Below are 72,089 nucleotides of genomic sequence, written 5' to 3'. Positions count from 1 at the left end.
TAAACGCTGCTTTAGGGAAGTATCTTCCAGACAAAGCTCCAAGTGATAAGACAAGGTTGCCATATCCTCTCTTATCTTCCCACTAACCTCCCCCCCCCGCCCATATTTATTTATGCTTCTTCTTAGGTGGGGTTTGCATCCCATCTATTCACCACCTTGTTCCAAAACAAGCATGTGTGAGTGGAAGGCATGCTGGCTTTTGCAGGAAACTTGAGGCTTCTCACATTTCACAACAAAGCAACATGCTGCCGGGCTGGTGTGAGACCTGCTGACACCTCTTTGCCCTGCTGGCTGGGTTTGTATGCGGGCACAGAAAGGACAGAACTGCATAAAAGTATGTTACCTACTCCTCTGTTTGTATGCGGGCACAGAAAGGACAGAACTGCATAAAAGTATGTTACCTACTCCTCTGTTTGTAAGCAGGCACAGAAAGGACAGAACTGCATAAAAGTGTGTTACCTATGTCTTTGTTTGTATGCGGGCACAGAAAGGACAGAAATACATAAAAGTGTGTTACCTACTCCTTTGTTTGTATGCGGGCACAGAAAGGACAGAACTGCATAAAAGTGTGTTACCTATGTCTTTGTTTGTATGCGGGCACAGAAAGGACAAAACTGCATAAAATTGTGTTACCTACTCCTTTGTTTGTATGGGGGCAAAGAAAGGACATAAATGCATAAAAGTGTGTTACCTACTCCTTTGTTTGTATGCGGGCACAGAAAGGACAGAACTGCATAAAAATGTGTTACCTATGTCTTTGTTTGTATGCGGGCACAGAAAGGACAGAACTGCATAAAAGTATGTGACCTACTCCTTTGTATGCGGGGACAGAAAGGACAGAAATACATAAAAGTGTGTTACCTACTCCTTTGTTTGTATGCGGGCACAGAAAGGACAGAACTGCATAAAAGTGTGTTACCTATGTCTTTGTTTGTATGCGGGCACAGAAAGGACAGAACTGCATAAAAGTATGTGACCTACTCCTCTGTATGCGGGCACAGAAAGGACAGAAATACATAAAAGTGTGTTACCTATGTCTTTGTATGCAGGCACAGAAAGGACAGAACTGCATAAAAGTGTGTTACCTACTCCTTTGTATGCGGGCACAGAAAGGACAGAACTGCATAAAAGTATGTGACCTACTCCTTTGTATGCGGGCACAGAAAGGACAGAACTGCATAAAAGTATGTTACCTACACCTCTGTATGCGGGCACAGAAAGGACAGAAATACATAAAAGTGTGTTACCTATGTCTTTGTATGCAGGCACAGAAAGGACAGAAATACATAAAAGTGTGTTACCTATGTCTTTGTATGCAGGCACAGAAAGGACAGAACTGCATAAAAGTGTGTTACCTACTCCTTTGTTTGTATGCGGGCACAGAAAGGACAGAACTGCATAAAAGTGTGTTACCTACACCTCTGTATGCGGGCACAGAAAGGACAGAAATACATAAAAGTGTGTTACCTACACCTCTGTTTGTATGCGGGCACAGAAAGGACAGAACTGCATAAAAGTATGTGACCTACTCCTTTGTATGCGGGCACAGAAAGGACAGAACTGCATAAAAGTATGTTACCTACACCTCTGTATGCGGGCACAGAAAGGACAGAAATACATAAAAGTGTGTTACCTATGTCTTTGTATGCAGGCACAGAAAGGACAGAAATACATAAAAGTGTGTTACCTATGTCTTTGTATGCAGGCACAGAAAGGACAGAACTGCATAAAAGTGTGTTACCTACTCCTTTGTTTGTATGCGGGCACAGAAAGGACAGAACTGCATAAAAGTATGTGACCTACTCCTTTGTATGCGGGCACAGAAAGGACAGAAATACATAAAAGTGTGTTACCTACACCTCTGTATGCGGGCACAGAAAGGACAGAAATACATAAAAGTGTGTTACCTACACCTCTGTTTGTATGCGGGCACAGAAAGGACAGAACTGCATAAAAGTGTGTTACCTACTCTGTATGCGGGCACAGAAAGGACAGAACTGGATAAAAGTGTGTTACCTATGTCTTTGTTTGTATGCAGGCACAGAAAGGACAGAACTGCATAAAAGTATGTTACAGTGGGGCAAAAAAGTATTTAGTCAGCCAGCGATTGTGCAAGTTCTCCCACTTAAAATGATGACAGAGGTCTGTAATTTTCATCATAGGTACACTTCAACTGTGGGACACAGAATGTGAAAAAAATTCACATTGTAGGAATTTTAAATAATTTATTTGTAAATTATGTTGGAAAATAAGTATTTGGTCAAGCATTCAAAGCTCTCACTGATGGAAGGAGGTTTTGGCTCCAAATCTCAGGATACATGGCCCCATTCATTCTTTCCTTAACATGGATCAATCGTCCTGTCCCCTTAGCAGAAAAACAGCCCCAAAGCATGATGTTTCCACCCCCATGCTTCACAGTAGGTATGGTGTTCTTGGGATGCAACTCAGTATTCTTCTTCCTCCAGTTGTGTTTATACCAAAAAGTTCTATTTTGGTTTCATCTGACCACATGACATTCTCCCAATCCTCTGCTGTATCATCCATGTATCCATTTTGGTATCAACTCAACTGGTGGTGTTTGGAGGAAGAAGAATACTGAGTTGCATCCCAAGAACACCATACCTACTGTGAAGCATGGGGGTGAAAACATCATGCTTTGGGGAGGAGACCCTGCCCCAAGTGGGGGAGTTCAACTACCTAGGAGTCTTGTTCACGAGTGAGGGAAGAGTGGATGGTGAGATGGACAGGCGGATCGGTGCGGCGTCTTCAGTAATGCGGACGTTGTACCGATCCGTTGTGGTGAAGAAGGAGCTGAGCCGGAAGGCAAAGCTCTCAATTTACCGGTCGATCTACGTTCCCATCCTCACCTATGGTCATGAGCTTTGGGTCATGACCGAAAGGATAAGATCACGGGTACAAGCGGCCCAAATGAGTTTGGGTCTCTCCCTTAGGGATAGGGTGAGAAGCTCTGCCATCCGGGAGGAACTCAAAGTAAAGCCGCTGCTCCTCCACATGGAGAGGAGCCAGATGAGGTGGTTCGGGCATCTGGTCAGGATGCCACCCGAACGCCTCCCTAGGGAGGTGTTTAGGGCACGTCCAACCGGTAGGAGGCCACGGGGAAGACCCAGGACACGTTGGGAAGACTATGTCTCCCGGCTGGCCTGGGAACGCCTCGGGATCCCCCGGGAAGAGCTGGACGAAGTGGATGGGGAGAGGGAAGTCTGGGCTTCCCTGCTTAGGCTGTTGCCCCCGCGACCCGACCTCGTATAAGCGGAAGAAGATGGATGGAAATATATTTATAAAAGATTTTTAAATTGTTGCTATTTTTAGAATATTTTGGAAATATCTCACGTACCCCTTGGCATACCTTCAAGTACCCCAATTTGAGAACCACTGACCTAGTGGTACAGAAAGGTCAGAACTGCATAAAAGTGTGTGTGTGTGTTCTTGCCTCTTGCAGTGTGTCCCAGGCGGGGTTCTGTCCCTCTGCCTCCGGTTCTTGAACCAGTTGCTGACCTGCGTGAGGGACAGTCCGGTGACTTTGGCCAAGTTCTTCTTCTCGTCCGGGGTCGGGTACCTGTTGCTCTTGTAACATTCCTTCAAGGCGTTGCGGGACTTCTCCTTAAAGCAGTACACCGTCTCCTCCCCGTCCCAGATGGTCTTGGGCAGGGGGAACTTCTTCCTGAGTCGGTACTTGTCCACGGCGCCCAGGCTGCGGCCCCGGGACCTCTCCGCCTCCTTGTAGCGGGCTTTCAGGTAGAGGTCCTGCAGGAAGAGGTGGTTGGAGGGGTGGAAGTCGTGGCTCTCCAGGAGGCCGTAGAGCTCCTTGAATTGTCCCCGGTGGAAGGCCACCAGGGCCTGGGCCTTGAGCAGCGTCTCGTTGCCACGTAGCAGCTCGGACGAGGGATGGACGGTGGCGAGGAATCTCCACAGTCGCTCCACATTGCCCGCCTGCAGGAGGGCCTCGCACAGGCAGGACACCTGGTCTGTGGAAAAAGTCACCGCGGACTTTTGGAAACTTTCCAACAGTTGCTCCGTCACTCGATCCGCGTATTTTTCCTCTTCCGCGGACTCCGAGGCCGTCGGCTCCTCCGCGCTATTGTCGGATTGTTCTGTGGGCTCCAAAGACAAGGAAGCCATTTTTTTGCTTGAACTTTTTCCCCCCCTCCGCTGCTTCCTCCTCCTCCTCCTCCTCGCTCCCTTTCTCTCCCTTCACACGCCAGCAGTCAACACCAGAGTAACTCCAGCCAGGACACGCCTCTTTACACTCAACTCAACTTGCTTTTTACTTTCCAAAACCTTTATTTACAATATTCAACATTTACATACGAGCTAAGCAATAATAACACATATGTAACCGATTTTTATGGGCTTGCCTCTTTGAGATGTTAAGTTCCTGTTATAAGCTGTTTATACAGTATATGCCTTCAGCTCTTATTTTGAAGGAAGTGCTGACACGTTGTAGTGGAGCTGAGGTTTTGAAAGAAAGTAACTTGACCCAATGAACTAACGTCATATCCGTTGGGGGGAAAAAAGGAAATAAATTGGTCCTCGTTTTTTTTTTTTTAGTTTTTTTTTACTTTTATTTATAAATTTCAACATTCACAAACAGACGAGAAACAATAATCAAAATAAGTACAAAACAGCGCCAGAAGGATAAAGTGGTTCTCGTGCTCCACTACAACGTGTCACCACTTCCGCTCTTGGCGCCTTCAAAATAAGACCTCATGGCACAAACTAACAGCTTATAAGTGAAGTGAAGTGAATTATATTTATATAGCGCTTTTCTCTAGCGACTCAAAGCGCTTTACATAGTGAAACCCAATATCTAAGTTACATTTTTAAAGCAGTGTGGGTGGCACTGGGAGCAGGTGGGTAAAGTGTCTTGCCCAAGGACACAACGGCAGTGACTAGGATGGCGGAAGCGGGAATCGAACCTGATTCACACACATCAAATGTTACACACTAGCTAACTCAAATATTTTATACAGGGACAATACCATTGATATACTTTAAAGTAGTCAGTGTACATATTTCATAGAAGTACAGAAATCTATCCCGCTTGTATAGCAAGTATACAGTCGTGGTCAAAAGTTTACATACACTTGTAAAGAACATAATGTCATGGGTGTCTTGAGTTTCCAATCATTTCTACAACACTTATTTTAGGTGAAGTGAATTATATTTATATAGCGCTTTTCTCAAGTGACTCAAAGCGCTTTACATAGTGAAACCCAATATCTAAGTTACATTTTTAAAGCAGTGTGGGTGGCACTGGGAGCAGGTGGGTAAAGTGTCTTGCCCAAGGACACAACGGCAGTGACTAGGATGGCGGAAGCGGGAATCGAACCTGCAACCCTCAAGTTGCTGACACGGCCACTCTACCAACCGAGCTATACCGCCCCACAGGCGGTATAACAGGAACTTAACATCACAGAGGCATTGAGCTCTTATTTTGAAGAAAGTAGTGGCACGTTGTAGTGGAGCGGAGGTTTTGAAAGAAAGTAACTCCGTTTTATATTGTTGTTTTATATTGTTGTTTGACTTATTGTTTGTAATTGTTGAAATTTATAAATAAACCTTTAAAAAAAAAGAAAGTAACTCCACCCAATAAATATGTCATATTCGTTTGGGAAAAAAGGAACTAAATTGGTCCCCTTTTTTTTTATTTTTTGGTTTTTTAAGCCTTTATTTATAAATTTCAACATTTACAAACAGACGAGAAACAATAATCAAAATAAGTACAAAACAGCGCCAGAAGGATAAATTAGTCCTCGTGCAAAACTTCCGCTCCACTACTACGTGTCACCACTCCCGCTCTTAGCGCCTTCAAAATAAGACCTCATGGAACAAACTAACAGTTTATAACAGGAACTTAACATCACAAAGAGGTCATGAGCTCTTATTTTGAAAGCGCTAAGATGCGGAAGTGGTGACACGTTGTAGTGAGAAGATGTTTTGAAATAAAGGAAATAAAGTACTTTGATTATTATTTCTCAATTTTTCGTAAATTTTGAAATTTTTTAAATATAAGTTTATTTAAAAAAATAACAAATATCAAATAAAAAAAAGGAAATAAAGCTGTCCTCATATAAAACTTCCGCTCCACTACAACGTGAAACCACTTCCGCTCATAGTGCCTTCAAAACAAGAGCTCAAGGCATATACTGTAACAGCTTATAACAGGGACTTAACATCACACAGAGGCCTTGAGCTCTTATTTCGAAGGTGTTAAGAGCGGAAGTGGTGACACGTTGTAGTGGAGAAGATGTTTTGAAAAAAAGCAAGTAAAGTACTTTGATTATTATTTCTCAATTGTTTGCAAATCCATCCATTTTCTACCGCTTATTCCCTTTGGGGTCGCGGAGGGCGCTGGTGCCTATCTCAGTTACAATCGAGCGGAAGGCGCGTACACCCTGGACAAGTTGCCACTTCATCGCAGGGCCAACACAGATAGACAGACAACATTCACACACTAAATGTTGGAATTTTTAAATAAAGTTTTGTTTAAAAAACAATTATTAAAGTTAAAAAAAAAAAAAGATGTAGAGTGGTCCTCGTGTAAAACTTCCGCTCCACTATAACGTGTCACCACTTCCGCTCTTAACACCTTCGAAATAAGAGCTCAAAGCATATATACTATATGACAGCTTATAACAGGAATTTAACATCACAAAGAGGGTTTGAGCTCTTATTTCGAGGGCGCTAAGAGCGGAAGTGGTGACACGTTGTAGTAGAGCAGATGTTTTGAAAGAAAGGAAATACATTTAAGGATTGTATTAATTACCTAGGAATGTGTGTGCGTGTGTGTGTGTGTGTGTGTGTGTGTGTGTGTGTGTGTGTGTGTGTGTGTGTGTGTTTGCTAACACATGTTGATAAAAATATAACATTTACATAATAAAAATCAACTCCAGGCTTCCCAAATGCTGTAATAAATTAAGTATGATGAGTTGACTTGAAACTGTTTAATGTTGCACTTTTTATATGTAGAAGAAAAGTTTTGACATTTTTTTTAAATCTGAACAACAATTTGAGGCAGTTTAATGTGGATTAACGTGGGCAGAATTATTATAGTGTTCCCAATGTTAAAAGCAAAAAGCCATTGTTTACAAATTTGGGAAATAAATAACCCCAAAATTTATATTTTGTTGTTTTCTTACTGTACCAAAAATTAATCGAACCATGACCTCTAAACCGAGGTACGGACCGAACCGACATTTTTGTGTACCGTTACACCCTTAATATATATAAAACATATACTGTATATATATATATATATATACATGTATATGTATATATGTATGTGTGTATATGTATGTGTATATATGTATATGTATATATATGTATGTATACATATATATATATATATACATGTATATGTATATATGTATGTGTATGTATATATGTATGTATACATATATATATATATATATATGTGTATATATATATAAATATAAATATATATATATATATATATATATATATATATATATATATATATATATATATATATATATATGTATATATATATGTCTGTGTGGGAAAAATCACAAAACTACTTCATCTCTACAGAACTGTTTCATGAAGGGTTCCCTCAATCATCAGGAGATATTCCTGATTCTCCTGATGATGGAGGGAACCCCTCATCAATCAATCAATGTTTACTTATATAGCCCTAAATCACTAGTTGAAACAGTTCTGTAGAGATGAAGTAGTCTTGTGATTTTTCCCACACATATATATTGCGCTATACCACGAAATCGAGCACTATTCTCTGGATAATCCAATCAAGACATATATATGTACTCTACTGTGCAATCTACTAATAAAAGTTTCAATCCAATCAATCAATCAATCAATACTTTTAGTAACAAACATGCACAGAAAAAATATGTATTTTATCAAATGGTGAAATTGTAACATATAGTCATTTTGGGGTAGGTACATGAGTCAGTTCACATCAAAATAAAAGCATTGACATAAGTGATGCGGCACGTGTTTAGTGGACAGTGATACAGTATTGCTGTTGAGGGCCTGGCAAAAATGACTGCCGCAAGATGGCGGACAGCCTGACGTATGATGCAGCCAATCCGTGAGGGACCAAGCCCATTTGGCGGCAAATGATTGTATCTCTGGCGTGATTGGTCGTCTGCACCGGATAAGGCGGGTGCATAGTAGCGGAACCCGGAAATTAGTAACCGAGCACCGCACCATCAGACGACAGGAGCTGACGCATTGCTTAAAACTTCATTTCTGCTGGGATATAAAACCTAAACCTGGTTACCGTCAAAGGAAGATCTACATTTTAACAAGTAAGTTATCTGTTTGAAATGATAGGTTTTGTTGTTGACAATGTTCGCCACGCAGTCGCTTGGACGCAGTCTGGCTAGCTGTTTGACACATCGGAATTATTATTAAAAACTAATAAAATAATCACTAAATCATAGTGGGCGTTTGTTATAAATGTAAAGCGTAGAGAGTTTGTTTTTTAAAAATAAATATGAAGTAAAGGGGTACAAGTAGCTGAAGTAGGCGTTGTCTCGTTTTTTTACCTGTCTTGCGGCTAAAAAGAATCCATCCATCCATTTCCTACCGCTTGTACCTTACAGCAGTGTTTTTCAACCTCTGCGCTGCGGCACACTAGTCTACAGTCTGGTGTCCCGAGGGAGATTACCTGGTTTCACTTATTAGGGGTAAAAAAATATATGTTTTGCAAACCAGTAGGTATAGTCTGTAAATGATGTGTTGTTGAGTGTCAGTGCTGTCTAGAGTTAGGCAGAGTAATGGTGTTATGTCCAGGGTGTACACCGCCTTCCGCCCGGTTGTAGCTGAGATAGGCGCTGTCACGCCAAATTTCTTCCCCCCTACAAAATCAATCAATGTTTATGTAGCCGAGTGTCCTGGGTTCGCATAATCTGGGTACTTATAAAATAAAATAATAAAAGGGAGTCATGAGAGCAGGTCCGGTCTCCACCACTTCTTTATTGTTCCCTTCTTTACACCTCTTTCCATATACCACACCTTCTTCAACAACCCACCTTGCGCCACGGCAACACTGGGGGGACACCCTGAACTGTTTGTTACATACGTCCCCCCCTCAAGTAAAAACGTCCCTGTTTCATCACAAACAACATAGGTAACAAACAAGGGGAAATAGAACAGAGAAAAGAAAAAAATATTCTACATTCACAATCTTAATGCACACATAAATCCGTCCATCCATTCATCATCTTCCGCTTATCCGAGGTCGGGTCGCGGGGGCAACAGCCTAAGCAGGGAAGCCCAGACTTCCCTCTCCCCAGCCACTTCGTCTAGCTCTTCCCGGGGAATCCCGAGGCGTTCCCAGGCCAGCCGGGAGACATAGTCTTCCCAACGTGTCCTTGGTCTTCCCCGTGGCCTCCTACCGGCTGGACGTGCCCTAAACACCTCCCTAGGGAGGCGTTCGGGTGGCATCCTGACCAGATGCCCGAACTACCTCATCTGGCTCCTCTCCATGTGGAGGAGCAGCAGCTTTACTTTGAGTTCCTCCCGGATGGCAGAGCTTCTCACACATAAATCAATATTTTTTTTACACCGTATTGCATAGTCTAGCACACTGGCCCCTCAAAACATGCAAAAACTCCCAAATGCGAAGGAGGTCGCCGCAATCGCCCCATTTGTAAGACAGTTCAATTATGTGGAGGAGGTCGCCCCCAGCGAGATGGTCCGATGGTGTGCAGGAGGTTACCCCAGTCACCCCCCCCTGCGAGATAGTCCGTTTGTGAGTTGGGATGCACCGATTAATCGGTAACCGAATATATTCGGCCGAATATGGCAAAAAAAGCCACATTCGGCCTTCGGTGGAATGAGTTAAAAACAAGGCCGAATAGTGGCGTGTGACGCAATTTTTTGACGCGGTGACGCAATCAACCAACGTGCAGTGACGTTGGGATATGTTGTGTACCTGTATAAGTGTATGAGGTTACAAGCACACACTTATTGAGATTTAGTGGGGCCTCTGTTTACATTATTAGCCTGTTGTGTAGGCTACCTGTATAAGTGTATGAGGTTACAAGCACACACTTATTGAGATTTAGTGGGGCCTCTGTTTACATTATTAGCCTGTTGTGTAGGCTACCTGTATAAGTGTATGAGGTTACAAGCACACACTTAATTGAGATTTACTTGAGCCTTCTGTTTACATTATTAGCCTGTTGTGTAGGCTACCTGTATAAGTTAGATTAGATTAGATAGTACTTTATTTATTCCGTCAGGAGAGTTCCTTCAGGAAAATTACAAGTTTCAGCACAATCCCATTCAAGATCAGACAAACATTACAGGGAGACAGAACAGGATCGCTGACGGGTCTGCCGGCTTCCAGCGCCCCTTACAAAAAAGATGACATACAGGTAAACGGGGGTGAGGGGGGGGTGGGGGGGTTGGGAGAAAAGAATAGAAGATTAAAATAAAAAAAAAAGTGTATGAGGTTACAAGCACACACTTAATTGAGATTTACTTGAGCCTTCTGTTTACATTATTAGCATATCTACTGTGGCTAAGCAGACTTTTGCCAAAAGGACAATAATTCATTTGTTGTGGGTTTATCCACTTTGATGCACTTTATTTTATTTTTTTGGGGAATGCGTGTTTTGTTTGAAGGCCTAATATAAATGAAAAACTGTGCTTTTTTTGAAAAGCAAAGACTACTGGAATTAGCCTGTTGTGTAGGCTACCTGTATAAATTAGATTAGATTAGATAGTACTTTATTTATTCCGTCAGGAGAGTTCCTTCAGGAAAATTACAATTTTCGGCACAATCCCATTCAAGATCAGACAAACATTACAGGGAGACAGAACAGGATCGCTGACGGGTCTGCCGGCTTCCAGCGCCCCTTACAAAAATAATTGACATACAGGTAATCAAGGGGTGGGGGGAAAGAATAGAAGATTAAAATTAAAATAAAAAAAATTAAAATAAAAAAAAAAGTGTATGAGGTTACAAGCACACACTTAATTGAGATTTACTTAAGCCTTCTGTTTACATTATTAGCATATCTACTGTGGCTAAGCAGACTTTTGCCAAAAGGACAATAATTCATTTGTTGTGGGTTTATCCACTTTAATGCACTTTATTTTTTCTGGAATGCATGTTTTGTTTGAAGGCCTAATATAAATGAAAAACTGTGCTTTTTTTTGAAAAGCAAAGACTACTGGAATATTAAAAAAAATGTCAATATTCAATAAAAAAATACTTTATTTGAAAAACATGTCTAAATATTTATTCTTGGCTATTCATGCAATATTAAAAAAAATTGTGAAAAACTGCATTCATTATTCGGTCTTCGGCCAAGCGTTTAAATTTTATTCGGCTTCGGCCACAAATTTTCATTTCGGTGCATCGCTATTTGTGAGATAGTTGGTTAATGAGGCTCCATCATGTCATCAGATTTGGGGTTACAGGCAGTGGTGCGTGTCCTTTTTTTTTTTTTTTTTTTCAAGCAACATACAGAGTCTAATTGAAGGAGAAACACCCTGGCCCCCCCATGGCTCCCATGGGAACCACATCCAGAACGTCCATGACCACCCTCCGGGGGGGCCCGACAAACCTGAGACCCGCCCACGGTGACGGGTCCGACACGCTCAGTACTTCTCACGCCACCGTCTGCTGTCTCTCGGTGCGAAGGGCCGGCAGCGAGACCGCGGGAACGCCTCCGCAACCAGCTGGGCCACAGCAAACCCCTCCAAGCTCTCCCCCGGAGCACGCACACCGAAGCGGTCCATTAATTGTCCTTGTTTAAAAACTGCCCCCAGTCTCCCACGGGACGAGTCGGGAGGATTCGAAAATCCTCACCAGCTCCTGGTTGCAGTGGCGGTCGCCTCCCTCCGTCGGCCCAAAAAAGGTTGAAAATCACTGCCTTACGGAGTCACGGTGGGTCCACCCTGGACAAGTGGCCCCCTCATCGCGGAGCCAACACGGATAACATTCGCACAATAAAACTCAAATCAGCATTTCTGTTAGAAATACTTAGTTGGATTGTTACTCTTGCTGCAGAAGTCTTTGCAAATGTGTCTTAATTCTGATTTTACTCTTCTTCTTTTTAAAGCCGGTGCAAAGAATGGAAGGGTCATTAACCGTTATTTCCAATCCCACTGTGAATGTGCGCCTAACCACCGCCATATCCTCGTTTGAGGTCAAGCGAAGGTTTGATAGAGGCTTGTGCATCGCCGAGCTGAAGGTAAGTCTGGATCTGCACGGTGCGTCGTCCTCAAGTACAACTTGTATTGCACAATGCAGCAAGTACAATAGTAGTAATGACGTCTCATTAGGGGAAACTGGAGATGGTGGTGGGCGTGCCTTCCTCCTGCATGGACCTGGAGTTGTTCAGCACCTCAGACGATTACATGCAAAAAATGGACGACGACAACGCTTTGCTGGGCTCTTATCCCGTGGATGATGACTGCAGAATACACGTATGTGGATGCTGTGGAAATGTTTTCCCAATTCTTCATTACCAATCTACAAACCCCGTTTCCATATGAGTTGGGAAATTGTGTTAGATGTAAATATAAACAGAATACAATGATTTGCAAATCCTTTTCAAGCCATATTCAGTTGAATATGCTACAAAGACAACATATTTGATGTTCAAACTGATAAACTTTTTTTTGTTTTGCAAATCATTAACTTTAGAATTTGATGCCAGCAACACGTGAGAAAGAAGTTGGGAAAGGTGGCAATAAATACTGATAAAGTTGAGGATTGCTCATCAAACACTTATTTGGAAAATCCCACAGGTGTGCAGGCTAATTGGGAACAGGTGGGTGCCATGATTGGCTATAAAAACAGCTTCCCAAAAAAATGCTCAATCGTTCACAAGAAAGGATGGGGCGAGGTACATCCCTTTGTCCACAACTGCGTGAGCAAATAGTCAAACAGTTTAAGAACAACCTTTCTCAAAGTGCAATTGCAAGAAATTTAGGGATTTCAACATCTACGCTCCATAATATCATCAAAAGGTTCAGAGAATCTGGAGAAATCACTCCACGTAAGTGGCATGGCCGGAAACCAACATTGAATGACCGTGACCTTCCATCCCTCAGACGGCACTGTATCAAAAACCGACATCAATCTCTAAAGGATATCACCACATGGGCTCAGGAACACTTCAGAAAACCACTGTCACTAAATACAGTTTGTCGCTACATCTGTAAGTGCAAGTTAAAACTCTACTATGCAAAGCGAAAGCCATTTATCAACAACATCCAGAAAAGCCGCCGGCTTCTCTATTATTATTAAGTTCGTACTATTAGACCAGTCTGCTGCTTTCTGGGAAATAAAAGCACTGTTTGTTGACTAAGCGTAGTCTGTGACAACGCTTCTCTCAATTGTCATGCAAGTGTAAAAATAAGTTGCTTATAACGTCACTATCTCCCATTAAAACCTCCGAAAGGTTTAGTGGCCACATGTGTGGACAGCACCTTTTTAGCTCTTATTTCCAAAATTGTGCACACTACTGAATTGGGAGGAAGCCGGAGTACCCGGAGGGAACCCACGCATTCACGGGGAGAACATGCAAACTCCACACAGAAAGATCCTCCGGCTTCCTCCCACTTCCAAAGACATGCACCTGGGGATAGGTTGATTGACAACACTAAATGGGCCCTAGTGTGTGAATGTGAGTGTGAATGTTGTCTGTCTATCTGTGTTGGCCCTGCGATGAGGTGGCGACTTGTCCAGGGTGTACCCCGCCTTCCGCCCGATTGTAGCTGAGATAGGCGCCAGCGCCCCCCGCGACCCCGAAAGGGAATAAGCGGTAGAAAATGGATGGATGGATACTGAATTGGGATCTTATGGCCGCTTATGTTGACACTTATACTGCCATCTGGTGGTGTCAGAAGAGTATAACATACAATGGAATTTGGGAAAAATAAGAATTAGCATGTCACTAAACATGAAGTACACTTGTGTGTACTTATGGAGTAAGTACATCATATCAAAATATGATTCTTAGTTTTTATTCTAAATAGGGTCCAATAAGCCCAAATAGCAAAGAGAAATAAAACAAGTATGTAAACAAAAAGCCTAGGCTTTGGAATGTATGCAGTAATACTTTATGATTGCATTCACAATTTTATTTTATATTCTTCTTTAGGTTATTGATCAAAGTGGTGGTCAACTGGGAGAGTTCACTGATGTTTCCAAAGTGGAGAAGTTTGCTCTGTCAGACGACGCGTACGAAAAGAGAACAGGTATTGTTCCAATTAGTAAAGTTAATGTCATTTCAGTCAAAATGCAAACCAATGGGAGAAATGTACTGTGAGACTTAGACTTAGACTTCCTTTAATTGTCATTCAAATTTGAACTTGACCATATTTTGTTGTACGGGACATTAGCAGAGATTTGTTTTCAAGTATCTCGTTGACCTGAAAGCAAATCCCTCTCCATCAAGAGACGGCAAGGTCCTTCATGAAGAAGCAGGCACTCGGTCGCTACAACGAGGAAGAAATGGCCAAGAAGAAAGCAGAGAGCATCGCTCGGGAGGAAGAACAGAAGGCGGCTGCTGAAGCCATTACTGTCGGCAGCCGATGCCAAGTGCACGCCAGCGGGCAGCCCACCAAGCTTGGCACGGTCATGTATGTTGGTAAGTTCTTTTTCCTCAGGGTTTTTTGTTTTTTTTTTGCAACAGAGCAACAATATTGTCATGACAAGTCAGCTACATCACTGTAGGATAGACCATTTTGTACATTTAAAATGACTTTTAGTTGACCTCCTTATGATAATACATACAATATTATTTTGCCACAGGAAATATTTCAATTTAAATAATTTAGAAGAATCTGATGTGGATTTAAAGCATTTTTATTCCTAATACAAGTGCAAAAATAAGCAAACAGCTGTACTAGAAGATTAAATTACAATACAGCTAACTACATCAAACATTGTACATTAATCAATGTCATAGGAGTGTAAAAATAAGTTACCTGCGCCGCTGTATATCAAAATTAAAACAAATAAATAGGGCATTTTCCAGTAGTATTTGTTATGCAGATGGAGCATACAGTCATTTAATTTGGAATTTAAAAGTCTAATAAAAGGGCTGGCTCATTTCTGTGTGGAAAATCTCAAGGGATGACACCACCGACCTTTGTCGACAAATGTTAATACTGATATTTGTCAACATTGTCGACAAATGTTAATGCTGATATTTGTCAACATTGTCGACAAATGTTATTAGTAATATTTGTCAACATTGTCGACAATTGTTATTAGTAATATTTGTCAACATTGTGGACAAATGTTATTAGTAAGTTTTGTCAACATTGTCGACAATTGTTATTAGTAATATTTGTCAACATTGTCGACAATTGTTATTAGTAATATTTGTCAACATTGTCGACAATTGTTATTAGTAATATTTGTCAACATTGTGGACAAATGTTATTAGTAAGTTTTGTCAACATTGTCGACAATTGTTATTAGTAATATTTGTCAACATTGTCGACAATTGTTATTAGTAATATTTGTCAACATTGTCGACAAATGTTAATGCTGATATTTGTCAACATTGTCGACAAATGTTAATGCTGATATTTGTCAACATTGTCGACAAATGTTATTAGTAATATTTGTCAACATTGTGGCCTAATGTTATTAGTATGTTGTTGGTGATATTTGTCAACATTGTCGACAAATATTATCGTGATATTTGTCCACATTATCGACAAATATTATCGTGATATTTGTCCACATTATCGACAAATATTATCGTGATATTTGTCAACATTGTCGACAAATATTATCGTGATATTTGTCCACATTGTCGACAAATGTTGTTGGTGATATTCGACAATGATATTCACGATAACATTTGTTGACAATGTTGACAAATATCACCAACAACATACTAATAACATTTGTCCACAATGTTGACAAATATCACCGACGACATTTGTCGACAATGTCGACAAATACCACCGACGACATTTGTCGACGATGTCGACAAATACCACCGACGACATTTGTCGACAATGTTGCTAATAAAAAAGCCTTGCCTGTACCGGAAGTAGCAGACGATGTGCGCGTGACGTCACGGGTTGTGGAGCTCCTCACATCTGAACATTGTTTACAATCATGGCCACCAGCAGCGAGAGCGATTCGAACCGAGAAAGTGACGATTTCCCCATTAATTTGAGCGAGGATGAAAGATTCGTGGATGACGAAAGTGAGAGTGAAGGACTCGAGAAAAAAAAAGACTAGAGGGCAGTGGGAGCAATTCAGATGTTATTGGACAAATTTACTAGGATAATTCTGGAAAATCCCTTATCTGCTTATTGTGTTACTAGTGTTTTAGTGAGATTATATGGTCGTACTTGTACAACCTGAAGGTCGGCCCCGCACCTTTCTTCAGCACCAGTCGACGGGTGGTGGCGATGCCCATCTCTGCCCTTCGCAAGGGACTCTCTTCGAAACACGATCTTTCGAAATGATCGTTGCATAATACACTGTACTTTATGTGTGTGGTCCAATCCAACTGTGTCCGCTTGTCCGCTCTGTTCCATAGTAAAGCTTCACTGTCATCTTTCGGGAATGTAAACAATGAAACACCGGCTGTGTTTGCTTTGCTAAAGGCGGCCGCAATACACCGCTTCCCACCTACAGCTTTCTTCTTTGACGTCTCCATTGTTCATTGAACAAATTGCAAAAGATTCAGCAACACAGATCTCCAGAATACTGTGGAATTTCGCGATGAAAACAGGCGAGCTAATAGCTGGGAACGATGCTGGAACAAAATGTCCTCTACAATGTGTGACGTCACTCGCAGGCGTCATCATACCGAGACGTTTCAGCAGGATATTTCGCGCAAAATTTAAAATTGCAATTTAGTAAACTATAAAGGCCGTATTGGCATGTGTTGCAATGTTAATATTTAGGGTCCGCAGGCCCATTGCTAAAGGACTCCAAAGGGGTCCTTTTGCAATGGGCCAAGGACCCTATTGAAGCTGGTCCGTTTTATTATTATTATTCCGCCACCTCTTAGAACTGTAATTTGACCCCCTGAACATGCTTCAAAACTCACCAAATTTCACACACTCATCAGAACTGGCTAAAATTGCCATCTCATAAAAAAACCAAACCCCAAAAATCAAAAATGCGCTCTAGCGCCCCCTAGGAAAAAAAAAAAAACAGACTGCTTGTAACTTCCGTTAGCAATGTCGTAGAGACATGAAACAAAAACTTCTATGTAGGGCTAACTTAGACCTAGATTTCATAATTTTACTTTATACGGCAAAAATCAACAGAAATTTTGCAAAAAGTCATTCAAAGCAAAATTTTCGCGAAAATTTCAATTTTTGCCTCTTTGAGCTGTAATTTGACCCCCTTAAAATGCTTCAAAACTCACCTAACTTGGCACACATATCAGGGGTGGCAAAAATTGAGATTTAATGAAAAAACCAAACCCCAAAACTCAAAAATGCGCTCTAGCGCAATTTTTGAATAAAACATAGAAAAAACTGCTCCTAGGAAGAAAACACAGACAAAACTGCTTGTAACTTTCGTTAGGAATGTCGGAGAGACCTGAAACGAAAACCTCTATGCAGGTCTCCCTTAGACCTACATTTTAATAATTGACATCCTTCAGCAAAAATCAACAGGAAGTTAAAAATTACCCGTTCAAAATAAAAGTTTTGTAAACACCCGTAACCTTTTTTCAAACATTATCTCCTCTGAGCGCGTTTGTCGTTTCGGCTTCAAACTTGCACGGGAGAGAGTTTGACCCTTCTGATTAAAAGTTATTGAAAGAGTTTTGATTACTGCTCCGGTTTGGATTTTACGCACCTTCAAAAAACCCCTGTGCAGATTTTCCTAAAAAATGTCATTTTTGCCTCTTTGAGCTGTAATTTGACCCCCTTAAAATGCTTCAAAGTGCAAGTCATAGCTCTACCATGCAAAGCGAAAGCCATTTATCAACAACATCCAGAAACGCCAATCTGTAATTTGACCCCCTTAACATGCTTCAAAACTCACCAAATTTTACACACACATCAGGACTGGCGAAAATTGCCATCTAATAAAAAACCAAACCCCTAAAGTCAAAATTGCGCTCTAAGGCCCCCTAGAAAAAAAACCCTCACAAAACTGCTTGTAACTTCTGTTAGGAATGTCGTAGAGACATGAAACAAAAACATCTATGTAGGTCTGACTTAGACCAGGGCTCGAGTCGCGGCGGCAACAGCCAAAGGCAGGCCCGACCAACGCTGCTTTCAGCTTTAATTCATCGTTGATACATAAACTATCAAACTGCGTGGTCGGTAGTAGTGGCTTTCAGTAGGCCTTTAAACATGCTGCAATAAGTTGAATTTACAGTTACATGGTCCACATCATAATTTTTGGCCATCAGTGTTGCCTTTTTAATAAAAGAATTACAAACCATCCAAATAAAAAGCAAAACACATATTAGAAGTTTTATGGGGTTTGTGAGATTTGCTGAGGCGCCACGTGTGACAAAATTCAGTCCTGACTGACTAGAAATCTAAAAATTGCAAGGATACACATTTTTTATTGTTCTCTTTAAAAAGTTTCATTTTTTGTTAAAGGGGAACATTATCACAATTTCAAAAGGGTTAAAAACAATAAAAATCAGTTCCCAGTGGCTTGTTGTATTTTTTGAAGTTTTTTTCAAAATTTTACCGGTCTCCGAATATGTGAAGTGAAGTGAATTATATTTATATAGCGCTTTTTCTCTAGTGACTCAAAGCGCTTTACATAGTGAAACCCAATATCTAAGTTACATTTAAACCAGTGTGGGTGGCACTGGAAGCAGGTGGGTAAAGTGTCTTGCCCAAGGACACAACGGCAGTGACTAGGATGGTGGAAGCAGGAATCGAGCCTGCAACCCTCAAGTTGCTGGCACGGCCACTCTACCAACCGAGTTAAACCGCCCTAAATAAAGCTTTAAAGTGCCTTATTTTCGCTATCTTCGAAACCACTATCCATTTCCCTGTGACGTCACACAGTGCTGCCAATGTAAACAAACAATGGGAATACCACAGCAAGATATAGCGACATTAGCTCGGATTCAAACTCGGATTTCAGCGACTTAAGCGATTCAACAGATTACGCATGTATTGAAACAGATGGTTGGAGTATGAAAGTATTGAAGAAGAAACTGAAGCTATTGAGCGAATAGCTATTGACGCTATTCATAGCCATAGCATGGCCGAATAGCTGCGTTAGCATCGCCGGTAAAATGTGCGGACCAAACGATCAGGACTTTCGCATCTTTTGACACTGGAGCAACTTAAATCCATCGATTGGTAAGTGTTTGTTTCGCATTAAATGTGGGTGGAAGGAAATGTAATATAGTTGCAAATGCATCTACAGGTTATCCATACATCTCTGTGCCATGTCTGCTGGTAAATAGCATGTTAGCATCGATTAGCTGGCAGTCAACATCAACAAAACTCACCTTTGTGATTTCGTTGACTATCGTTGCAAATGCATCTGCAGGTTATCCATACATCTCTGTGCCATGTCTGTCTTAGCATCGCCGGTCAAATGTGGAGACACTCTGGTACATTCAACGGGGGTCTGGCGGCAGATACTTTGGCATCTTCGGGCCAGTGGTGCAACTTGAATCCCTCCCTGTTAGTGTTGTTACACCCTCCGACAACACACCGACGAGGCATGATGTCTCCAAGGTTCCAAAAAATAGTCAAAAAAACGGAAAATAACAGAGCTGAGACCCGGTGTTTGTAATGTGTTGAAAATGAAAATGGTGGGTGTGTTACCTCGGCGACGTCACATTCTGACGTCATCGCCTCCAGCGCGATAAACAGTAAGGCGTTTAATTCGCCAAAATTCACCCATTTAGAGTTCGGAAATCGGTTAAAAAAAATAGATGGTCTTTTTTCTGCACCATCAAGGTATATATTGACACTTATGTAGGTCTGCTGATAATGTTCCCCTTTAAGTAAAATGTGGTTGTGGTGTTGACAGGCACAACGGATTTTAAGCCCGGCTTTTGGGTCGGTGTGAAGTATGATGAGCCACTGGGGAAACACGACGGCAGGTAAGAACACCATATTTCCTATTTAGTCTGCCATGGCACAGCTTTGACTTGACCCTATTCCTCCGTTTCTTCTTCTCTCAGTTGTGACGGGAAGCGCTACTTCGAATGTGAGAACAAATACGGAGCCTTCGTGAAGCCGCTGAACGTGACCGTCGGAGACTTTCCTGAAGAGGATTACGGTTTGGATGAAATGTAGGACTGAGCGTGCGACGGTGGGGGAGAAAAAAAAAAACATCATCCGAACTTATTTTTATTGCTTCTTGTGCTTTTTCAAGAGAGAATGTCAGTGGCGGTGTTTGAGTTAAAAGTGGTGTTCTTTTAACCCTGAAGTCCTTCATTTCTTGGTCATGCAGCATAATATTTAATGTACGCCTGTTCTGTATCCTTGGGCATGCAGGATGTGATCATATGTACAATATTAGAATACTAAAAAGGCAGAGTTGTTGATGCAAATTTGATCCTTCATGTGCTTGGTGACGTCACATTGTACTGTATTGTCATTTTTCACTCTGTGATTTATTACAGTGTCCCAGTCATAATGTACAAAAAGGAAGCTCTTCCTTTTCAAACGTTTGTGTGTAAAATATAGTTCATGTCTTCATGTAGATAAATGATGCATTTCCTCTTATTTTTCTATTAATGAAGTCCTGTCATTGAAAATGTTGCAATCAAGTGTGTCGTGTTTATGTTGAGCCACTGCAACTGAAGTCATCAGAAAATCTTTCCATAAAAATTGACATAGAATATACAAACCCCGTTTCCATATGAGCTGGGAAATTGTGTTAGATGTAAATATAAACAGAATACAATGATTTGCAAATCCTTTTCAACCCATATTCAGTTGAATATGCTACAAAGACAACATATTCGATGTTCAAACTCATAAACTTTGTTTTTTTTTTGCAAATAATATTTAACTTGGAATTTCAAGGCTGCAACACGTGCCAAAGTAGTTGGGAAAGGGCATGTTCACCACTGTGTTACATCACCTTTTCTTTTAACAACACTCGATAAACATTTGGGAACTGAGGAAACTAATTGTTGAAGCTTTGAAAGTGGAATTATTTCCCATTCTTGTTTTATGTAGAGCTTCAGTCCTTCAACAGTCCGCTGTCCTATTTTACGCTTCATAATGCACCACACATTTTCCATGGGAGACAGGTCTGGACTGCAGGCGGGCCAGGAAAGTACCCGCACTCTTTTTTTTTTTTTTACGAAGCCACGCTGTTGTAACACGTGCTGAATATGGCTTGGCATTGTCTTGCTGAAATAAGCAGGGGCGTCCATGAAAAAGACGGCGCTTAGAATGCAGCATATGTTGTTCCAAAACCTGTACGTACCTTTCAGCATTAATGGTGCCTTCACAGATGTGTAAGTTACCCATGCCTTGGGCACTAATGCACCCCCATACCATCACACATGCTGGCTTTTGAACTTTGCGTCGATAACAGTCTGGATGGTTGGCTTCCCCTTTGGTCCAGATGACACGATGTCGAATATTTCCAAAAACAATTTGAAATGTGGACTCGTCAGACCACAGAACACTTTTCCACTTTGCATCAGTCCATCTTAGATGATGTCGGGCCCAGAGAAGCCGGCGGCGTTTCTGGATGTTGTTGATAAATGGCTTTCGCTTTGCATAATAGCGCTTTAACTTGCACTGAGAGTGTAGCTACGAACTGTATTTAGTGACAGTGGTTTTCTGAAGTGTTCCTGAGCCCATGTGGCGATATCCTTTAGAGATTGATGTCGGTTTTTGATACAGTGCCGTCTGAGGGATGGAAGGTCACGGTCATTCAATGTTGGTTTCCGGCCATGCCGCTTACGTGGAGTGATTTCTCCAGATTCTCTGAACCTTTTGATGATATTATGGAGCGTAGATGTTGAAATCCCTAAATTTCTTGCAATTGCACTTTGAGAAAGGTTGTTCTTAAACTGTTTGACTATTTGCTCACGCAGTTGTGGACAAAGGGGTGTACCTCGCCCCATCCTTTCTTGTGAAAGACTGGGAAGCTGTTTTTATACCCAATCATGGCACCCACCTGTTCCCAATTAGCCTGCACACCTGTGGGATGTTCCAAATAAGTGTTTGATGAGCATTCCTCAACTTTATCAGTATTTATTGCTACCTTTCCCAACTTCTTTGTCACGTGTTGCTGGCATCAAATTCTAAAGTTAATGATTATTTGCACAAAAAACAAGTTTATCAGTTTGAACATCAAATATGTTGTCTTTGTAGCATATTCAACTGAATATGGGTTGAAAAGGATTTGCCAATCATTGTATTCTGTTTATATTTACATCTAACACATTTTCCCAACTCATATGAAAACGGGGTTTGTATAACTGATTAAGTTATGGTAATTTAACAGTTCTTTTTGTTGCATTTGCTGTAAATGTTTCTATCTATAAGTCGCTCTGGAAAATCGATGTAAAGACAACCACATTTTCTTCCACTTTTACTCCCAATAATGCACCACATTGGTCACAAAGTAAGAGTTGTGTAAAGACAAATATGGTAAAAGGAAATAGACTTACGTCACGAATGTCTTGCACACTTTCTCCACTTTTTCTTCACGCTCAGGTCTAACCAAAGCTGGATTTCTTATGGGCCCGCTGCAAAGCAAGCACCCAATACGGGTGTTAAGATAGTGGTTTCTATTTCATTTTGACCTATACATAGTGCAATTAATTATTTCAAATGTTTAATTTTCTGTTTTATCCCCATTTTGGGATGGATAAAAGTCTATCCATCTATTCTTTTACGCTAGACTTTTAGCTTTATTCGACCCCGGGCCAGGGCTTCTCAGCACATCAACATTTCCGCGGGAATTTTCGAGTTGCGTGTTTATTTTACAAGCACAGCTCCAGTGTACATTTTGGGGAGGAGATCAGACATTGGCCATTCTCTATAGAAGAGATTAAATTTGCTTTTGTTTTTTATAAACGACTGTAACAGAAATTTTTTGTCAACATTATAAGGCTCCAGGCAAAAAAAATTTCCACGTAAATGTTGATTTATGAAACTAAGGCCTACATTTTCTAATTGGCTTAATGGTTTGTCTGTCTTTCTGTGTTGGCCCTGCGGTGAGGTGGCGACTTGTCCAGGGTGTACCCCTGCCTTCCACCCGAATCCTGCTGGGATAGGCTCCCGCGACCCCGAAAGGGACAAGCGGTAGAAAATGGATTGAAGTATGGGATGTCTGTTTATCTGTGTTGGCCCTGTGATGAGGTGGCGACTTGTCCAGGGTGTATACCTGCCTTCCGCCCGAATGCAGCTGAGATAGGCTCCCGCGACCCCATAAGGGACAAGCGGTAGTAAATGGATGGATGGGTTGTCTGTCTATCTGTGTTGGCCCTGCGATGAGTAGGTGACTTGTCCAGGGTGTACACCGCCTTCTGCCCGAATGCAGCTGAGATAGGCTCTAGCGACCCCAAAAAGGGACAAGTGGTAGAAAAGGCATGGATGGGTTGTCTGTATATTTGTGTTGGCCCTGCGATGAGGTGACTACTTGTCCAGGGTGTACACCGCCTTCCGCCCGAATGCAGCTGAGATAGGCTCCCGTGACCCCAAAAGGGACAAGCGGTAGGAAATGGATGGAAGTATGGGATGTCTGTCTATCTGTGTTGGCCCTGTAATGAGGTGGTGACTTGTCCAGGGTGTACCCCTGCCTTCCATCCGAATACAGCTGAGATAGGCTCCTGTGACCCCAAAAGGGACAAGCGGTAGGAAATGGATTGAAGTATGGGATGTCTGTCTATCTGTGTTGGCCCTGTGATGAGGTGGTGACTTGTCCAGGGTGTACCCCTGCCTTCCATCCGAATACAGCTGAGATAGGCTCCCGCGACCCCGAAAGGGACAAGCGGTAGAAAATGGATGGACGTATGGGATGTCTGTCTATCTGTGTTGGCCCTGCGGTGAGGTGGCGACTTGTCCAGGGTGTACCCCTGCCTTCCATCCGAATACAGCTGAGATAGATCCCGCGACCCCGAAAGGGACAGGCGGTAGAAAATGGATAGATGTATGGGATGTCTGTCTATCTGTGTTGGCCATGCGATGAGGTGGCGACTTGTCCAGGGTGTAAAACGCCTTCCGCCCGAATGCAGCTGAGATAGGCTCCAGCGACCCCGAAAGGGACAAGCAGTAGAAAATGGATGGAAGAGGTTGTCTGTGTAGTTGTGTTGGCCTGCGATGAGGTGGCGACTTGTCCAAGGTGTAAAACGCCTTCCGCCCGAATGCAGCTGAGATAGGCTCCAGCGACCCCAAAAGGGACAAGTGGTAGAAAATGGATGGATGGGTTGTCTGTGTATTTGTGTTGGCCCTGCGGTGAGGTTTGACTTGTCCAGGGTGTACCCCTGCCTTCCGCCCGTCTCCTGCTGGGATAGGCTCCCGCGAAAGGGATAAGCGGTAGAAAATGGATGGACGTATGGGATGTCTGTCTATCTGTGTTGGCCCTGCAATGAGGTGGCGACTTGTCCAGGGTGTACCTCACCTTCCGCCCGAATGCAGCTGAGATAGGCTCGAGTGACCCCAAAGGGACAAGCGGTAGAAAATGGATGGAAGGTTGCAATTATCAATCAAATCTTGGTGAATGATTAAGAGGACAAAAACCCCTAAATTGTTATCTTTGTTAAAAAACATTTAAAGTAATTTAAGTAGCCCTTTTTGTCTTTTATTTTATATTTATTATATATTACTCTGTACTCTGCTGCTGGAATTGTAATTTTCCTGAAGGAATCAATAAAGTACTATCCATCTATCTATTGGGGCGGTATAGCGCGGTTGGTAGAGTGGCCGTGCCAGCAACTTGAGGGATTCCAGGTTCGATCCCCGCTTCCGCCAACCTCGTCACTGCCATCGTGTCCTTGGGCAAGACACTTTACCCACCTGCTCCCAGTGCCACCCACACTGATAGATAGTACTTTATTGATTCCTTTAGGAGACCCCCGGCGCCGTTGTAACAGTCCGGGCTGGGGAGACGAGCGGCCCGGTAGCTTCCGAAGCACTCCGCCGAAGGACCGAGAAACAATACAAAACTGTGGTGCACTGGACCCCAGCGCTGATACTCCCGACAGAGAGTCGCCGGGCGAATTGGACGTGTGACACGTTAGTCGTGATGTTAGCCCTTTCCGCGCATGCTCGTCACTACTGTTGCATGCTGGGTAGTGTAGTTCTTATGTTCCCCAGCTTGGGTCAGCAACCTTTTTGAAAGCAAGAGCTACTTCTTGGATACTGATTAATGCCAAGGGCTACCAGTTTGATACACACTTCAATAAATTGCCAGAAATAGCCAATTTGCTCAATTTACCTTTAATAAATAAATCTATATATATATATAAAAAAATTGGTATTTCTGTCTGTCATTCCGTCGTACATTTTTTTTCCTTTTACAGGTTTTTTGTAGAGAATAAATGATGAAAAAAACACTTAATTGAACGGTTTAAAAGAGGAGAAAACACGAAAAAAATGAAAATTACATTTTGAAACATGGTTTATCTTCAATTTCGACTCTTTAAAATTCAAAATTCAACCGAAAAAAATGAATAGAAAAACTAGCTAATTGGAATCTTTTTGAAAAAATTTAAAAAAGAATTTATGGAACATCATTAGTAATTTTCCTGATTAAGATACATTTTTTAATTTTGATGACATGTTTTAAATAGGTTAAAATCCAATCCGCACTTTGTTAGAATATATAACAAATTGGACCAAGCTATATTTCTAACAAAGACAAATCATTATTTCTTCTAGATTTTCCAGAACAAAAATTTTACAAGAAATTCAAAAGATTTTAAAATAAGATTTAAATTTGATTCTACAGATTTTCTACATTTGCCAGAATATTTTCTTTTAATTTTAATCATAATTAGTTTGAAGAAATATTTCACGAATAGTTTTTGTCGAAAAAACAGAAGCTAAAATGAAGAATTACATTAAAATGTATTTATTAATCTTTACAATAAAAAAAATAAATTTACTTGAACATTGATTTAAATTGTCAGGAAAGAAGAAGAATGAATTTAAAAGGTATATGTGTTTAAAAATCCTAAAATAATTTTTAAGCTTGTATTTTTTCTCTAAAATTGTCTTTCTGAAAGTTGTAAGAAGCAAGTAAAAAAATAAATGAATTTATTTAAACAAGTGAAGACCAAGTCTTTAAAATATTTTCTTGGATTTTCAAATTCTATTTGAGTTTTGTCTCTCTTAGAATTAAAAATGTCGAGCAAAGCGAGACCAGCTTGCTAGTAAATAAATAAAATATAAAAATAGAGGCAGCTCACTGGTAAGTGCTGCTATTTGAGCTATTTTTAGAACAGTCCAGCGGGCGACTCATCTGGTCCTTACGGGCGACCTGGTGCCTGCGGGCACCGCGTTCGGACCCCTGATCTAGCTCATAACATCACAGTATGTGTATACATTGTTGCTGACTGGAGAAATCAAATTATTATTGTTATTACCTATGACTGATTTATTTACTTAATTCTCATTTTGTTTTGTGTTGAAAATAAAAATTAAGACATTTAAAAATATTTTTTCAAAGAAATAATTTCTCGCAGTCCAGCCTCACCCAGACTCTGCATCCTGTGGGCCCCCCAGATAAGTTGAGTTTGAGACCCCTGACTTAAAGTGATTTAGGCAGCCCTTTTTGATCTTTTTTATTTCTTAGTATTATTACTCTGTAGTTGCTTTTGTTTTCTTTCCTTGATGTTGGAAGTGCCTTGACTTTTGTGTGAATTTTAAATGTATATTTAATAAAAAAAAATAATAATAAAACACAGCTCCACGTACGGCCACGCCCACCAAAATTCGTCACCTTTGTTGCGTCACATCTAAGATCTCGCGAGACCCCCCCTTCCAAACTGGAAGTGTGGTGGTTGTGTGCGAGACAGAGACGAGGAAAGATGGCGTCGCAGGAGAGCCAGGAGGCGAAAGACGCCGTCAGCATTTGTGAGGTAAAACTCAACAACAACGCTTCCAGGGCTTCTCAATGTCTGCTTCTTCGTGACGGGAGGGTGGGTTTTGTGTTTTGGCCTCGGAATGTCACGTTCCGCGAAGTAGCCGTTAAGGCGAGTGACGCTGTCAGTGCCGGTTGCTTTTAAAGCTCGACCAGCCTCGTCAGTGCGGCGGTGTCGTGGAGACATTTATACCGGCGGGGACGTGGCGAGGACGGCCTTCCTGGTGAATACATCCCGGCAGAAGCCTACGGATATTCAAGCCAATTGTCTAGGAATAAAGTAAAAGTGCCGCGGTGTTAGCCATCGCAAGGCCTTGGACCTCAGCCACGCAGCTCCGGTGTGACTCGCCGCTCTCACCGCGGCACCAATCACTTTATTATCAGCAAACTAACTACAAACCCCGTTTCCATATGAGTTGGGAAATTGTGTTCGATGTAAATATAAACGGAATACAATGATTTGCAAATCCTTTTCAACCCACATTCTGTTGAATGCACTACAAAGACAACATATTTGATGTTCAAACCCATTAACTATTTTTTTTTTGTGCAAATTAACTTAAAATTTCATAGCTGCAACACGTGCCAAAGTAGTTGGGAAAGGGCATGTTCGCCACAGTGTTACATCACCTGTTCTTTAAAGGGAAACAATATCACAGTTTCAAAAGGGTTAAAACTAGGGATGCACCGAAATGAAAATGTGTGGCCGAAACCGAATAAAATCTGAGCGCTTGGCCGAATACCAAATACCGAATAATAAATGCAGTTTTTCACAACTTTTTTATATTGCATGTTTTTCAAATAAACTACTTTTTTTTAATATTGACATTTTTTAATATTCCAGTAGCCTTTGCTTTAAAAAAAAAGCACAAAGTTTTTCATTTATATTAGGCCTTCAAACAAAACATGCATTCCAAAAAAAAATTAAGTGCATTAAAGTGGATAAACCCACAACAAATGAATTATTGTCCTTTTGGCAAAAGTCTGCTTAGCCACAGTAGATATGCTAATAATGTAAACAGAAGGCTCAAGTAAATCTCAATTAAGTGTGTGCTTGTAACCTCATACACTTATACATGTAGTCTGGGCGGCATAGCTCGGTTGGTAGAGTGGCCGTGCCAGCAACTTGAGGGTTGCAGGTTCGATTCCCGCTTCCGCCATCCTAGTCACTGCCGTTGTGTCCTTGGGCAAGACACTTTACCCACCTGCTCCCAGTGCCACCCACACTGGTTTAAATGTAACTTAGATATTGGGTTTCACTATGTAAAAGCGCTATATAAATATATAATTCAATTCAATTCTACACAACAGGCTAATAATGTAAACAGAGGCCCCACTAAATCTCAATAAGTGTGTGCTTGTAACCTCATACACTTATACAGGTACACAACATATCCCAACGTCACTGCACGTTGGTTGATTGCGTCACCGCGTCAAAAAATTGCGTCACACGCCACTATTCGGCCTTGTTCTTAACTCATTCCACCGAAGGCCGAATGTGGCTTTTTTTGCCATATTCGGCCGAATATATTCGGTTACCGATTAATCGGTGCATCCCTAGTTAAAATCAATAAGAATCAGTTCCCAGTGGCTTATTTTATTTTTCAAAGTTTTTTTCAAAATTTTACCCATCCCGGAATATCCTTAAAAAAGGCTTTAAAGTGCCTGATTTTCTCTATCTGTGAAGCCACCGTCCATTTCCCTTTGACGTCATCTAGTGACGCCAATACGGATAGCACAGCAAGATATAGCGACATTAGCTCGGATTCAGACTCGGATTTTAGCGGCTTAAGCGATTCAACAGATTGCGCATGTATTGAAACGGATGGTTGGAGTATGGAGGCAGATAGCAAAAACTAAATTGAAGAAGAAACTGAAGCTATAGATCAGGGGTAGGGAACCTATGGCTCTCGAGCCAGATGCTCTCTTGATGACTGCATCTGGCTCTCAGGTAAATCTTAGCTGACATTGTTCAACACGTTAAGTAATGAATAATTCCACTGGTAATCACAGTGTTAAAAATAACGTTCAAATTATAAAACATTCTCATGTATTTAATCCAACCCTCCGTTTTCTATCGCACCTGTTCAAGATGTCGCATTAATGGTAAGAAGTATTGTATTTATTATTGGTTAACTTTTGGAATAACAATGTTATTAAAAAGAATAAGAGACTTATTATACTCTAAAAATGTTGGTCTTACTTTAAAATGCACGCATTTAGTTGTATTCGGTGTTATAAAATATTACCGTATATGGCTCTCATGGAAATACATTTTGAAATATTTGGCTTTCATGGCTCTCTCAGCCAAAAAGGTTCCCGACCCCTGCTATAGAGCGAATAGCTATTGGCGCTATTTGGCCATGTCTGCCTTAACATCGCCGGTAAAATGTGCGGACCAACCATCAGAAGTTTCGCATCTTGTGACACTGGATCAACTTAAATCCGTCGATTGGTAAGTGTTTGTTTGGCATTAAATGTGGGTGGAGGGAAACGCTGGATGAAAATATAGTTTCAAATGTACATACAGCTAGCCTAAATAGCATGTTAGCATCGATTAGCTGGCAGTCATGCCGCGACCAAATATGTCTGATTAGCACATAAGTCAATAACATCAACAAAACTCACCTTTGTGATTTCGTTGACTTTATCGTTGGAAATTCATCTTTAGGTAATCCATACATCTCTGTGCCGTGTCTGTCTTAGCATCGCCAGTAAAATGTGCAGACACTCTGGCACATTCGATGGGGGTCTGGCGGCAGATTTCTTTGACTTTATCGTTGGAAATGCATCTGCTTTGAGTGTCGCAGGATATCCAGGCAATCTTGCCATCTCTGTAGTAGCATAGCTTTCGTCGGTAAAGTGTGCGTAACAAACGACTGACCATTTCGTCTGCTTTCCCCACACCCTTGTATTTTGAACACATTTCGTCCAATTTCTTGCCACTTTCGCATCTTTGGGCCAGTGGTGCAACTTGAATCCCTCCCTGTTAGTGTTGTTACACCCTCCGACAACACACCGACGAGGCATGATGTCTCCAAGGTTCCAGAAAATAGTCGAAAAAACGGAAAATAACAGAGCTGAGAGACGGTGTTTGTAATGTGTTTGAGAAAATGGCGGCTTTATTACTTAGGTGACGTCACGTTCTGACGTCATCGCTCCGAAAGCAATAAATAGAAAGGCGTTTAAATTGCCAGAATTCGCCCATTTAGAGTTCGGAAATCGGTTAAAAAAATATATGGTCTTTTTTCTGCACCATCAAGGTATATATTGACACTTACATAGGTCTGCTGATAATGTTCCCCTTTAAAGGCCTACTGAAAGCCACTACTAGCGACCATGCAGTCTGATAGTTTATATATCAATGATGAAATATTAACATTGCAACACATGACAATACGGCCGCTTCAGTTTACTAAATTACAATTTTAAGTTTCCCGCGAGTTTCTTGTTAAAAACGTCGCGGAATGATGACGCGTGTTTGTGACGTTATTGGTTGGAGGGGACGTATAAGCTCAGCACCACTTACGGCTAAAATTTGTCTCTTTTTATCGCGCAATCACACAGTATTTTGAACATCTGTGTTGCTGAATCTTTTGCAATTTGTTCAATTAATAATGGAGAAGTCAAAGTAGAAAGATGGAGGTGGGAAGCTTTTAGCCTTTAGCCACACAAACACAGTGTTTCCTTGATTAAAATTCCTGGAGGTGAAGCTTTACTATGGATCAGAGCGGTCAAGCGAACATGCATGTCGAACTGCAGTTTTCGGTGAGAAAATTGTGGAAATAAGTCGCCTCTTACCGGAGATCTGCGGAGCCAGCGTCCTCATGCAGCTGCCGTGACATCTCTCAGAGACTCTGGCGTCAAAACACCCGTGGCCACACCCCTCCGACTATAAGTTACTATTTAACTCACTAAAACACTAGCAACACAATAGGCAGACTAGGGATTTTCCAGAATTATCCTAGTAAATGTGTCTAAAAACATCTGAATCGCTCTCACTGCAATCACCTTTTTTTTTCTTTCTTTTTTTTCTAGGCCTTCACTCTAAATTTCCTCATCCATTGAATCTTTCATCCTCGCTCAAATTTTTGGGGAAATTGTCGCTTTCTCGGTCCGAATAGCTCTTGCTGCTGGGGGCTCACTTTATAAACAATGTTCAGATGTGAGGAGCTCTACAACCAGTGACGTAAAGCGCACATCCTCTGCTACTTCCGGTACAGGCAAGGCTTTTATATTAGCGACCTAAATTTGCGAACTTTATCATCGATGTTCTCTACTAAATCTTTTCAGCAAAAATATGGATGGCAATATCGCGAAATGATCAAGTATGACACATAGAATGGACCTGCTCTACCCGTTTAAATAAGAACATCTCATTTCAGTAGGCCTTTAAACAACACTCAATAAACGTTTGGGAACTGAGGAAACTTTTTGAAGCTTTGAAAGTGGAATTATTTCGCATTCTTGTTTTATGTAGAGCTTCAGTCGTTCAATAGTCCGGGGTCCCCGCTGTCGTATTTTACGCTTCATAACGGGGACGGCGTGGCGCAGTGGGAGAATGGCCGTGCGCAACCCGAGGGTCACTGGTTCAAATCCCACCTAGTACCAACCTCGTCACGTCCGTTGTGTCCTGAGCAAGACACTTCACCCTTGCTGCTGGTTGGCGCCTTGCATGGCAGCTCCCTCCATCAGTGTGTGAATGTGTGTGTGAATGGGTGAATGTGGAAGTAGTGTCAAAGCGCTTTGAGTACTTTGAAGGTAGAAAAGCGCTATACAAGTACAACCCATTTTTCATTTATTTATTATAATGCGCCACACATTTTCCATGGGAGACAGGTCTGGACTACAGGCGGGCCAGGAAAGTACCTGGACTCTTTTTTTACGAAGCCACGCTGTTGTAACACGTGGCTTGGCATTGTCTTGCTGAAATAAGCAGGGGCGTCCATGAAAAAGACAGCGCTTAGATGGCAGCATATGTTGTTCCAAAACCTGTATTTACCTTTCAGCATTAATGGTGCCTTCACAGATGTGTAAGTTACCCATGCCTTGGGCACTAATGCACCCCCATACCATCACACATGCTGGCTTTTGAACTTTGTGTTGATAACAGTCTGGATGGTTCGCTTCCCCTTTGGTCCGGATGACCAAATATCGTATATTTCCAAAAATAATTTGAAATGTGGACTTGTCAGACCACAGACCACTTTTCTACTTTCCATCAGTCCATCTTAGATGATCACGGGCCCAGAGAAGCCAGCGGCTTTTCTGGATGTTGTTGATAAATGGCTTTCGCTTTGCATAGTAGAGCTTTAACTTGCACTTACAGATGTAGCGACGAACTGTATTTAGTGACAGTGGTTTTCTGAAGTGTTCCTGAGCCCATGTGGTGATATCCTTTAGAGATTGATGTTGGTTTTTGATACAGTGCCGTCTGAGGGATCGAAAGTCACGGTCATTCAATGTTGGTTTCCGACCATGCCGCTTACGTGGAGTGATTTCTCCAGATTCTCTGAACCTATTGATGATATAATAATAATAATAACTTAGATTTATATCGCGCTTTTCTAAACACTCAAAGCGCTCACAGAGATGGAGCGTAGATGTTGAAATCCCTAAATTTCTTGCAATTGCACTTTGAGAAAGGTTGTTCTTAAACTGTTTGACTATTTGCTCACACAGTTGTGGACAAAGTGGTGACCCTCGCCCCATCCTTTCTTGTGAAAGACTGAGCATTTTTTGGAAGCTCTTTTTATACCCAATCATGGCACCCACCTGTTCCCAATTAGCCTGCACACCTGTGGGATGTTCCAAATAAGTGTTGAATGAGCAATCCTCAACTTTATCAGTATTTATTGCCACCTTTCCCAACTTCTTTGTCACGTGTTGCTGGCATCAAATTCTAAAGTTAATGATTATTTGCAAAAAAAAAAGTTTATGAGTTTGAACATCAAATATGTTGTCTTTGTACCATATTCATCTGAATATGGGTTGAAAAGGATTTGCAAATCATTGTATTCTGTTTATATTTACGTCTAAGACAATTTCCCAACTCATATGAAACAGGTTTTGTACAAAGAAGAACGATTCTTTGTCTTAAACTAAATATGTCACTTTGTCAAGTTTTAATGTTGAGCTTCTTGCAAGTTATGACCAATGTTGCCTTGAGTGATAAATGAGCAGCACATCTAATTAAATAAGTGAGCCAGCCTGGGGAAAGTACACCGTCTGGCCCAGTTTGCAGTTATATCTGCTGATTGAGTTATTTTGTGAATTATCAATCAAAGTTTATCTATATCGTGTTTCAAAGTGCTGCACAAGCCTCACATCATCGGCTCAGATATCACATCAGGCCAAGGAAAAACTCAATGACAAACCTTGGAGGGGGACCGCAGATGTGGGGTCTCCTAACCCCCGGTACGACCGGTGCAATGGACGTCGAGTGGATCCAGTCACTAGTGTGAAAGTCTAGTCCATAGTGGATCTAACATAATAGTGTGAGAGTCCAGTCCATTGTGGATCTAACATAATAGTGTGAGAGTCCAGTCCATAGAGGATCTAACATAATAGTGTGAGAGTCCAGTCCATAGTGGATCTGACATAATAGTGTGAGAGTCCAGTCCATAGTGGATCTAACATAATAGTGAGAGTCCAGTCCATAGTGGATCTAACATTATAGTGTGAGAATCCAGTCCATAGTAGATCTAACACTATAGTGTGAGAATCCAGTCCGTAGTGGATCTAACATTATAGTGTGAGAATCCAGTCCATAGTGGATCTAACATTATAGTGTGAGAATCCAGTCCATAGTGGATCTAACATAATAGTGTGGGAGTCCAGTCCATAGTGGATCTAACATAATAGTGTGGGAGTCCAGTCCATAGTGGATCTATCATAATGGTGTGAGAGTCCAGTCCATAGTGGATCTAACATAATAGTGTGAGAGTCCAGTCCATAGTGGATCTATCATAATGGTGTGAGAGTCCACTCCATAGTGGATCAAACATAATAGTGTGAGAGTCCAGTCCATAGTGTATCTAACAATAGTGTGAAAGTCCAGTCCATAGTGGATCCAACATAATAGTGTGAGAGTCCAGTCCATAGTGGATCTAACATAATAGTGTGAGAGTACAGTCCATAGTGGATCTATCATAATAGTGTGAGAATCCAGTCCATAGTGGATCTAACATAATAGTGTGAGTCCAGTCCATAGTGGATCTAACCTAATAGTGTGAGAGTCCAGTCCATAGTGGATCTAACATAGTAGTGTGAGAGTCCAGTCCATAGTGGATCTAACGTAATAGCATGAGTCCAGTCAGTAGTGGATATAATAGTTTGAGAGTCCAGTCCACAGTGGGTCTAACATAACAGTGTGAGAGTCCAGTCCATAGTGGATCTAACATAATAGTGTGAGAGTCCAGTCCATAGTGGATCTATCATAATAGTGTGAGAGTCCTGTCCATAGTGGATCTATCATAATAGTGTGAGAATCCGGTCCATAGTGGATCTAACATAGTAGTGTGAGAGTCCAGTCCATAGTGGCTCTAACATAATAGTGTGAGAGTCCAGTCCATAGTGGATCAAACATAATAGTGTGAGAGTCCAGTCCATAGTGGATCTAACATAATAGTGTGAGAGTCCAGTCCATTGTGGATCAAACATAATAGTGTGAGAATCCAGTCCATAGTGGATCTAAAATAATAGTGTGAGAGTACAGTCCATAGTGGATCTAACATAATAGTGTGAGAGTCCAGTCCATAGTGGATCTAACCTAATAGTGTGAGAGTCCAGTCCATAGTGGATCTAACATAGTAGTGTGAGAGTCCAGTCCATAGTGGATCTAACATAATAGCGTTAGTCCAGTCAGTAGTGGATATAATAGTTTGAGAGTCCAGTCCATAGTGGGTCTAACATAACAGTGTGAGAGTCCAGTCCATAGTGGGTCTAACATAACAGTGTGAGAGTCCAGTCCATAGTGGATCTAACATAATAGTGTGAGAGTCCAGTCCATAGTGGATCTATCATAATAGTGTGAGAGTCCTGTCCATAGTGGATCAAACATAATAGTGTGAGAGTCCAGTCCATAGTGGATCTAACATAATAGTGTGAGAGTCCAGTCCATAGTGGATCCAACCTAATAGTGTGAGAGTCCAGTCCATATTGGATCTAACATAGTAGTGTGAGAGTCCAGTCCATAGTGGATCTAACATAATAGCGTGAGTCCAGTCAGTAGTGGATATAATAGTTTGAGAGTCCAGTCCATAGTGGGTCTAACATAACAGTGTGAGAGTCCAGTCCATAGTGGATCTAAAATAATAGTGTGAGAGTACAGTCCATAGTGGATCTAACATAATAGTGTGAGAGTCCAGTCCATAGTGGATCTAACCTAATAGTGTGAGAGTCCAGTCCATAGTGGATCTAACATAGTAGTGTGAGAGTCCAGTCCATAGTGGATCTAACATAATAGCGTTAGTCCAGTCAGTAGTGGATATAATAGTTTGAGAGTCCAGTCCATAGTGGGTCTAACATAACAGTGTGAGAGTCCAGTCCATAGTGGGTCTAACATAATAGTGTGAGAGTCCAGTCCATAGTGGATCTAACATAATAGTGTGAGAGTCCAGTCCATAGTGGATCTAACATAATAGTGGGAGAATCCAGTCCATAGTGGATCTAAAATAATAGTGTGAGAGTACAGTCCATAGTGGATCTAACATAATAGTGTGAGAGTCCAGTCCATAGTGGATCTAACCTAATAGTGTGAGAGTCCAGTCCATAGTGGATCTAACATAGTAGTGTGAGAGTCCAGTCCATGGTGGATCTAACATAATAGCGTGAGTCCAGTCAGTAGTGGATATAATAGTTTGAGAGTCCAGTCCATAGTGGGTCTAACATAACAGTGTGAGAGTCCAGTCCATAGTGGATCTAACATAATAGTGTGAGAGTCCAGTCCATAGTGGATCAAACATAATAGTGTGAGAATCCAGTCCATAGTGGATCTAACATAATAGTGTGAGAGTCCAGTCCATAGTGGGTCTAACATAACAGTGTGAGAGTCCAGTCCATAGTGGATCTAAAATAATAGTGTGAGAGTCCAGTCCATAGTGGATCTAACATAGTAGTGTGAGAGTCCAGTCCATAGTGGATCTAACATAATAGCGTTAGTCCAGTCAGTAGTGGATATAATAGTTTGAGAGTCCAGTCCATAGTGGGTCTAACATAACAGTGTGAGAGTCCAGTCCATAGTGGGTCTAACATAATAGTGTGAGAGTCCAGTCCATAGTGGATCTAACATAATAGTGTGAGAGTCCAGTCCATAGTGGATCTAACATAATAGTGTGAGAATCCAGTCCATAGTGGATCTAAAATAATAGTGTGAGAGTACAGTCCATAGTGGATCTAACATAATAGTTTGAGAGTCCAGTCCATAGTGGATCTAACCTAATAGTGTGAGAGTCCAGTCCATAGTGGATCTAACATAGTAGTGTGAGAGTCCAGTCCATGGTGGATCTAACATAATAGCGTGAGTCCAGTCAGTAGTGGATATAATAGTTTGAGAGTCCAGTCCATAGTGGGTCTAACATAACAGTGTGAGAGTCCAGTCCGTAGTGGATCTAACATAATAGTGTGAGAGTCCAGTCCATAGTGGATCAAACATAATAGTGTGAGAATCCAGTCCATAGTGGATCTAACATAATAGTGTGAGAGTCCAGTCCATAGCAGATCTAACCTAATAGTGTGAGAGTCCAGTCCATAGTGGATCTAACATAGTAGTGTGAGAGTCCAGTCCATAGTGGATCTAACATAATAGCGTGAGTCCAGTCAGTAGTGGATATAATAGTTTGAGAGTCCAGTCCATAGTGGGTCTAACATAACTGTGTGAGAGTCCAGTCCATAGTGGATCTAACATAATAGTGTGAGTCCAGTCCATAGTGGATCTAACATAATAGTGTGAGAGTCCAGTCCATAGTGGATCTATCATAATAGTGTGAGAGTCCTGTACATAGTGGATCAAACATAATAGTGTGAGAGTCCAGTCCATAGTGGATCTAACATAATAGTGTGAGAGTCCAGTCCATAGTGGATCAAACATAATAGTGTGAGAATCCAGTCCATAGTGGATCTAAAATAATAGTGTGAGAGTACAGTCCATAGTGGATCTAACATAATAGTGTGAGAGTCCAGTCCATAGTGGATCTAACCTAATAGTGTGAGAGTCCAGTCCGTAGTGGATCTAACATAGTAGTGTGAGAGTCCAGTCCATAGTGGATCTAACATAATAGCGTGAGTCCAGTCAGTAGTGGATATAATAGTTTGAGAGTCCAGTCCATAGTGGGTCTCACATAACAGTGTGAGAGTCCAGTCCATAGTGGATCTAACATAATAGTGTGAGAGTCCAGTCCATAGTGGATCTATCATAATAGTTTGAGAGTCCTGTCCATAGTGGATCTATCATAATAGTGTGAGAATCCGGTCCATAGTGGATCTAACATAATAGTGTGAGAGTCCAGTCCATAGTGGATCTAACTTAATAGTGTGAGAGTCCAGTCCATAGTGGGTCTAACATAATAGTGTGAGAGTCCAGTCCATAGTGGATCCAACATAATAGTGAGAGTCCAGTCCATAGTGGATCTAACATAATAGCGTGAGAGTCCAGTCCATAGTGGGTCTAACATAATAGTGTGAGAGTCCAGTCCATAGTGGATCCAACATAATAGTGAGAGTTTAGTCCATAGTGGATCTATCATAATAGTGTGAGAGTCCTGTACATAGTGTATCAAACATAATAGTGTGAGAGTCCAGTCCATAGTGGATCTAACATAATAGTGTGAGAGTCCAGTCCATAGTGGATCTATCATAATAGTGTGAGAGTCCTGTACATAGTGGATCAAACATAATAGTGTGAGAGTCCAGTCCATAGTGGATCTAACATAATAGTGTGAGAGTCCAGTCCATAGTGGATCTAAAATAATAGTGTGAGAGTACAGTCCATAGTGGATCTAACATAATAGTGTGAGAGTCCAGTCCATAGTGGATCTAACCTAATAGTGTGAGAGTCCAGTCCGTAGTGGATCTAACATAGTAGTGTGAGAGTCCAGTCCATAGTGGATCTAACATAATAGTGTGAGTCCAGTCAGTAGTGGATATAATAGTTTGAGAGTCCAGTCCATAGTGGGTCTCACATAACAGTGTGAGAGTCCAGTCCATAGTGGATCTAACATAATAGTGTGAGAGTCCAGTCCATAGTGGATCTATCATAATAGTTTGAGAGTCCTGTCCATAGTGGATCTATCATAATAGTGTGAGAATCCGGTCCATAGTGGATCTAACATAATAGTGTGAGAGTCCAGTCCATAGTGGATCTAACATAATAGTGTGAGAGTCCAGTCCATAGTGGGTCTAACATAATAGTGTGAGAGTCCAGTCCATAGTGGATCCAACATAATAGTGAGAGTCCAGTCCATAGTGGATCTAACATAATAGCGTGAGAGTCCAGTCCATAGTGGGTCTAACATAATAGTGTGAGAGTCCAGTCCATAGTGGATCCAACATAATCGTGAGAGTTTAGTCCATAGTGGATCTATCATAATAGTGTGAGAGTCCTGTACATAGTGTATCAAACATAATAGTGTGAGAGTCCAGTCCATAGTGGATCTAACATAATAGTGTGAGAGTCCAGTCAATAGTGGATCAAACATAATAGTGTGAGAATCCAGTCCATAGTGGATCTAAAATAATAGTGTGAGAGTACAGTCCATAGTGGATCTAACATAATAGTGTGAGAGTCCAGTCCATAGTGGATCTAACCTAATAGTGTGAGAGTCCAGTCCATACTGGATCTAACATAGTAGTGTGAGAGTCCAGTCCATAGTGGATCTAACATAATAGCGTGAGTCCAGTCAGTAGTGGATATAATAGTTTGAGAGTCCAGTCCATAGTGGATCTAACATAATATTGTGAGAGTCCAGTCCATAGTGGATCTAACATAATAGTGTGAGAGTCCAGTCCATAGTGGATCTATCATAATAGTGTGAGAGTCCTGTCCATAGTGGATCTATCATAATAGTGTGAGAATCCGGTCCATAGTGGATCTAACATAATAGTGTGAGAGTCCAGTGCATAGTGGATCTAACATAATATTGTGAGAGTCCAGTCCATAGTGGGTCTAACATAATAGTGTGAGAGTCCAGTCCATAGTGGATCTAACATAATAGTGAGAGTTTAGTCCATAGTGGATCTAACATAATAGTGAGAGTTTAGTCCATAGTGGATCTAACATAATAGAGTCCAGTCCATAGTGGGGCCAACCAGAGATCATCTTGAATGGAGACAAGTCCACAGCGCAGAGACGTCCCCCAACTGATGCACAGAGGAGTGGTCCACCCCTGGTCCAGACTTTTTTGAACATGTTCCCTCCAGGTCCTGGCATCGCAACTTGCCACCCCATGGGGGCCTGCCCCCTATTTGAAAAGGACAGCACTTGTAAATCAAGAGAGTATGGACAACTCTGTTTCAGATATGGTCACAAACATGGTGCCCTGGAATTATCAGGCCTTACTCTCTCTGATTGGACAAAAGCCCCTTACATGACCACATGGTGTTATGTTTGGGACCCTTTGTGACCCCAAGTTGTCCATACCCTTGGCTCTGACTAGTGTACCACAGTTTGACAATCACTGCACAATAGCCAATAAATAGTTTGACTAGTTTCTGTTTTTTACTAGCTTCCGTTAAATAGGATGTTAGGACACTTTCCCTTGTGTGTCTTTAAAAAAAAAAAAAGAAGCAAGCTATTTGTCAGTTCTCCTCAAATCTAAATCCGTTAACGTCACTTTTCCTGGCTTTTAAACTTTAACCATGCAACTATGGAGCAGCAATGTCCCTGTGAACAATTAACTTACCCTCCTCCAGCTTGACCTTCACAGGGAAACACTTCCTCCTTATAATAAATGGTTAATGTTTAATTATTGTTTTGAAAATGGACTGTTTATTGTCTTGAGCTCCCGGCAGATAACCATGTGTTTGTTCTTTTAGCCCATTTGTTACATGTCACACGTCCATGTGTCCTGACTGCTATTTGAGCCACGGTTGTACCGCGAAATGTCCCAAATAAAGACAGAGGTGTTCTTTACGACCATGAAACAGTCACAGACTCGCGGGCCAGGGTCAGACACTCAGTGACTGTGGGACAACTGAAATAATTTACCATAACTTGCTTTACCTTATCTTCTAGTGACACCGGAACCCCATGTCTCCCATGTGTCAACAACAAAGGGGGAGATTAAACGTTGAGATAGCAAACAAGTCTTATGACTTTGGCATGTGTCTTGTCCATTGTGTGACTTGAATAGACAGTGGCCTTGTTTTGGGGAGGAAGGCTCATTTTTTTTTCTTTTCTTGCTTGAAAGGGTGAATTTACAAATGACATTTACATTGTTCTCAAAGCTACAATGGTTAGCTGAGTTATTTCGCAGTAAACAATAACTTTTGGTGCCAGTTAGTGCTGGCTTGTCATGTGTAGACGTTGGTAATTGTGTAAAGTAGATTATTTTCAATAATTCATTGTCTCTTTAATCTGTCTTTCCAGCAATCTGGGCAAATAACATTGTTGAGCCAGAGAAGTGTGAGAAACTTCTGTTGTGTTTAACTTTATTAGCTAATGCTTCTATTTTATGATTGTATGTTATAGAATTGTTTCCTTGAGCAGTATAAACACAATTCAACGGCAATTAATACTTTATAGTACTGTAAAAAATATCAAAATATATAGTATATTAACTAACAGATATATGATTATTTAGATTTACATGCATATTTACAGTTTATACGGATAGACTCGATCCCTCCTTGATCCCTCGTGATTGCTTTAATTAGACCTGGGCTTAGAATACATTTTGCCGGACGATATATTGTCAATGTTATTATTTTGAGACCAAAATTAAGCACTTATATAATCATTCTATTAGGGCTGCGAATCTTTGGGTGTCCCACGATTTGATTTGGGTGTCCCACGATTTGATTCAATATCTATTCTTGGGGGCTTCACGGTGGAAGAGGGGTTAGTGCGTCTGCCTCACAATACGAAGGTCCTGCAGTCCTGGGTTCAAATCCAGGCTCGGGATCTTTCTGTGTGGAGTTTGCATGTTCTCCCCGTGAATGCGTGGGTTCCCTCCGGGTACTCCGGCTTCCTCCCACTTCCAAAGACATGCACCTGGGGATAGGTTGATTGGCAACACTAAATGGTCCCTAGTGTGTGAATGTGAGTGTGAATGTTGTCTGTCTATCTGTGTTGGCCCTGTGATGAGGTGGCGACTTGTCCAGGGTGTACCCCGCCTTCCGCCCGATTGTAGCTGAGATAGGCGCCAGCGCCCCCCGCCACCCCGAAAGGGAATAAGCGGTAGAAAATGGATGGATGGATCTATTCTTGGGATCACGATTGGATTCAAAATATATATATATATTTTTTTAATTCAACACGATTCTCGATTCAAAAACGATTTTTTCCCCCGATTTAAAAGGATTCTGTATTCATTCAATACATAGGATTTCAGCAGGATCTACCCCAGTCTGCTGACATGCAAGCAGAGTAGTAGATTTTTGTAAAAAGCTTTTATAATTGTAAAGGACAATGTTTTATCAACAGATTGCAATAATGTTAATTTGTTTTAACTATTAAACGAACCAAAAATATGACTTATTTTATCTTTGTGAAAACATTGGACACAGTGTGTTGTCAAGCTTATGAGATGCCATGCAAGTGTAAGCCACTGTGACACTATTGTTCTTTTTCTTATGTTTATAAATTTCTAATGATATTGTCAATGAGGGATTTTTAATCACTGCTATGCTGAATTCATAATTAATGTTCATACTGTTGTTGATAATATTCATTTTTGTTTCATTACTTTTGGTTTGTTCTGTGTGGTGTTTGTGTCTCCTCTCAATTGCTCTGTTTATTGCAGTTCTGAGTGTTGCTGGGTCAGGTTTGGTTTTGGAATTGGATTGCATTGTTATGATATTGCTGTGTATTGTTTTGTTGGATTGTTAAAAAAAAATAGATTTTTTAAAAATGAAAATCGATTCTGAATCGCACAACGTGAGAATCGCAATTCAAATTCGAATCGATTTTTTTTCCCACACCCCTACATTCTATATAATAATAATAATAATGCAAATATTTATTTCAAATTGAATAATAGATTGGTTTGTCATTAGTTTTTAAATCTGTTTTAATTTAAAGTTGTTACATTTTCAGTCTAGTGAAGTGAATTATATTTACATAGCGCTTTTTCTCTAGTGACTCAAAGCGCTTTACATAGTGAAACCCAATATCTAAGTTACATTCAAACCAGTGTGGGTGGCACTGGGAGCAGGTGGGTAAAGTGTCTTGCCCAAGGACACAACGGCAGTGACCAGGTTGGCAGAGGCTGGAATTGAACCTGCAACCCTCAAGTTGCCGGCACGGCCACTCTACCAACCGAGCTAAACCGCCCCACCGTCTAGAGTAAACAAGCAAAATAAAATGGACTCAATTTGTTAGCAAATATTAATAAAATACTTATATTTGATCATATATATTGATATTAAAAAAAAAAGTAAAAATATAGAACATTTGAAACGCGTTTTTTTCCCAATTAGAAAATGTGTCGAATGTTTTTTTTGTTGCATCACTTTCCAACAAATTGGCCATATTGACTTGTTCGTCAGTTTAGATAGATTCATCTTTATTGCAAAGTTAACTTGCAAATTTTTATAGATCGTGATTTATTGGACGAGGCCAAGCATTACTAAGCTTCTCAAACACTTTTATTTTTTCAGGCGAGCAGTAACAGTAATGGAAGTGCTACATCTACAGACAGCCAGACACTGCAGACAACAGGAGATGCACAGGACCCCCAACAACAACAACAACAACAACCGCAACAAGCACCGCCACCCAATGCCTGGCAGGTCATTAAAGGTGTTCTTTTCAGGTACGTATTTTCCTAGTGTTACAGAACAGACTTTTGGATAGTCAGCACAGACACCACACACTGTGGTCATGTTAAAGCCACTTAAAGAATAGGTCATAATTATGTTTTCCTTCTTGTCACGTAATCATCCAATAACTAGAGCGATTCAACAGTGATAATGGCTAAATTGGCCTTCAACAGCAACATTAAGGGGTGGAAAAACTGTTAGATTCTCCGATCATCAGGATTAGAACTTGGACTAATCATGAATCAATGGACAAATGTTCAAACATCGATTATTATACATATGTTGAGTAAAGTAATATATACAGTAGGGATGCACCGAAATGAAAATTTGTGGCCAAAGCCGAATAAAATTGAAACGCTTGGCCGAATACCGAATAATGAATGCAGTTATTCACAATTTTTTTAATATTGCATGAATAGCCTAGAATAAATATTTAGACGTGTTTTTCAAATAAAGTAATTTTTTTTTGAATATTGACATTTTTTTAATATTCCAGTAGTCTTTGCTTTTCAAAAAAAGCACAGTATTTCATTTATATTTGGCCTTCAAACAAAACATGCATTCCAAAAAAAAAAATAAAGTGCATTAAAGTGGATAAACCCACAATAAATGAATTATTGTCCTTTTAGCAAAAGTCTGCTTAGCCACAGTAGATATGCTAATAATGTAAACAGAAGGCTCAAGTAAATCTCAATTAAGTGTGTGCTTGTAACCTCATACACTTATACAGGTAGCCTACACAACAGGCTAATAATGTAAACAGAAGGCTCAAGTAAATCTCAATTAAGTGTGTGCTTGTAACCTCATACACTTATACAGGTAGCCTACACAACAGGCTAATAATGTAAACAGAAGGCTCAAGTAAATCTCAATTAAGTGTGTGCTTGTAACCTCATACACTTATACAGGTACACAACATATCCCAACGTCACTGCATGTTGGTTGATTGCGTCACCGCGTCAAAAAATTGCGTCGCACGCCACTATTCGGCCTTGTTTTTAACTCATTCCACCGAAGGCCGAATGTGGCTTTTTTTGCTATATTCGGCCGAATATATTCGGTTGCCGATTAATCGGTGCATCCCTAATATACAGTTCTAGAATGTGCATTATTGCTTAATGTTCTCTGAACGTTAGTTGTAGGTTAATAGTTATAGGTACCGTGTTACAGCTGCAAGCAACCAGCTAAGGAGAGGAAATGAACAAGTAGATTCATAAGTCAGGAGAGACTATAATATATATAATATACCATAATGCCCCAAGTGGAGGAGTTCAAGTACCTAGGCGTCTTGTTCACGAGTGGGGGAAGAGTGGATGGTGAGATCGACAGGCGGATCGGTGCGGCGTCTTCAGTAATGCGGACGTTGTACTGATCCGTTGTGGCGAAGAAGGAGCTGAGCCGGAAGGCAAAGCTCTCAATTTACCGGTCGATCTACGTTCCCATCCTCACCTATGGTCATGAGCTTTGGGTCATGACCGAAAGGATAAGATCACGGGTACAAGCGGCCCAAATGAGTTTGGGTCTCTCCCTTACAGATAGGGTGAGAAGCTCTGCCATCCGGGAGGAACTCAAAGTAAAGCCGCTGCTCCTCCACATGGAGAGGAGCCAGATGAGGTGGTTCGGGCATCTGGTCAGGATGCCACCCGAACGCCTCCCTAGGAAGGTGTTTAGGGCACGTCCAACCGGTAGGAGGCCACGGGGAAGACCCAGGACACGTTGGGAAGACTATGTCTCCCGGCTGGCCTGGGACGGCCTCGGGATCCCCCGGGAAGAGCTAGACGAAGTGGCTGGGGAGAGGGAAGTCTGGGTTTCCCTGCTTAGGTTGTTGCCCCCGCGACCCGACCTCGGATAAGCGAAGAAGATGGATGGATATACTATAATATAAAGTCAGTGTTCAAAAACAAGAAAAAAAATAGAAAAATGAGGGGTATTTTATTTAAAATAAGTGAAATTATCTGCCAATAGAACAAGAACATTTGGCTTATCAAGACTTTCCAAAACAAGTCAAATTAGCTAACCTCAATGAACCCTAAAATACCATAAAATAAGTATATTGTCACTAATAAAAAGTGCAATTTTCTTGGTAGAAAAAAAACATTAGACCTTTTTGCTCATGTTGAAAAATATTCTTCAAGTAAATGCTAGTGCCGTTATCTTGACAAAATGTTATGCGCTCGGCATCATGACTTTTCTTTTCATGCTTGAAATAACAAATTATTACTTTGAAAAAGTAATTTTATACTTGTGAGTGTAGATGACACAGCTTTGCAACGCTTGATATTCTAGTTTCAAGCATGTTTTACTCAACACAGGTCATCACATCTCAGTAACAAGCTGTGATATCTTACTGAGATCATTCCGGACCAAAACCCTAAAACAAGTAAAACACTAACATAACATCTGCTTAGTGAGAAGAAAGATCTTATCAGACAGAAAATAGGCAAATATCACCTTTATTTGACATATTTCATTTTACTTAGATTTCAGTTTTTGCAGTGTATTTGGTGTGGCTGGCGGCCGGTTACACTTTTAGCCAAAGACATAAATGAGTAGATAGACGACACACGCCTTTGAACCAGTGCTGTACCAAAGACTATAAAAATTGGACCCGTTCCCTCCCTGCTTGGCACTCAGCATCAATGGTTGGAATTGGGGGTTAAATCACCATAAATGATTTAACCCCCACTGCTCCCCTCACTTCCCAGGGTGGAAATGGGTCAAATGCAGAGGACACATTTCACCACACCTAGTGTGTGAGACAATCATTGGTACCTTAACTTTAATTTACTAGCCTTTATGACTGGAAATAGATTGTGCGAACAGGGAAAAAAAGTAACACTTGGGCGAATATAGATTTCAATCCTTTCATTCTTTTTGCTCGTTAAATAAATCCATAGATAATGGATCAAATAGACTAATATTTGGGGAAAATGACAACTGCAAGTCAAATCTACTATGGCCAAGCATCACTCGCGAAACCATCACTGCTGATGCCCTGATGTGGGATCTGAGCCGAGGATGTCGTTGTGGCTTGTGCAGCCCTTTGAGACACTCGGGATTTAGGGCTATACAAGTAAACATTGATTGATTAACTGCTGGGGCTTTGCCTGTTCACAACCGATTATCATTTTTGGTGATTTAACCCTCAATTCCAACCCTTGATGCTGACTGCCAAGCAGGGAGGAAATGGGTCCTATTTTTTATAGTCTTTGGTATGACTCGGCCGGGGTTTAAACTCACAACCTACCCATCTCAGGTAGGCTGGCCACAGAGTAGGTGTAGATGTGCGCAGTAATCCAAAATCCCAAATGATGCAATACAACACTAAATTGGCCCTAGTGTGTGTATGTGAGTGTGAATGTTGTCTGTCTATCTGTGTTGGACCTGCGATGAGGTGGCGACTTGTCCAGGGTGTACCCCGCCTTCCGCCCGATTGTAGCTGAGATAGGCGCCAGCGCCCCCCGCGGCCCCGAAAGGGAATAAGCGGTAGGAAATGGATGGATGGGATGTATGTATCAGTAGCCAAAGAAGGGGCCTTGTAGACATATTAATAGTCATGATATATTTACAATATTTAATGATATATCAACAATATAATAACAATAATAAGGCAATTATAGATTTATTGTTAAATTGTAGCCCCTTAATCGTTTAACCCAAATATTCCCACCTAAGCAAAGTATTTAGTTTTTGCCATATAGTAAACAAGTGACTGCTTATGATGCAAGAATTGTAATCAGATTAGTGTCTGTGCATGTTGGCTCCCTATTAGGCTAAACCCATGTTGCTTGTAATGTAAATATTTATGCTTCCATTTAATTTACTAAGTGCTTCTTGTTCCTTGGCTAATGCGCATGGTGATTATTAAAAGTTAATTTAATTGTGTACCTTCTAGAATTTTTATAATCTGGGCTATCAGTAGCTGGTTCCGTCGAGGGCCTTCCACTCCCGACCCCAGTACACCTGCCGGGGCACCCAGGGTTCCCAGCAGGAACCTGTTTCCAAAGGAAACCCTCATGGTAACACATCTTTTTAAAAAAAAAATTATTTTCAAAAGTTCAGAGTCCGAACAGGTCCATTTCCTCATCATGTCTACAGGACCTGTACGTGTACGTCTCCCAGGAAGAGGTGTTCACAGACTTCAACAACACAGAAGCTCTCTTCTGGTTCAACCAAGATCTGGTTTATGGAGACTGGACTACAGGGGAGGAAGGCGATGGCTGCTATGAGCAGTACAAGGAGATTGATATCCCAGAGGTGAGACTACTGGAGGTGGACGGTTTATCATGTACATGTACAGTTATGTTCATAATAATAGCAGTGTGTTTAAAAAGGTGAGTAAACCTCAAAAGTCTTCAAAAAAAATTATCACAAATGCATTGGGGACACTGCACATTCTATTTCAAAGCCAGAAAATTGGAAAAAAGTAATTTAATTTGACAATATTTTACAGAAAGTCAAGAAATATAAAACAAAAAAATAGCAGTGTTGACATCTTTCTTTACAAAACTCAAATGTACTGTATAAACAAAGAAAGGCTTTCAGATTCAACTTTCCTCAGAATTATTAACTATAATTTAGTTGCATAACTAGGGTTTCTGATAACTGCTTCACATCCGTGGCACAAGGGGTCCACCAACTTCTGGCAACAGGTATTGCAGCCCAGGACAATTGTACTTTGTTCCACAATTCCTCTGCATTTCTTGGTTTTGCCTCATGAACAGCATTTTTTATGTCATCCCAGAAGTTTTCAATGGGATTAAGCTCCGGAGATTGTGCTGGCCACTCCATTATACTTGAATTCTGTTTGTCTGGAACCAGGATTTTGCTGGCTTGCTGGTGTGTTTGGGGTCATTGTCTTGTTGAAACACCCATTTCAAGGGTATTTCCTCTTCAGCGTATGGCAACATGACTTCTTCCAGTATTCTGATGTACTAAAACTGATCCATGATCCCTGGTATGTGATAAATAAGACCAACCATAGTACGAGAAACATCCCCATATCATGATGCCTGCACCACCATGCTTCACCGTCTTGACTGTGTACCGGGGCTTCAATTCAGCGTTTGCAAAACGTCTGACAAACTGTCTGTGGCCCTTAGACCCAAAAAGAACAATCTTACTCTGATCAGTCCACAAAATATTAAGTCATTTCTTTTTTTGGGCCAGTCAATGTGTTCTTTTTAACAATGAGACTTTGCGGGTGCTTCTCGCTGGTAGCTAGGCTTCACATTGATTGATTGATTGATACTTTGATTAGTAGATTGCACAGTTCAGTACATATTCCGTACAATTGACCACTAAATGGTAACACCCCAATAAGTTTTTCAACTTGTTAATCAATTCATGGTACAAATATATACTATCAACATAATACAGTCATCACACAAGTTAATCATCATAGTATATACATTGAAATATTTACATTATTTACAATCCGGGGGGTGGGATGAGGAGCTTTGGTTGATATCAGTACTTCAGTCATCAACAATAGACCTGGTCTGATTGTTCCAGTACTCACAGGCCATCTTAGATCTTTGATCCTCCTGGAGCTGATCATTGACTGAGCCTTTGCCATTTTGGTTATTCTCCCATCCATTCCAATAGTTGTTTTTCTTTTTCTTCTTCGCCTTTCTGGTTTCGGCTGCCATTTTAAAGCGTTTGATATAATTTTAGCTGAACAGTCTGTCATTTATTGTACTTCTTTATAGGTTTTCCCCTCTTTTATTAATTTCTTAATCAAAGAACGCTCTTCTTCTGAACAGTGTCTTGAACGACCCATTTTACTCTGTGTTTCGAGGACAAACGCACAGCCAGCATATGCAGCGCCAGTTGCTTTGATCCTTAAATAATGGCCACCTGTTTCACACCTTTTTTTTTTTAACATAGTCAATGGTCAGTTCTGGAACTCAGCAATGCTATTTTTTTGAACATGCCCCTTTCAGTAAATCAGGGGTGCCCATTACGTCGATCGCGATCGACTGGTCAATCTCGGAGGGTGTGTCAGTCGATCTCAAGTCAGGCATTAAAAAATAGACATAAAAATGAGCAATCATCAATCATACCAAGACTTACTTTTGTCAGTTGTTTGACATTCTCGGCACCCGAGGATCTTGTGAGATGACGCTGGCTGCTGCGAGCTCGTATTTAAGAAAAAAATCACTAACTGGGCGGACGCAGAGAAACACATTTTATTTCTAGAGACTCCGTACCTACTGTCAAAACTCTAAAGACCGACTGCACAGTTCCTGTCTTCACCATAAAAGACCTGTTTCATCCTGCCTGTGCTAACAAAATAAGAGTCTCAGAAAGCTAGCAAGCTAAGGAGTTTGATGCCAATGTATTTCTCCCCCGCCCTCAGCGACCGCTTTCTCATTTGCTTGCCCACCCGCACAGTCACTGACGTCACTCACCTGCTGCCAGACATTAAAGGGCCACACACATATGCTACTCTCATAACAAAGTGTTTAAAAACGAGTATGCAAGTTGGACAAATGAGATGCCAAATCCAACCACAAAAAGTGTTTCTCGCCTTCCTCTCTGTCATTTTTTCATAATAATGAACTGGCAGCAGCCAGCGTCATCTCACAAGACCCTCGGGTGCCGTGAATGTCAATCAAGCAAGCTACGGAATCTGCCGCCAATGTTTTTCTTGTAAAGTGTATGGAAGCTGGATGAATTAGATGCCAAAAACCAACCACTTTCATGTGGTATTGGACAGAAAGGAGGAGTTTTTTTTTTCCTCCATTTGAAAATGCGGACGTTATCAGCACCACTGTCTAATTCCAATGAATGCAAGTCATCAGAATCAGGTAATACACCAACTTATATTCTTGTCTTCATGAAAGAAAGGAATCTGTGTGTTAAACATGCTTGTATTATCATTAAACACCATTAACTTGTTAACAAAAATGTCTCTTTCATAAATAAATAAATATAAATTATAAATAGGAATGAGGTAGATCTCCTCGACTTGGTCAATTGAAAAGTAGCTCGCCTGCAGAAAAAGTGTGAGCGCCCCTGCAGTAAATGATTCAGTTTCACAAAATCAGCCGCATGGACGTCATGCCTGTTGGGTCTGTTGGTTGTCTATACTTTTACTAAACCTTCTAGAAAATTACTTGCAGTGTAGAAGTTGAAATTCTAACAAAAACAGTGATTTATCTTGCTAGTGATGCGGGACTGCTATTATTCTGAACACAACTGTACATGGACAGTGGACTTGTGGTGTGCGATGTTAGTAACACTTAGTGTTGACTTCCAGGCGGTGCAGCTGAACGGCTCCCTCTTCATTCACGTCTACTTCACTAAAAGTGGATTGCACCCGGACCCTAAGCGCAAAGGACAGTATCGCAGACTGTCAACAGTTTATACAACACGAAGTACGCACAAGTGATCAATGTTTAATATGCACTTACATATGATGTGTAATGCGGTGTTGAACTAGACCTTCTTTGGGTGGGGGGGGGCTTTTCAGTGTTGAACAAATTCAAGCGCAGGAAGTTTATGAAGACCAAGAATCTGCTCACAGGAGAGACCGAGGCAGATCCAGAGATGATCAAGGTTGGTCATTTTCTTCTTTACTATGTATATCATTTAGGGATGCACCGAAATGAAAATTTGTGGCCGAAGCCGAATAAAACTTAAACGCTTGGCCGAAGGCCGAATACCGAATAATGAATGCAGTTTTTCACAATTTTTTTTGTATCGCATAAATAGCCTAGAATAAATATTTAGACAGCTTCACGGTGGCAGAGGGGTTAGTGCGTCTGCCTCACAATACGAAGTTCCTGCAGTCCTGGGTTCAAATCCAGGCTCGGGATCTTTCTGTGTGGAGTTTGCATGTTCTCCCCGTGAATGCGTGGGTTCCCTCCGGGTACTCCGGCTTCCTCCCACCTCCAAAGACATGCACCTGGGGATAGGTTGATTGGCAACACTAAATTGACCCTAGTGTGTGAATGTGAGTGTGTATGTTGTCTGTCTATCTGTGTTGGCCCTGCGATGAGGTGGCGACTTGTCCAGGGTGTACCCCGCCTTCCGCCCGATTGTAGCTGAGATAGGCGCCAGCGCCCCCCGCGACCCCAAAAGGGAATAAGCGGTAGAAAATGGATGGATGGATAAATATTTAGACATGTTTTTCAAATAAAGTAATTTTTTATTGAATATTGACTTTTTTTTAATATTCCAGTAGCCTTTGCTTTTCAAAAAAAAGCACAAAGTTTTTCATTTATATTAGGCCTTCAAACAAAACGTGCATTCCAAAAAAAAAATAAAGTGCATTAAAGTGGATAAACCCACAACAAATGAATTATTGTCCTTTTAGCAAAAGTCTGCTTAGCCACAGTAGATATGCTAATAATGTAAACAGAAGGCTCAAGTAAATCTCAATAAGTGTGTGCTTGTAACCTCATACACTTATACAGGTAGCCTACACAACAGGCTAATAATGTAAACAGAGGCCCCACTAAATCTCAATAAGTGTGTGCTTGTAACCTCATACACTTATACAGGTGGCCTACACAACAGGCTAATAATGTAAACAGAGGCCCCACTAAATCTCAATAAGTGTGTGCTTGTAACCTCATACACTTATACAGGTACACAACATATCCCAACGTCACTGCACGTTGGTTGATTGCGTCACCGCGTCAAAAAATTGCGTCACACGCCACTATTCGGCCTTGTTTTTAACTCATTCCACCGAAGGCCGAATGTGGCTTTTTTTGCCATATTCGGCCGAATGTATTCGGTTACCGATTAATCGGTGCATCCCTATTATCATTACATGTGTATGTGTGTTTTTGTAATATATATGTGTAAATTTGCAAAAAAGAAATCCTTTCTATTTAAACTGAATGAAATATCTTCTGGCAGCGGGCAGAGAGCCATGGTCCTGTGGAGATCATCTCTCACTGGCATCCCAACCTCACCATCAACATGGTGGATGATCACACAGCCTGGGTCAAAGGCTCTGTGCCACCTCCGCTAGACCAGCGTAGGTTTTTCAAGTACTCTATAACAGAGGTCCCCAACCTTTTTTGCACCAGGGACCGGTTTATTGTAGACATACATTTCAGGGACCGGCCAGATAAATACAGCAAAAATAAGTGCATGAAAAATACAACTCACTATAACGCTGAATTAGTGGGAGACTGGTGCTCGTTTCTTTGCAATGAGATGCAGATGGAAGTCCGACTTTGGCTAAAATCTGTCACATTTATTTTATATGTTCGTCAATGTGTATTGTATAATGTCACAAAGTTAGAACAAATATAACAAATGGTAACTTCCTGTGAGGAGTTTTATTGGGGTTAGGGTTAACCCTATAAACCAGTGGTTCTCAACATTTTTTCAGTGAACATTTTTTTATTCAAGTACCCCCTAATCAGAGTAAAACATTTTTGGTTGAAAAAAAGAGATAAAGCATTAAAATACAGCACTATGTCATCAGTTTCTGATTTATTAAATTGTATAACAGTGCAAAATATTGCTCATTCATAGTGGTCTTTCTTGAACTATTTGGGAAAAAAGATATACAAATAACTAAAAACTTGTTGAAAAATAAACAAGTGATTCAATTATAAATAAAGATTTCTCCACATAGAAGTAATCATCAACTTAAAGTGCCCTCTTTGGGGATTGTAATAGAGATCCATCTGGATTCATCAACTTCATTCTAAATATTTATTCACAAAAAAAGAAATATTTAACATCAATATTTATGGAACATGTCCACAAAAAATCTAGCTGTCAACACTGAATATTGCATTGTTGTATTTCTTTTCACACTTTATGAACTTGCATTCATATTTTGTTGAAGTATTATTCCATAAATATATTTATAAAGGATTTTTGAATTGTTGCTATTTTTAGTATCTTTTTTAAAAATCTCACGTACCCCTTGGCAAACCTTCAAGTACCCCCAGGGGTACCCGTACCCCCGTTTGAGAACCACTGCTATAAAAAAGCTTATTGGTGTGTTTAGTGGGACAGGCGAAAGTTAAGTCGGAAAAAATGCAGTCGTTTATAAATTATTTAATGTTTCTCTGCGGCCCGGTAACAAATGCGTCACGGACCGGTACCGGTGGTTGGGGACCACTGCTCTACAAGATGAAAAGAAGCTTTCATCCCAGTTTGGCATTTCTCCTCTCAATCTGCCAACAGATGTTAAGTTTGATGCAGTAAGTGGCGACTACTACCCTATTGTCTATTTCAATGACTACTGGAACCTTCAGAAGGACTACTATCCTATCAACGAGACCTTGACCAAACTGCCGTTGCGTCTCAACTACTGCCCGCTGTCCTTGTGGCGCTGGCAGCTATACGCTGCGCAGAATGCCCGCTCAATGTGGAACTTCCTGCCCGAGGACACCTATGAGCAGTCTGACGAGGATCAGGACTCTGTCAAGGTACGACATAAAGAAACACAGTGATAGTGCCTGCACCTTTTCCACTGCACAGTACCTGCTCTGCTTTTAGGACCTGTGCATTGGAGCAAGAGCTGCATCTAGTACAGGGGTCGGGAACCTTTTTGGCTGAGACAGTTAAAATATATTTCTGTAAGAGCCATATAATATTTTTTTAAACACTGAACACAACCAAATACATGCATTTTTAAATAAAAGACCAACATTTGTAGAGTATAATAGGTCTCTTATTCTTTGTAATAACATTGTTATTCTGAAGCTAACTGTGGAGGGGGCGTGGCCTGCGGGCCTGCAGCAACAGGTGCGTAGAAGGCCCACCTGGGCCTTGTTATCTAATCACCTGTCGCTCTGTTATAAGCAGCAGCCAGGAGGAGAGACTGGGTTGGGCCTGGAAAAACTATTGCTGGAAAGCAACTGAGAGACTTATTGAAAAATAAAACAATATTGTAACCCCGAAACAGGCTCTCATGTCGGTGCTTGGGGGTCTGAAGAACCCCCAGGAGGGCAAGCCACACACTAACCAATAATAAATAAATAACTTCTTACCATTAACGCAACTTCTTGAACAGGTGCGGTAGAAAACAGATGGACGGATTAAAAATGCATGAGAATGTTTTATATTTTGAACATTATTTTTAACACTGTGATTACAAGTGGAATTATTCATGACTTATCGTGTTAAGCAACGTCAGCTCAGATTTATCAGAGAGCCAGATGCAGTCATCAAAAGAGCCACATCTGGCTCTAGAGCCATAGTACATGGTCTGATCTAGTACATGGTCAGTCTGGGTTTAAAGCCTGTTTGTTTGTCGGTACGGTTGGGTGGTAGAAATGATACAAAAGGTATCTGCAGTCTCCACTTTGCTACTGTTGCCCATTTTCTTGCTGCCGTCCTCTCTCAAGAGACCTTTTAAATAAAATGTGCTCTCTTTACAGTTTTAGCCGAGTAGACCTCTTAAAGCACTGTGCAGTGGAAAAGTGAACAACTACGTGGTCTTAACCACCTTCAAACAATTGCTCCATAGTAACTGTTTAAAATCTCTTTTCAAAGGTGGCCTTGCTGGAAACCAACCCCTACCTCTTGGGACTCACCATTGTCGTCTCCATCGTGCACAGCATTTTTGAGTTTCTGGCATTTAAGAATGGTATTAAAAAGTGCATTTGAAGAATTCTTTGTTTTACTTGTATTTCACGGTTTTCTATGGCTTTGTCCTACCTAGACATCCAGTTTTGGAACAGCCGACAATCCTTGGAAGGCCTCTCTGTGCGCTCCATTATTTTTGGAGTGTTCCAGTCACTGATAGTTCTTCTGTACATTCTTGACAACGAGACCAACTTTGTGGTGCAGGTCAGCGTCTTCATCGGCCTTCTGATTGACTTCTGGAAAATCACAAAGGTGATGGATGTAAAAGTAAGTCACAGTTTTTAATTATCTCCATGCACGACGACGATTAGTTTTTATTAAGTTGCAGATTTCTATAACATACCTTGATTTTGTCTTCCCAAAGTTGGACAAAGAGAGAAAAATTGCAGGAGTCTTACCCAGAATTGTCTTCACAGACAAGTCAACATATGTGGAGTCTTCCACCAAAGTCTATGATGATGTAAGTTAATCCATTACAGCCTTTGGAAATCTAATAGAACACGCCGTGTTTTGTATTTGTTGTCATTTGTGACTGGTTCCTTCTCACTGTGTGCCCAGATGGCCTTCAAGTACTTGTCATGGCTGCTCTACCCTCTATTTGGCTGCTATTCTGTGTACAGTTTACTGTACGTGGAACACAAAGGCTGGTACTCATGGGTACTCGGCATGCTGTACGGCTTCCTGCTAACCTTCGGTGAGTTGACAAAATACATTTCTATGAGATGTGAAAAGATGTTTTGACTTCACACATTACACAAACCACTGGTTTTGTTTGTTAATGTACTTTTTTAGACAGTCTCTGAACGATTACCTGCGCCGCTGCTCTTTTCCAATTTGTATCATGGTTGCATAACCAATTCGTTCTGCTAATGTGTTGACTATAAATAGGTTTCACATCTTTTATGTAGGGTACCGGTATTTTTTTGGTACTGGTTCCTAATTCGGTTGGTCCTTCTGGACCGTTAAGATTCTGGACAAATGATACCGCCATCGATATTCTTTTTTTGCAATTATAACACTGTCACATTCACTTCAGCTATGCTGCTACACGTACAAAATCAGCTTGGAATAATCACAAATAAGGAGGCAACACCACACGAAAGTTTGTACCACAACTAGGGATGCACCGATTAATCGGTAACCGAATATATTCGGGCGAATATGGCAAAAAAAGCCACATTCGGCCTTCGGTGGAATGAGTTAAAAACAAGGCCTAATAGTGGCGTGTGACGCAATTTTTTGACGCGGTGACGCAATCAACCAACGTGCGGTGACGTTGGGATATGTTGTGTACCTGTATAAGTGTATGAGGTTACAAGCACACACTTATTGAGATTTAGTGGGGCCTCTGTTTACATTATTAGCCTGTTGTGTAGGCTACCTGTATAAGTGTATGAGGTTACAAGCACACACTTATTGAGATTTAGTGGGGCCTCTGTTTACATTATTAGCCTGTTGTGTAGGCTACCTGTATAAGTGTATGAGGTTACAAGCACACACTTAATTGAGATTTACTTGAGCCTTCTGTTTACATTATTAGCCTGTTGTGTAGGCTACCTGTATAAGTGTATGAGGTTACAAGCACACACTTAAATTGAGATTTACTTGAGCCTTCTGTTTACATTATTAGCATATCTGCTGTGGCTAAGCAGACTTTTGCCAAAAGGACAATAATTCATTTGTTGTGGGTTTATCCACTTTAATGCACTTTATTTTTTTTTTGAAATGCATGTTTTGTTTGAAGGCCGAATATAAATGAAAAACTTTGTGCTTTTTTTAAAAAGCAAAGGCTACTGGAATATTAAAAAAATGTCAATATTAAATAAAAAAATACTATTTGAAAAACATGTCTAAATATTTATTCTAGGCTATTTATGCAATATTAAAAAAATTGTGAAAAACTGCATTCATTATTCGGTATTTGGCCTTCGGCCAAGCGTTTAAATTTTATTCGGCTTCGGCCACAAATTTTCATTTCGGTGCATCCCTAACCACAACAATAGTTCCTCCTCAAAGTCACGCACGTTAATAAGACCTATTGTTTGCTACTATCGTGGTTCATCAACCGTCATCATGGCAATCAACTATTCAACACTCATAGCCTCTGGTCCATCACTTTTAATACGTCAGTGTGCAACATAAACACAAATCACAATTCCCATTGGTACACAATGCACACCGACCTAACAGGGTAATTGATTGTATTGATTTGTATATTTGATATAGGTCATGTAAAAGGTCTGTGCTCTGCACATGGATGTCATACACAAGTATTTTTCAGTGTAAATGTATTGTAATGTAAGAGAAACACAGTGATGGATCTATTTGGTCTATACTTTTGCTCCCACTGAGCTATGGAAAAAAGCTTTTGTCTATGCTGCTCCTTGTGCTTGGAACATGTTACAAAGACACTGGAAGCTGACTGAATTTTCATCCTTAAATGCTTTTAAATCTAAACTCAGAGCATTTAAAGGAGCCTCTGTTATCTGTAACTGTTTTACTTGATGTCCATCCTGTCAGTTTAATGTGTAATTTTATGTGCAACTGTGCTGTCTTTTGGCCAGGACTCACTCGAAATAGAGGTTTTTATTCTCAATAGGATTTTTTTCCTGGTTGAATAAAAAAATAACAATAAGATGATGACATAACTGTGTTGCACCTTGCACTGCAAACACAGATGACTTATTTAAGACTTAAAAAGCAGGTGTTTATAACTGATTTTCATGCAATGAGATGTTGGACCTGTACAATAGGGCTGCACATTTGAAGAAAAAACATAATTGCGATTTTTCTCTCCAAATTTGGGATTCGATTTGCGATTTTATATTTCATACACATACATGCATACATTTGCAACAATGAGTGAAGGAAGACATGTTAAGTTTAGACTGTCAATCAACATATTCTTGTCTCAAGGTACCACACATTAGAACAATTAACAATAATTTACTTTAAAACATATTTGGCTGTATGCAGACAGACTCAGAGCTTTTGTCTACATCACGCTCTTAAGCTGAAGAAATCGATAAAACTAATACTATACAACTATTTATAATGTAATTGTGGTTTATACCTTATTTTTCGGATTATAAATCGCTCTGGAGTATACGTCGCACCTGCCGAAATTGCATAATTTCGCTCTTTATCTCCTCCCTCTTGGAGATATTTTTAAGAAACATGGAGTGTTTTATCACTTTTATGCAGATGACTGCCAAATTTATATGCCGATTTCAAAAAGCCACGGCCCCCTGACGCCCCTTCTTAACTGTCTATGTGACGTCAAGGCTTGGTTAGCCCAGAATTTTTTAATAATGAATGAGGGAAAAACGGAAATTTTAGTTTTTGGTCCGGCCCTCACTGACTTGGGACCATTGCAAAATGATGTGTGTCCCAAAGTCACCAGCCTTGGCGTCGCTATAGACAGCCATTTTAAACTAGACAAACAAGTCAATGGCGTTTTAAAATCGTGTTTTTATCACCTTCGTCTTTTAGTAAAGGTTAAACCGTTTTTATCTTTTAACCTTTTTGAAGAAGTGGTGCATGCTTTTATTTCAAGTGGCCTGGACTACTGCAATGCACTTTATGCTGGCATTAGCCAAAAAGCTCTCTCCCGGTTGCAGTTAGTCCAGAACGCGGCAGCAGGACTTTTAACAGGGGCCAAGAAACGCCAGCATATAACCCCAATTCTTCAGAGTTTGCACTGGCTCCCTGTTCATTTTAGAATTGATTTTAAAACATTGCTGTTTTTTAAATCTTTACATGGACTGGCACCTCAATATATCTCGGACCTCATCCAAATTTACGTTCCTGCGCGCGCTCTGAGGTCCGAGAGCCAGTTCCAGCTCGTGGTGCCCAAGACCAGACTTAAGACCAGGGGAGACAGGACCTTCTCTTTGGTCGGCCCTAAGCTCTGGAACACTCTGCCCCTCCATGTTCAAACTGCTCCCACAGTGGAGTGTTTTAAGTCTCGTCTTAAGACCCACTTTTATTCTTTGGCTTTTAACACTACGTGAGTTGTGTGGTCCTCTGTTGTCCTCTGTGTTTTTTATACACTTTGATTTTTATTTTACTGTTTTAATTGATTTTACCCTTTAAAATATTTTTTCATCATATTTGTTTTTTTATTGGTTTTATTTTTATTTATTTTTTGTTTTATTCAGTCATTGGTGGAGCATAATATTGTTTTTAACATGGCTGTGCAGCACTTTGGAAACGTTATTGTTGTTTAAATGTGCTATATAAATAAAGTGGATTGGATTGGAAAAAAACACATATAAGTTGCACTGGAGTATAAGTCGCATCTTTTGGGGAAATTTATTTGATAAAACCCAACAGCAAGAATAGACATTTGAAAGGCAATTTAAAATAAAGAATAGTGAAGAACAGGCTGAATAAGTGTAGGTTATATGAGGCATAAATAAGCAACTGCTATGTTAACCTAACATATTATGGTAAGAGTCATTCAAATAACTATAACATATAGAACATGCTATACCTTTACCAAACTATCTCTCACTTCTAATCCATAAATCCCTTGAAATCTTCTTCCTCGATGTCGCTTCTAAACAACTCTGCCAACTCCAAAGGTACGCGCCACTTCCTCTTGTTGTTTTCTGCTGCATATTTCACTACATCCAGCTTGTAATCTGCACTACATGATTTCCTTTTCGCTGCCATTTTTGTTCAAACCTTCTCACTTTTTATAAGTTAACGCCAATGATGAAATGATCCATTTTAATAGCTACGGCAGTAGCATATAGCACAGGGGTAGGGAACCTATGGCTCGCGAGCCAGATGTGGCTCTTTTGATGACTGCATCTGGCTCTCGGATAAATCTGAGCTGACACTGCTTAACAGAATAAGTAATGAATAATTCCACTTGTAATCAAAGTGTTAAAAATAACGTGCACAATATAAAACATGCTCATGCATTTGAATCCATCCATCCTTTTTCTACCGCACTTCTTCAAGAATTTGCATTAAGGGTAAGAAGTGCTTTATTTATTATTGATTAGTTTAGGGTTTGCCCTCCCGGGGGTTCTTCAGACCACCAAGCACCAACATGAGAGCCTGTTTCAGGGTTGCAATATTTTTTATTTTTCATTAAGTATCTCCGTTGCTTTCCAGCAATTGTCTTTTTCTCTTTTGGTCTCCTTCGCACTCTGGCTCCAGCCCCAACCCCCGTCTCTCCTCCTGGCTGCTGCTTATAACAGAGCGACAGGTGATTAGATAACAAGGCCCAGGCGGTCAATTTACGCACCTGTCGCTGATTTCGAGGCCGGTCCTGGCACACCCTGCTCCGCTGCAGGCCCGCAGGCCACGCCCCCTCCACAGTTAGCTTCAGAATAACAATGTTATTACAAATAATAAGAGAGCTATTATACTCTAGAAATGTTGGTCTTACTTAAAAATGCACACGTTTAGTTGTGTTCAGTGTTAAAAAAAATATTATATGGCTCTTACGGAAATACATTTTAAAATATTTGGATTCTTGGCTCTCTCAGCCAAAAAGGTTCCCGACCCCTGATATAGCATATAGCAGTTAGCATTCCATGACCCACAATACACTTCTGCCATGACCCTCCCCCACCAAATTCTTATTGGTTGACGTGAGATGAATAAATATTTGATGTTTTACGGTAATGTGTTAATAATTTCACACAAAAGTTGCTCCGAAATATATGTCTCACCCCCGGCCAAACGATGAAAAAAACTGCGACTTATAGTCCGATAAATACGGTAATGCGAGTAACCATTTTAAAGGATATAAACATATTTTTCATTACTGTGGAATTGTTTATCATTTAGGGCTGGGCGATATATCGATATACGATATATATCGCGGGTTTGTCTCTGTGCGATATAGAAAATGACTATATCGTAATATTCGTGTAGACGTTCTCACGCAGCTTCGGGCATTACACTCTCCTCTTTCCTGTGTCCTCACAGACAAGCAGGCGCACATTCACACGTCACTTACTGTCACGTCATACGTACACGCCCTCGCCCAGCGTGGCTAAAGTTAGCTGTGATGCTAGCGGCTTGTTGCGGAGAAAGAAGGTGCGAATCTCGTAACAAATGAAGGAAGAATTATTCCCAAGAAAAACAGCACGGGGTCCATCGTCTGGCGGTGGTTCGGCTTCAAGCGGGAATATGTCGAATAGACAATTTCAATTTGTCAAGTGTGGGGGGAAAAAGCGTTGCTACCAGAATTAGCACTACTGCTAATATGTAGCATCATTTGAAAAGTCACCTGCTAAGAACTTTAATAACTACAATTTTTGTCAATTGATTTAGTTGTGATTTCCCTCTCTGCATGAAAGTTTAAAAGTAGCATATATGAATGCAGTATGAAGAAGAATGTTTGAATGTAGACACATAGAATCATCATACTGCTGTCATTATATGCATCAAGTGTTCATTCAAGGCTAAGGCAAAATATCGTAATATATATCGTATATCGCGATATGGCCTGAAAATATCGCGGTATTAAAAAGAGGCAATATCGCCCAGCCCTATTATCATTGTACTGTAATTGAAAGATAAATACTGTTATCCTAAATATACAAAAACAACAAAATTGACTCCCATTTCTGTGAGCAAAAATGTAACTTAAATATTGAACATCTTAAAAGTGCATTTTTCCCCCGCAATTTGTTTTTTTGCCATCACGACATTCTTGCTCATTCGTCCTTGTTGATGGGCTCATAATGCCCATTTCATTTGAAGATTTGATATTACTACAACGCCCCAAGTGGAGGAGTTCAAGTACCTAGGAGTCTTGTTCACGAGTGGGGGAAGAGTGGATCGTGAGATCGACAGGCGGATCGGTGCGGCGTCTTCAGTAATGCGGACGTTGTACCGATCCGTTGTGGTGAAGAAGGAGCTGAGCCGGAAGGCAAAGCTCTCAATTTACCGGTCTATCTACGTTCCCATCCTCACCTATGGTCATGAGCTCTGGGTCATGACCGAAAGGATAAGATCACGGGTACAAGCTGCCCAAATGAGTTTGGGTCCCTCCCTTAGAGATAGGGTGAGAAGATCTGCCATCCGGGAGGAACTCAAAGTAAAGCCGCTGCTCCTCCACATGGAGAGGAGCCAGATGAGGTGGTTCGGGCATCTGGTCAGGATGCCACCTGAACGCCTCCCTAGGGAGGTGTTTAGGGCACGTCCAGCTGGTAGGAGGCCACGGGGAAGACCCAGGACACGTTGGGAAGACTATGTCTCCCGGCTGGCCTGGGAACGCCTCGGGATCCCCCGGGAAGAGCTAGACGAAGTGGCTGGGGAGAGGGAAGTCTGGGCTTCCCTGCTTAGGCTGCTGCCCCCGCGACCCGACCTCGGATAAGCGGAAGATGATGGATGGATGGATGGATGGATGGATTACTACAACGGGACATTTGGCTTTGCAATAATTTCTTTCCCCACATAATTTTTGTTAATTTGCGACATTTTTCATTGGTGAGTCGCGAGGCTCTTAGTTCTCAGACAAAGATTGTGAATGCTGAAAAAGGGTCTCACTGCATTCAGTTAATTCTACTGTTAAATAGATGCGCTCAGGTGCTGAAAGCGATGCTCAGAGTGAGACGTCTTTCACCCTGTTTGAAGCGACAGATGAAGATATACATGGCTCAACAATTCTGATTGGCGAGCATGTCTGTCTCGGTGACAGCAGAGAAAAGAACAGTTTCGAAACCGCACTGATTAAAACAACGATTAATCGTGCAGCCCTAGTGTACAACCTCTTGTGCTAACCAAAAATGGTAATAAAAAATTTAATTTTTCCACATCTTGATTTACACCAATTACATACAATGCCGACAAGAGTACCAATTAATTCCTGGTATTAAGGAATATCAGTATTGGTATAGATAAAATCCCTACAAACCACTTCCCTAGTTGTGTGTGATTGTGTTATTTCTCTCTCTGTCCAGGTTTCATAACAATGACGCCGCAGCTATTCATCAACTACAAAATGAAGTCGGTGGCTCACCTCCCGTGGAGGATGCTCACCTACAAGGCTCTCAACACTTTCATTGATGACCTGTTTGCCTTCGTCATCAAGATGCCCATGATGTACAGGATAGGATGCCTCAGAGACGGTAGGTACCTTTTTTTACTTCGTTAACATTTTTTGACGTCATGTCACTCAAGTGAGCTTTCACCTTGAAACACTCTTCAATTAGTAGCCTCCTCTGTAATGCACCCTGTGCCACAGTAATCTGCGGCAGGGGACCTCAAGTACAATGTTAAATGGTTTGTATTTGTATAGCGCTTTTCTACCCCTTAGTAAGTAGACTTTTTATGTGCATATGAGAGCAACAAAAGCATTATTGACAAAGTAATATGGCAGAAGAAAATAACAAATCACTAAAATTAGGGATGCACCGATTAATCGGTAACCGAATATATTCGGCCGAATATGGCAAAAAAAGCCACATTCGGCCTTCGGTGGAATGAGTTAAAAACAAGGCCGAATACTGGCTTGTGACGCAAGTTTTTGACGCGGTGACGCAATCAACCAACATGCAGTGACGTTGGGATATGTTGTGTACCTGTATAAGTGTATGAGGTTACAAGCACACACTTATTGAGATTTAGTGGGGCCTCTGTTTACATCAGGGGTGCCCATTACCTCAATCGCGATCGACTGGTCGATCTCGGAGGGTGTGTCAGTCGATCTCAAGCCAGGCATTAAAAAATATACATAAAAATGAGCAATCATCAATCATACCAAGACTTCACTTTTGTCAGTTGTTTGACATTCTCGGCACCCGAGGATCTTGTGAGATGACGCTGGCTGCTGCAAGCTCATATTTAAGAAAAAAATCACTAACAGGGCGGACGCAGAGAAACACATTTTATTTCTAGAGACTCCGTACCTACTGTCCAAACTCTAAAGACCGACTGCACAGTTCCTGTCTTCACCATAAAAGACCTGTTTCATCCTGCCTGAGCTAACAAAATAAGAGTCTCAGAAAGCTAGCGTGCACAAGCTAGCAAGCTACGGAGTTTGATGCCAATGTATTTCTCCCCCGCCCTCAGCGACCGCTTTCTCACTTGCTTGCCCACCCGCACACTCACTGACGTCACTCACCTGCTGCCAGACATTAAAGGGCCACACACATATGCTACTCTCATAACAAAGTGTTTAAAAACCAGTATGCAAGTTGGACAAATGAGATGCCAAATCCAACCACTTTCATGTGGTATTGGACAGAAAGGAGGACTTTTTTTTTTTCCTCCATTTGAAAATGCGGACGTTATCAGCACCACTGTCTGATTCCAATCAATGCAAGTCATCAGAATCAAATACACCAACTTATATTATTGTCTTCATGAAAGAAAGGAATCTATGTGTGTTACACATGCTTGTATTATCTTTAAACACCATTAACTTGTTAACAAAAATGTCTCTTTCATAAATAAATAAATATAAATTATAAATAGGAATGAGGTAGATCTCCTCGATTTGGTCAATTGAAAAGTAGCTCACCTGCAGAAAAAGTGTGAGCGCCCCTGGTTTACATTATTAGCCTGTTGTGTAGGCTACCTGTATAAGTGTATGAGGTTACAAGCACACACTTATTGAGATTTACTTGAGCCTTCTGTTTACATTATTAGCATATCTACTGTGGCTAAGCAGACTTTTGCCAAAAGGACAATATTTCATTTGTTGTGGGTTTATCCACTTTAATGCACTTTATTTTTTTTTTTGGAATGCATGTTTTGTTTGAAGGCCTAATATAAATGAAAAACTGTGCTTTTTTTGAAAAGCAAAGACTACTGGAATATTAAAAAAATGTCAATATTCAATAAAAAATTACTTTATTTGAAAAACATGTCTAAATATTTATTCTAGGCTATTTATGCAATATTAAAAAAAATGTGAAAAACTGCATTCATTATTCGGCCTTCGGCCAAGCATTTAAATTTTATTCGGCTTCGGCCACAAATTTTCATTTCGGTGCATCCCTAACTAAAATAAATGTGAAAATTGTGAAAGATAGCACTTTATGGACGTGAGAAATTCAAAAGTTAAAACCAGTGTATGAATTTTTAAAGGTGGCAGCTGGTGGCCATAAGTCGTAACTGCACTTTTTGTCCATATAGATAAAAATAGTGTTCATGTCTGACATGGGTGTCAAACTCTGGCCCGCCGTGTAATTTAATTTGGCCCTTGAGGCAATATCAATTTAGCATTAGAGCTGGCCCGCCGGTGTTATACAGCGTCGGTGCCGCTATAACACCGCATTCACCGCTAATACTCATACTTGCCAACCCTCCTAATTTTCCCGATAGACTCCCGAAGTTCAGTGCCCCTCCTGGGGCAACCATTCTCCCGAATTTCTACCGATTTCCACCTGGACAACTATATTGGGGGCCTTTAGCGTTCTCTGCAACCTGTCGTCACGTCCGCTTTTCCTCCATACTAACAGCATGTCACACAATATTTGTGGCTTTTACACACACACACACACACGCACAAGTGAATGCAAGGCATACTTGGTCAACAGCCATACAGGTCACACTGAGGGTGGCCGTTTAAACTACTTTAGCACTGTTACAAATATGGGCCACACTGTGAACCCACACCAAACAAGAATGACAAACACATTTCGGGTGAACATCCGCACCGTAACACAACAGAACAAATACCCAGAAACCCTTGCAGCACTAACTCTTCTGGGAAACTTCCACCAAATTGACCAATAATTAACGTTTTATTCATGCATTTTCTCTTGCTACTTCAAGGCTTGAATGTTTGGTTCATTCATTATTATTTTATTTTCAAATATATTATTAGCCTGTGGAAAAAATGTGATATTTACCTGAGAAGATTGCAAATAGAAAAAAAGACATAAAATTTTTATTTAAATTTTATTTGATTTGCCATTGATATTCTTTTAATTATTATTATTATTATTTGAAACTGGATTTTGCATGTCACTAAAGTTATATAAGCCTTGCTTGTTCAATATTTAATGCAAAACTTGTTTGGGTCCCTATTAAAAGGTTAATTTGTTCAACCTTGGCCCGAGGCTTTGTTCCGTTTAAAATTTTGGCCCACTCTGTATTTGAGTTTGACACCCCTGATGTATGAGATCTAGGGCAGCCAAAATAATAATTAAGATTATTTTTGATCAACATTTAAATTATGATTACTGATTGCAACGTAAAGCAGTGTTGGGGTGTGAATGTTAAACCATCATGTAATTTGTATTGTCTAATAAAAAGACTATAGAAAAACATTATCCATATATTTAAAGACAAGTATTTGTTTTTTTGTTCATTGATAATATCAATAAGTCAGCTTTTTCTCATCACATGATGCCTTTATCTCTTTTGTTACATTTTGATAGAGGGAGTTTTTTTATTAAAAGTTATATACAGGTACATGTGGATCTATCATATGTACATGTAGATGTATCATACGTACATATGTACATGAAGATACATCTTTTGTACATATGTACATGTAGATGTATACATATGTACATGTAGATGTATCATATGTACATAAAAACATGTAGATGTTTACATATGTACATGTAGATGTATCTTTTGTACATTAAAAACATGTGGATGTATACATATGTACATGTACATGTATCATATGTACATATGTAGATGTATCATATGTACATATGTACATGTAGATGTATCTTTTGTACATAAAAACATGTGGATGTATACATATGTACATGTAGATATATCATATGTACATAAAAACATATAGATGTTTACATATGTACATGTAGATGTATCTTTTGTACATTAAAAACATGTGGATGTATACATATGTACATGTAGATGTATCATATGTACATGTAGATGCATCATACGTACATATGTACATGTAGATGTATCATATGTATATATGTAGATGTATCATATGTACATAAAAACATGTAGATGTTTACATATGTACATGTAGATGTATCTTTTGTACATTAAAACATGTGGATGTATACATATGTACATGTAGATGTATCGTATGTACATATGTAGATGTATCATATGTACATATGTACATGTAGATGCATCATACGTACATATGTACATGTAGATGTATCTTTTGTACATAAAAACATGTGGATGTATACATATGTGCATGTAGATGTATCATATGTACATAAAAACATACAGATGTTTACATATGTACATGTAGATGTATCTTTTGTACATAAAAACATGTGGATGTATACATATGTACTTGTAGATGTATCATATGTACATATGTAGCATACGTACATATGTACATGTAGATGTATCTTTAGTACATATGTACATGTAGATGTATCTTTAGTACATATGTACATGTAGATGTATCTTTAGTACATAAAAACATGTAGATGTGTACATATGTACATGTAGATGTATCATATATACATATGTACATGTTGATGTATCTTTAGTACATAAAAACATGTAGATGTGTACATATGTACATGTAGATGTATCATATATACATATGTACATGTTGATGTATCTTTAGTACATAAAAACATGTAGATGTGTACATATGTACATGTAGATGTATCATATATACATATGTACATGTAGATGTATCTTTAGTACATAAAAACATGTAGATGTGTACATATGTACATGTAGATGTATCATATATACATATGTACATGTTGATGTATCAGAACAGATCCATTAAGAATTTGAGCAGAAATATGCCGTATAGTAATTAACTATACACAATAAAACATTAACAAAATGCCATGTCACGTGAATGTTTTTTAAAGTAACTACTTTGTGGCATGAAAAAAACAAAAGTAAGATATAAAAAAACAACTGGTGTATACTTTTTGATATCAATATAAAACTCAAAGCAGTTTGGCTAATGAAGAGGAAGTCTAATAAACAAGCTTTGTTCTTCTCCAAAACCTTCTAGTGGTTCAGTGCAAAAGTTTGGCCAACAAAAATAAACAGGAGTGATACCTCTCACAGCATCTACACAATCTTCACAGCCTACTTCAATGAGATAACAAAACTTTATAGATAATATTGATGTCATTTGAACACTGATAAAAGTTGCAGTTAAGAAAAGGAGTGATTATCCCAGTAAAAAAAGTAATGACTTTATAAACAAGTTGTGACAAAGTCTACGACATATCGTCTCCTGCATGTTTCTTCACTTCACTAACTCTCAGTCACAACTGAAGGATGCTGTACTGAGAAAATAATAGCAACATCAAACAGTGTTGTACTTTGCTGTGTACTTTTAGTGTGGGGACAAATGTCTCCAATATTGTCCACACCTGTCTCCAACTAAACACAGCAAAGCGTTCTAAATCTCACAGCTTGACTCTGTTTACTCCTAAGGGAAACCTCTGGAGCGAAGTCTTGTGTCTTTAGTCAATTATCAAGCCAAACGACGCTAGTGCGCATAGATAGACCTTTGCTTTTACCACATGCTTTAGTGCAGGGGTGCCCATTACGTCGATCGCGAGCTACCAGTCGACCGCGGGGGGTGTGTCAGTCCATCTCCAGCCAGGCTTTTTTTTTAAAAAATAGACCTAAAAATGAGTGATCATCAATCTTCACCAAGATGTCACTTAAATGACATTCACGGTACCGGAGGGTCTTGTGAGATGACGCTGGCTGCTGCAAGATCATTATTATGAAAATATGACCGAGAGGAAGGCGAGAAACACTTTTTATTTCAACAGACTCTCGCGCCGTACCTTCCGTCAAAACTCTAAAGCCCGACTGCACATTTCCTATCTTCACAATAAAAGCCCTGCTTCATGCTGCCTGCGCTAACTAAATACAGAGTCTCGGAAAACTGGCGTGCACAAGCGATCCCTCAGAAAGCTGGCGTGCACATCACTTGTGCACGCCAGCTTTCTGAGACTCTTATTTTGTTAGCGCAGGCAGCATGAAGCAGGGCTTTTATTGTGAAGATAGGAAATGTGCAGTCGGCCTTTAGAGTTTTGACGGAAGGAACGGCGCGAAAGTCTGTTGAAATAAAAAGTGTTTCTCGCCTTCCTCTCTGTCATTTTTTCATAATAATGAACTGGCAGCAGCCAGTGTCATCTCACAAGACCCTCGGGTGCCGTGAATGTCAATCAAGCAAGCTACGGAATTTGCCGCCAATGTTTTTCTTGTAAAGTGTATGGAAGCTGGATGAATTAGATGCCAAAAACCAACCACTTTCATGTGGTATTGTACGGAAAGGACAACTTTTTTTCTCCTCCATTTGAAAATGTGGGCGTTATCATCATTACTGTCTGATTCCAATCAATGCAAGTCATCAGAATCAGGTAATACACCAACTTATATTCTTGTCTTTGTGAAAGAAAGACATCTATATGTGTTACACATGCTTGTACTATCATTAAACACATTTAACTTGCTTACAAAAATGTCTCTTTCATAAATAAATAAATATAAATGATATATATAAATGAGGTAGATCCCCTCGAGTTGGTCAATTGAAAAGTAGCTCGCCTGCAGAAAAAGTGTGGGCACCCCTGCTTTAGTGTCTCTGTCAGCTCTCACTGCGGTGAATCCCTGCAGGTCCATGTGAGCGTCTGGTACCAGGTGGTTTAGCCACGTCTCCGTGCTCTCTTGATACCCACGCTGGTTTTTTAGTCCGTGAAACTCGTCAATCAGCGAATTCACATTCCCCATGATGACGAAAGGAATGGATGGTTTGTGGCGCCGTTGATTTTCGTCTTGCTTAGCCCTCGCTTTGTGGCCCTGAGGATTCTTCCTCCGCTCCGCTAGAATGGGGTTTCGTACGCCAGAACGCACCATTGTTTTCAAAGTGAGCAGCTTCTCCCTCGAATAAGAAAGAAAGCTGGACCCTGGTCTTTTAAAACTGTCACAAGTATCCATAGGATATGTACAGGGAAGTCTTGCCCCAAGTGGAGGAGTTCAAGTACTTGATAGTCTTATTCACGGTTGGTGAGATCGGTGCCGCGTCTTCAGTAATGCGGACGCTGTATCGATCGGTTGTGGTGAAGAAGGAGCTGAGCTGGGAGGCAAAGCCCTTAATTTACCGGTCGATCTACGTTCCCATCCTCACTTATGGTCATGAGGTTTGGGTCATGACCGAAAGGATAAGATCACGGGTACAAGCGGCCCAAATGAGTTTGGGTCTCTCCCTTAGAGATAGGGTGAGAAGCTCTGCCATCCGGGAGGAACTCAAAGTAAAGCCGCTGCTCCTCCACATGGAGAGGAGCCAGATGAGGTGGTTCGGGCATCTGGTCAGGATGCCACCCGAACGCCTCCCTAGGGAGATGTTTCGGACACGTCCGACCGGTAGGAGGCCACGGGGAAGACCCAGGACACGTTGGGAAGACTATGTCTCCCGGCTGGCCTGGGAACGCCTCAGGATCCCCCGGGAAGAGCTGGATGAAGTGACTGGGGAGAGGGAAGTCTGGGCTTCCCTGCTTAGGCTGCTGCCCCCGCGACCCGACCTCGGATAAGTTGAAGAAGATGGATGGATGTACAAGGATTCACTATCACTTCATGGAAAACATAAAAAAGATAAAACATACGTTTAAAAAATAGATAGTACTTAATTGATTCCTTCAGGAAAATTAAAATTCCAGCAGTGTACAGAGTTGAGATCAATTTTAAAAAAAGTAAATAATGAGGGTTTAAATGTAATAAATTATAATAATAATAAATGCGTGCTGCTGCCCCCGTGACCCGACCTCGGATAAGTTGAAGAAGATGGATGGATGTACAAGGATTCACTATCACTTCATGGAAAACATAAAAAAGATAAAACATACGTTTAAAAGATAGATAGATAGATAGATAGATGGATAGATAGTACTTTATATATTCCTTCAGGAGAGTTCCTTCAGGAAAATTTAAATTCCAGCAGCAGTGTACAGAGTTGAGATCAATTTAAAAAAAAGTAAAAAGTAAATAATGGGGGTTTAAATGTAATAAATTATAATAATAATAAATGATAAAAGATCAATTTAAAAGATCTAGAACTACAGAGCTACTGGAGAGCACAGCACAAGCCAATTTATTTTTATTTTTATTTTGCACGCCCCTGACTTCGATTTCAGGAAGTAAGCAAGTGTTGCCTAAAATGCATTAATAAATTACGTTTTTTTGTTATTTAAAAAATTACACTATTACTAACCGCCGGGAATTTTATCGTGTTTTTTTTTCATGATTTAGTTTATCGTTAGTTTTTTTTTTTTATATGGGTCAAATCAATTAGAGTCCAGAAAGATGATTTACTTTTGAGTTTTGACGTAGGCTGTTATGCAAGATATAATGTTTTATGTTTTATTATGCTATATCAATAAAGGAGACATGTCTTGCTTTACAGTTGTGTAAACAAACACTCCAGGCCAAACGATACAAGGATTAACAGTTCTCATTTATCTTACTGCCTCTGTGCAGATGTCGTCTTTTTCATCTACCTTTATCAGCGCTGGATCTACCGAGTGGACCCCAACAGGGTCAATGAATACGGCACCAGCGGAGTGGACCAAGTCCAGAACAAGAAGACAGAAGCAGCCGAGGCGGCCGCAGCCATCACGGACAAAGCAGACGAGGAGAAGAAGAACGATTAAGCCAGACCGAGCCCTGTTCAGCCTCCCTGGCTCTCTGGACTTGTGGAATTCTGGCAGGCGGGGCACTCGGTCTGTCATGGACGCCGCAAAAAAAAAAAAGAGAAAAAAAATGCAGTGTAACTGTCCCCCTCTGACTCCCATGCAGAGAATCATCTTCAGTGTAGACTTGGTACATTTTTATTTCTATCCCCCGCCCTCTCGTTCTACAGTTCCAGTGAAGTAAAAACAAAACGTGATGTACCGTGATCTGTTTGGTTTTCCCAGGGCAACCATGCCTGGATTGAAATAGAGGCTGGCAGGGTTTGAAGGGTTTAGTTTTTTTCCCAAACACGGAAGAAGGACATTTGCAACATTTCTTCTTTGTGTAAATTCCTTGTGAATGTTTTTTTTTCATTTCATTCCATGTGAGCACATGTAGATTTGTTGGAGGGAAACTGGAAAATCCTCTGGATGAAGCGGAAAGGACATCAACCCTCACCCTCGATTTTAATCAAATCGGTAATGTCCTAAACTGGAACAGAAACAAGCCGCCCTGTTGGTATTAATATAAATATTAATATTGTCAATGAGTTCATTAGTTTGTTTTTTTAATCATTGACTCATTCTTTTGTATGTCCGCTGTGCACAGAATCCCAGCTTACTTCAATTGTCATATTTAAGCCATCCAGCAATACCGAGTCACTCCCGGCTGGATGAAGCATCTCCAAGTGTTTCATGTTCACCCTCTCACTCGGACGCCCAGTGAAGAGTGACTGCATTGTGAGGGCTGGGACTCTTTCAAGAACAAAGGTGTCCATGTTGCTACGTTCAGTTGAATTTTCAACAGCCATGTTTATAGTAAAATTTTAAGTGTGAGGGAAAACGTATGAATATTTGTCTTACTATTTTATGTGCTAACTTCCCCGCGCAAAATGCAGTTCTAAATCTCTTGATTAGGAGTAAAGTAAGCACTCGTCTCAAAGTTGTTGGAT

General features: G+C 40.6%; 4 protein-coding genes across 4 annotated transcripts in view; 3 read left to right on the top strand and 1 right to left on the bottom strand.

Moving 5' to 3' along the window:
• Positions 1-1,435, top strand: part of qpctla (glutaminyl-peptide cyclotransferase-like a) — a 56,769-nt gene extending 55,334 nt beyond the window's left edge. Inside the window, exon 9 of the transcript XR_009802624.1 lies at positions 127-1,435. The gene's annotated coding sequence lies outside the window, so the exon portion shown is untranslated. The remainder of the gene's footprint in view (positions 1-126) is intronic.
• six5 (SIX homeobox 5) overlaps positions 1-4,231 on the bottom strand; it is a 26,980-nt gene extending 22,749 nt beyond the window's left edge. Inside the window, exon 1 of the mRNA XM_061878153.1 lies at positions 3,452-4,231. Coding sequence (XP_061734137.1) covers positions 3,452-4,140 — 689 coding nt within the window. The 5' untranslated portion in view covers positions 4,141-4,231. The remainder of the gene's footprint in view (positions 1-3,451) is intronic.
• Positions 4,232-8,151: 3,920 nt separating this feature from the next.
• Positions 8,152-20,711, top strand: tbcb (tubulin folding cofactor B). The gene is made up of 7 exons (XM_061878152.1): positions 8,152-8,312; positions 12,084-12,215; positions 12,307-12,450; positions 14,133-14,229; positions 14,430-14,621; positions 19,979-20,051; positions 20,133-20,711. Exons 2-7 carry the CDS (start codon positions 12,096-12,098, stop codon positions 20,245-20,247), a joined length of 741 nt encoding a protein of 246 aa, XP_061734136.1. The 5' UTR covers positions 8,152-8,312; positions 12,084-12,095; the 3' UTR covers positions 20,248-20,711.
• A 6,157-nt stretch (positions 20,712-26,868) lies between these two features.
• clptm1 (CLPTM1 regulator of GABA type A receptor forward trafficking) lies at positions 26,869-71,687 on the top strand. Its single transcript, XM_061878150.1, has 14 exons — positions 26,869-27,005; positions 42,824-42,978; positions 46,881-47,004; positions 47,084-47,242; positions 50,250-50,367; positions 50,463-50,548; positions 51,860-51,980; positions 53,150-53,394; positions 54,464-54,557; positions 54,633-54,823; positions 54,921-55,016; positions 55,115-55,250; positions 62,488-62,655; positions 70,946-71,687. The coding sequence occupies exons 1-14, from the start codon at positions 26,955-26,957 to the stop codon at positions 71,116-71,118; spliced, it is 1,917 nt and encodes a 638-aa protein (XP_061734134.1). The 5' UTR covers positions 26,869-26,954; the 3' UTR covers positions 71,119-71,687.
• Positions 71,688-72,089: the final 402 nt, after the last annotated feature.

The sequence above is a fragment of the Nerophis ophidion genome, linkage group LG18 (assembly GCF_033978795.1).
Source record: "Nerophis ophidion isolate RoL-2023_Sa linkage group LG18, RoL_Noph_v1.0, whole genome shotgun sequence".
NCBI classification, from domain to species: domain Eukaryota; kingdom Metazoa; phylum Chordata; class Actinopteri; order Syngnathiformes; family Syngnathidae; genus Nerophis; species Nerophis ophidion.
The sequence above is the reverse complement of the archived record's forward strand: the minus strand, read 5'-3'. Positions and strand labels throughout refer to the sequence as shown.

Excerpts from the sequence above, each read along its gene's own strand:
- clptm1 (XM_061878150.1), top strand. The coding sequence starts at position 26,955 with ATGGCGTCGCAGGAGAGCCAGGAGGCGAAAGACGCCGTCAGCATTTGT. Across the intron at positions 50,368-50,462 it reads AACAGTTTATACAACACGAA|TGTTGAACAAATTCAAGCGC; the intron begins GTACGCACAAGT and ends GGGGCTTTTCAG. Across the intron at positions 50,549-51,859 it reads CAGATCCAGAGATGATCAAG|CGGGCAGAGAGCCATGGTCC; the intron begins GTTGGTCATTTT and ends ATCTTCTGGCAG.
- tbcb (XM_061878152.1), top strand. The coding sequence starts at position 12,096 with ATGGAAGGGTCATTAACCGTTATTTCCAATCCCACTGTGAATGTGCGC. Across the intron at positions 12,451-14,132 it reads ATGATGACTGCAGAATACAC|GTTATTGATCAAAGTGGTGG; the intron begins GTATGTGGATGC and ends ATTCTTCTTTAG. Across the intron at positions 14,230-14,429 it reads CGCGTACGAAAAGAGAACAG|AGACGGCAAGGTCCTTCATG; the intron begins GTATTGTTCCAA and ends CTCTCCATCAAG.